The following is a 71,844-nucleotide window of genomic DNA, read 5'->3' as shown; positions in this document are numbered from 1 at the left end:
GTTGAGTATGCGTATGGAGTTGGTCTGTTTCAAAATCTAGCTTGAGCCGTTTTCTTTTCAGCATGGATGTGGTTTAGCAACAAGAACCCACCCGAGGATTGCACGTGTGAGCACAATTTCACACCACACCAATGAACGTGGTACATAAAACTGTTGTGGCAGCTTTCTCATTTTGTGCACCGACAGAGTGAGAATATTCAGTGCCTGAAGAAATAAGGTCATCAGTTTAACAGCAAGTTTAAAGTCAGACTTTATAAGAAAGCGTTTGGTTGATCACACGGATGCAAGTTCAAGGTGAATTTCAACTCGCTCACAGACGGCCATTGACTTCGGAAGAAAATGTAAAATGATCTGGAACTTCCTGACCTGGGCCGGTCACCTGACTGAGATGCTGGACAGGGATAGGCCACACCATGTCCAATCCCTCTCCGTCCTGGTGTTTCAGGAAGAGCTGGTAGAACACCGGCTCAGGATACCTGGAGAGAAGCTCCGCAACTGGAATGGAACACTAGAAGGTGGATCACATGACTGAATAACTGAATGAACGAATGAACAGATTAATAAATGACTGACTGGCTGACTGACTGAATGAATGAACGATTCATTCATTCTGACTGCAAACGAAACCTCATTTTTTAATTCTCAGTGTAGAGTTTATTCCAGCACTCACAGACTGCTGATAGGTTGTCCCAGAGTCATATGCTGCATCCAGTCTTTGCTGGGTGTCTGGACAAAGCTAGAGACACAAACAACACAAATTAAATCAACTTTTGTTTATGTAATGATACAATTCGGCTTTGATTCTTATTGCTTGTCAGGATGATGAATGAATATGAACACATTTAAAGTCTTTACTGTAATATTAAAAAAACGTTTGGCTCCATCTTACTACTGTACAGTAAATTCTCACCATCAATGGCATCACATCACAGCGTGACGCCAACATTGTATAAAAAACAAACAGCAGAGAGATGATAAACCTGCAAGGATCCGCCCAGAACATCTTCCCACCCGAGAAACCTGCCTCTGGCATTAAACTTCACAACCTTCAGATTCATCTGCATTTCACACACAAAACAGACAAACAAACAAACACAACAACAGAAACGCTGTGAGTGCCTGTTGCTGGTGGAGGCTGCTGATGGTGAAGTGGTTTATTGTGGCAGTAGAACTTGAAGGAGACGATGATTTATCATGGCTGCTGTCTCTCTTTATCTCCATCTGCGTCAGCGTGCCCGGGAGGCAGGGGGGAGAGGGGGCACAGCCAGACAGCACAGACCGGGGCGTCTGCGACTGGGGGACTGGGGGACTGGGGGACTGGGGGACTGGGGGACAGGGAGGCAGGGAGACTGGGAGACAAGGAGACAGGCAGGAGACAGATCTGGGGCATCTGCATGAGCGTGTCAGGGAGATGCATGGAGACTAGGAGGCAGGGAGGCAGGGAGACACAGACCTGGGTGCCGGAGAGGAGCTTCAGTCCAGGGGGGGGCATCTGCTCTGAGGACAGAGACCCGCTGAGAAACAGCTGAGGCAGGCAGGAAGGGCCTGGAAGGGGGGGGGGGGGAAGAGAGAGAGAGAGAGAGAGAGAGAGAGAGAGAGAGAGAGAGAGAGAGAGAGAGAGAGAGAGAGAGAGAGAGAGAGAGAGAGAGAGAGAGAGAGAGAGAATGGGAGAGAAAGGAGAGACTCTTCACATTGCAGTCAGGAAGCGGTGGAGACAGAGCTATACTTCCTCACAACATGTGGAAAGTTCCTACGTGAAGTTCAAAAACATATGCTCCAAGTTTGAATCCTTAAAAGCCCAGCAAAAGCTCCTATACTTCTTAGGAAAACACACAAAATGCATCAGAATAGCAGCTAATTATGTCACGAGTTGGCGTAAACAGATGGATAACCAGTGAGCGTATTTTGGTCTGCCTACACGCCTGTAAATTGCATATCCACATACATGTACGTGCTCATGTGTGCAATGGTGTATGTTCTGTACGTTCTCTTCCGTGCTTTGGTAACAAGCTGTATCTTGTTGTGGCAATAAAGCATTTGACTTTAAGAGCAGGAGACAGGGAGAGTGAGGGAGAGGGAGAGGGAGAGGGAGAGGGAGAGAGGAAGTGAGAGGGGGAATGAGTGAGAGCGTTGCCCTTTATCACCACGGCTGTTTCCACGCCTTCTCATTCACACTCCACCTACACGCAGCGGGGTGAGGTGAAGGATATTACAGGCTCTGGAATCTGCTCCCTGCCTTCCACTTCTCACCCAGTCAACGCTGAAGACCCAGACACTCGTCCAGTTCAGGAGGTGTGTTACTGAGAGTACACTACACAAGGGCGAGGGCGGCCTGTAGTGTAGTGGTTAAGGTGCATGACTGGGACACGCAAGGTCGGTGGTTTGAATCCCAGGTGTAGCCACAATAAGATCCGCACAGCCGTTGGGCCCTTGAGCAAGGCCCTTAACCCCGCATTGCTCCAGGGGAGGATTGTCTCCTGCTTAGTCTAATCAACTGTACATTACTCTGGATAAGAGCGTCTGCCAAATGCCAATAATGTAATGTAATGAGAGAGCATGGCACTCCTCCAGTTCAGGAGGAGGCGTGTTAGTGAGAGAGCACGACACCCCTGGCAGAGAGCTGATCTAATGTGCTGTGACACATTGGGGAGACACGTGCAGAAACAAATGACAAACAAAGATGGCCGACCGGCTCTCCTCCCCTCCCCTCCAGGCAAAGCATCAGAGTCTTTTAAGGTGACGCACAGGCAGACTTACAGAGGGGGCATCTGCAACGCTGCTTTTCGGTAAAGATTGAAGGCTTTAGAGGTCTCTCCCGCTGGATCCAGCAGCACCAGGTTAGCGAGAAGCTGGCACGCGGTTATGTTGTCGTAAATCTAAAAGGGAACCAGCCGGTTGTGACACATTTTCCAGGATGGTGAATCAAAAAGCGGAGACTATTTTTAAACACGGCATTGTCACTGCCGGTGCTGATGGTATGACTGGAGGACTGGAGGACTGTCGGTCGCTGTGAGGGCCACTTACAGAGCAGGCCAGGAAGCTGGAGTCCAGGTGCTGTCTGAACCAAACAGAGGCTGGGGGTACACTACCCTGCACACAAACATACAGTCTACAGTCTGTAAATTGCAGAGTGAACACTACCCTGTACACAAACATACAGTCTACAGTCTGTAAAGTGCAGTGTGAACACTACCCTGCACACAAACAGTCTGTAAAGTGCAGTGTGAACACTACCCTGTACACAAACATAGTCTGTAAAGTGCAGTGTGAACACTACCCTGCACACAAACACAGTCTACAGTCTGTAAAGTGCAGTGTGAACACTACCCTGTGCACAAACATAGTCTGTAAAGTGCAGTGTGAACACTACCCTGCACACAAACATAGTCTGTAAAGTGCAGTGTGAACACTACCCTGAACACAAACATAGTCTGTAAAGTGCAGTGTGAACACTACCCTGTACACAAACATAGTCAGTAAAGTGCAGTGTGAACACTACCCTGTACACAAACATAGTCTGTAAAGTGCAGTGTGAACACTACCCTGCACACAAACATACAGTCTACAGTCTGTAAAGTGCAGTGTGAACACTACCCTGTGCACAAACATAGTCAGTAAAGTGCAGTGTGAACACTACCCTGTGCACAAACATAGTCTGTAAAGTGCAGTGTGAACACTACCCTGTACACAAACATAGTCAGTAAAGTGCAGTGTGAACACTACCCTGTACACAAACATAGTCAGAAAAGTGCAGTGTGAACACTACCCTGCACACAGACATACATTCTGTAAAGTGCAGTGTGAACACTACCCTGTACACAAACATAGTCTGTAAAGTGCAGTGTGAACACTACCCTGCACACAGACATACAGTCTGTAAAGTGCAGTGTGAACACTACCCTGTACACAAACACTGCTGTAAAGTGCAGTGTGAACACTACCCTGTACACAAACATAGTCAGTAAAGTGCAGTGTGAACACTACCCTGTACACAGACATAGTCAGTAAAGTGCAGTGTGAACACTACCCTGTACACAAACACTGCTTTAAAGTGCAGTGTGAACCAAGGTCAATTCATCTGAACTATGGTCAATGAATCGCTGAGTAACAACCAAAGCCAGCACACCGTGTGGCTCTCTCCTGGAGCAGCCTTACCTCCACATCTGCGCTGCGTGTGTGGTTGAAACAGAGTCCCCCCCGCTGTGAGAACAGACACCATTGCATTATGCAGGCTCTCATTGGCACACAGCGCACATAATCCAATTAGCATGATCTGACCATTCTGGGTACACAGCTGGGGCCCAAAGACACACTTTCCGCTCCATTTCAACATATTTCTGTTACAGTTTCATGGAGGGAAGTTCAAAACATATTCCGGGGCTCAATTTTTCCACAGGCACAGATTAAGCATTAGTCCTGGACAAAATTCTATTTTGAATGGGGAGTCTCCACAGAACACTGAATTCAGTCCAGGACTGGGCCTAGTCTGGGTCTGTGAAACCTGCCCTGGGAATGTTATATTTTGTATTTTTATATTTAACATTAATTTGGGCAGTAATCAGGCCATGTTGTGCTGGGAGGGGTAGGGGAGGAGTGATGCTCCACCTTCTGTCCACAAATCCTGCTGTATTTTTGCCCTCAACAGCATCCTGGGGGCTGGTGGTCATGTCAAAAGGGTAATCTCGGAATTGTACTCCCATGCCTACGTGTTTGCTAATCAATGAGGAGGGTAAAAATTTAAAAGGGAACAGCCTCGTGTACTGAAAGGGCAGCTGTGGCTCCCAGCAGATTCAGTGCCGTGGTTGGTCTGATCGTGTCTCAGGCAGGAGGCCATCACTGCACTCCTTTTTCTCTTTGTTTTGCTCACATGAAGAAAATTCAACAATAACACAATAACACGATAACATAATATTGTTCAACTCAGTCCTGGAGTAACTCTCAGTTTAGAGGGTAGACTGGAGTTTGCGTCAATAGCAACATCAAGCAAAAACACAGACATCTGACCCCAGGGTGCAGTTCAGGGCAAAAAAAAACCACATTGAGACAAAAATCCAGGGAGGGATTCAGTACCTTGGACAGCAGCCTCACCTATCGGCCGGGAAAAGCCTCCTGGTCAAAGGATGAGTGTATTTCGCTTTAACTCCTCCGATTTGGTTTAGTATCTTAAATGAAGCTATCAGCTGGTATTGGTCCTGCAGCCCCACCTGACACTATCCTATACAACGTCAAGGTCAGAATCCATTGCATAAAAAAAAGATGTTCATTGATGAATACTCAGCAGAGACGGAAGCTTACCAGTTGCTCATCTGGACAGGTGCAGGTACCTGATGCAGCATAAAATGTCTCCTGGCAGAGGACACATCTGGAGGAAAACAACCTGACTTCATACTTGATCTTAATGCAGACTATAATTCAACTGTAATTTATTAATCCATTTTAGGCAAACATGTATGGCACCGTTTTATGAAAACTTCAGTCGCCTATTCAAAGCAGAAACTAAAGTTCCAAGTGTCTCGACTCACAGCGCACCGCCTGGGGTTCCCGCTAACGTTGAGGGACAGGTCGTACATGAAGCAGACAGGTCGGCCAGATTCTCAGCTGCAGAGGGACGGTGAAGTTAGTCAAAATGATTTGGTCCAAATATACAGTGTGCAGTATTTCAAAGGTAATTTTATGCTTGTACATTCTCTGATATAAAGTGATACATTTTTGGTCTTCAAGAATCAAATTTCCCAAAAGTACTGAAATACAGTTATGTTCTCTTTGGGTATGAATTATGCAATATATTGCTGGCTAGGGGTATAATTTTATGTACCCATTGCGTACTGCACCAGCAATAAGCATTTACACCTTTTTAGACACTTTCCATGCCTTTATTTCTGAAAACTTGCACCCCAAGGGAACACACTTTGGTTTGGCCCAGTAATGGATCACTGCACATGGTGTGAAGTACCGACGGGCTGCTGCAAGCATTCTTTCATCAGTCTCACCCAGAGTCTGTTCGGCTCCACACACGCAGTTCCCCATGCCATCCGTACACTGAAGACATCTCCTCCGGTCCAACGAGGTCGTCCCATTCTGTTTGAGTGACAAGCCATTCCCGTTGACACCCAAGCGGACGCAGTATTTCAGTCGATTTCAGTAAACATTGCTGTAACACTGAATATATGTCATTACAGCACAACGCCAAAGCAGGCAATTACTGTTAGCTGGGTTTACAGACACACATATGATGTCAGGGTGAGCTAAACATCTTTTGCTGCTCTCAGTTAGTGCCAATACCTCTCAGCCATTCATTTAATTGATTGATTGATTTCAGCAATAATTAAACCGCTAATTTTAATGCCAATGGTATATCCATCCATTAATCTAAAACAAATAGACAAATTATTCTGTTGGATACTCCATATAAGGTTCTCCAGCTCTTGCTAAACTCCTAAAATGTGTCAGTAAAAAGTTATTATGCTGCATAGGCATGACTGCTGGGAGCAGAGACAGGAATGAAAATGAATGGATTTTTCCATCACATTTCAGGTACTCACACAGACTGAGCACTGCACCCAAGGTGAGCCCAGGGCAATGACAGTGAAGCCAGGGCGACACACACACTGCAGACCTGTGACAGACACACACACACACACATTTTTTTTATATTAAAAAAATCCCGTATTTGGTGGGCATGATTGCAGCCAAAATATAATGCTTTTAAGCTGGAAATCTCCAAATGCTCCATGTGGTGGCAGAATGAGGTGTTCTTTACGATACAAATACAAATACAGCTGATGGAGTCGAATGAGCCTATGCGACAAAAAAAAGAAAAGAAAACGATTTTAGAATGCATGTGGGGGCTTTCCGAAATCTTCTGGAAGAGGTGTAACTTTATATCTTACTTGACTTTTATTTATATCTCTGTCGTCTTTAAAGCACTTATCCAATATATAAATGTGTCCCTTTTCCCCCCTCTTTTGTTCTTTTCTTTCCCTTTTCCTCGTTTTCCTTCTTTTACTGTTCTTTGTACTTGTCCTTGTATTAACAAAACTGAACAGGGAGAATCGACCTGTCCAGGGTGTATTCCTGCCTTTCACCCAATGTATGCTGGGATAGGCTCCAGCCCCCCCCGTGACCCTGTTCAGGATAAGCGGGTTAAGATAATGGATGGATGGATGGAACATGGAGAATAAAATATTAAAACAAAAAAGAATATTTGGTAGCTTCTGACGATGGCATTTCTGTAGCAGTGTCAATTCAATGCATTTGCCCTCTTCTGACTGTGGATGCAAAATTCCTGCCATTCCTGCAAATTCCTACTCAAATGTGTGCACGCTGACTGCGACAAAACTGAGCATCTAAAGTGGAAGAAGTGTCTTTAAAATGAGGTTTGACATGTTGCCCAATATTATGGTCAAACAACATTGTGGGTAACTTCCAAAGAATGCAACCACAGGATTGTCTTCCGTGGAAAAATAAGCACTTCCTGCTTATCAAATTGACAAGAGCCAATAGAACAGTATAGCTTATAGTTTTGCAAACGTATTGGTTTGAATGGTACTCAACGGTATTTGGAGTGTGAAAATGAACTTCTGTGACCACCAGTGAACACAGAAAAATGACACTTTGTGTATATTCATTCTCAAATTAGTTGCTGAATGAAGAATGAAAGCCCACTAACCCACGTTAGTCATTTAATGAAAAACAAACAAAACAGTGAAAATAACATCCTCCTGTGGGAAACTGTGACTTACCACTGGGACTCCGACGTTGATTGGGTCCACACGGGCTGCACTGCAGAGATGCGGTGTTATAGAACTGGTTCTGGCCGCACTGTTTAGGCAGAACCAGAGGAATAGAAGCCCCTCCATTTTGGGCCAGGCAGCCGGTGGAGATTATGGAACAGAACACCCGAAACAGAGCCCAAGGGTGCAGACTTGCAGGCGTCATGGCCGAGGATTACCGGTGAGGCTCTTCCACACTGTGTTTAATGTGAATCAGTGGTCAAAGTCCCCCAACGTTGTGACGGGGTGTGTACCAAACAGTGCCCATGGTTTCTGAGCTGCAAGCATCACCTGTTTAAACAACGCCAAGGCACGGCAAACACCACTTCCTTGTCTTTTTTTTTTTTTTTCTCCTTTTGTTGTCATTTTCCACTTCAGCTGGAAAACCACAAGCAAAGGCTTTTGAGAGCGAATCTAATATTATTCTGCAGTGTCATATGGTTTGTGGTTTTTATTTTCGCGTTCCTCGACGGTAGGTGTTCGGTTGCGTTCAGTTCGTAATGTTGTGAGTCCTTGTTTGCAAGGAGCTCTGTGGACTTATAGCAATCATCAAAACTGAACTGTAAGTTTACATTTTTATATGTTAAGAACTGGATGCATCAGAGGCGGATAGCTATGCATCCCAAACAGAAACACACTAACAGGTCAGAACGAATCATCTGTGCATCACGCTACATTTTCAAGTAAAGCGCAGAGAGTAAATGAGTAACAACCTTCAATAAATTAATCATCCATTCTAAATGAAATGCATAAAATAAGAAAAACAAAGTGTGGTTGGTGGTTCCTGACCTCTGGTATTTGAGACATGAAGAGAGAGAGGTGAGTCAGCGGGATTGTTGCAATAAGACATAAGACGCAACCCACACACACACACACACACACACACACACACACACACGAGCAGTTAACCAACAATGGCAGATATGCCCAGGGTACTGAGGCATAAAAATATCTGTCACATTTTTCTTCAATGAGATTGAATTCTGACTCCAATCTGACTCCAGTGAAAGGGTTTTGTGATTTAATGCGGTGATTCTGCGCCAGACCTCATATGACACTGACGACGCAGTGGCCAGACATCCCGTATCCAGATCTGCCATGACGTACCTTAATGACCCAAACTAAAAACCAATATCCATGCACCTTTCTTCCACGCATGCAGGAACATTCTCTGGACAAAATCAGACATCGACTGGAAGGAACTGGAACCTTTTTCAAAATCAGACTGCCATCAATATACTGGGTCTCTTAGTAAGCATTCTTGTGTGGGTCTATGTGCATGTGCAATATAACCTGAAAGTATTTTATTCTCAAGTTTAGAATATATACTTTACCCCACAGGGTTTAATAGTTTGTCCTCTGTATTTGACCCATCCTAGTTACTTAGTGGGCAGCCACCGTGCAGTGCCTAGGGAGCAATGTGGGGTTAAGGGCCTTGCTCAAGGGCCCAACAGCAGTGCAGATCTTATAGTGGCTACACCGGGACTTGAACCACCAACCTTCCAGGTCCCAATGATGTACCTTAGCCACTAGGCTACAGGCTGCCCAATACATCAGAGGTTATTTTCACAACAGCCTACTACAGACTGAACTTGGGTCAGAATTTGTTTATTCTAAAAAGTCACCAATCACAAGAATGTATCATAAATGCATCCTCACAGAAGAAGAAAAAAAAGTTTTCCTCAGAGATTTCTTAAACTCACCATTAAACAGCGATTCTCCACCCCTCCGCCACAGCAGGTTATCAACACTCTTAGTCAACAACCTGTACAATAAGATTAAGAAAGAAGTATCTTTTTATCAAAGGATATTACTCAGCCTCCCCAGGCAGAACCAGTCAATTCAAGCACGTCATAATCCTGAACTGACTGGTTCACCAAACACCCAGAAGCACAATGGCAATTTGAAATGAGATGATGCTTATTGGAAGGCAGAGTGCATTAAACCGGTTTGATCCCTGGTGTGCAATACAACTGATGTCTGCAGAGGTGACAGAAATCACCACACTCACACGTCATCCATGAAGGTAATAACATTCAAACGCATAAAATTACTCACTAGAATAATAATACACACGCAACTTTGGATTTCCATCACAAATGTCTTTAATGCGGTTGCATTAACAAAATAAAAGCAAGAGTCACCATAAAAAGAACATACATGTCCTAACTCTACATGCCAGCAGCACAAACACGGTGTTCAGCATTCAGACGTGAAACATCGAAAGACGAAGACGTTAACTCTGAGAAAGGGTTTGCATAGATTACAAAAAATATATATATATATCTACAACCAATGCTACCAAATATAGGCCGAGAAAGATGTACGTTCACTTTGAAAATGTGAAATAGACCAGGTACACAGGACTGTGCCATTGGCAGTTGGAGATATAAACATGAAAGATTATAACTGGTAGTCTCGGAAATGTGGCAAACAGTGGCGGCAGGTTTCCAGTGCCATGGATCACCCGCCCTCCGCACACGTCCCGTGTTTTGGGACCGTCTCCAGGGCCACAGCACAGCCCGGTCCCCACGGGACGCGCGATTCACAGGCCAATACACTCGGCTCAGTAAACAATCAATCGACGCGCCTCCCGGAAGTCAAAGTGCCATTTTGTTTTCAAAAGCCATGACCCTCTCCCTTACCCATTACCCCTAAAGCCTGTTCAGAGACTAGTGCAGGTCACCCAGAGGTGTCTACAAGTCCCTCGTACCCACAATGCAGCAGAGAAAGACCTCAAAAACAGCACCTTCATCTCCAGATCAGTCACAGAATAGTCACACACACCCATTAGCTAGTGAGCAGAGACAGGACCACCCATCTCACACGGGTACCCATTGCATGCAGCCTTGCATTTCTGGATAAAAAAATGAGACTGATTTCCTAAATAATTATCAACACAGGGGGGGAAAGGCTACAGCTCAGAAAAAGGCTGAACTTTGCTGTTTAATGACTGAATGTCATTAAATAATTAATCAACCAGGTCCATTCAGTAGGAGACCCAACTGATGCACCAAGGATGTTTCATTGTTGATACTGAAATCATTTAACTGCAACTTTAACTTTAAAATTTAACAGCAATACTGCATTTCAGTCAATTTGTCACACATGTGCAATAATATCATGCAAAAGCATCAAACCTGGTGCGCTAAAAAAGTCACACCAGTTCTTCATGCCCACAGTTTCATAAGTCTTTGCCAAATTGGACAAATTCCACATGAAAAGGTTTTTTTTCCAGGCGTGTGAATAGTAAATTCAAAATACTATTGTTAATAAAAAATAAAAAATTCAGAATCAGTGGGCCAAATGGCCCAACGATAAAGGCCAAAGAAAGGGGGACCTTAAAGAGCAGCCATTTGCTTTGCTTTGAAGATAATTGTAGCATTGTACTTATGACCTTATAAACCATTGTACTTGTGGCTTTTTTGAAACATATATACTAATACACTTGATTTGCAGTTCTGGATGACATTATGATCCAGGCAATGTCTCTCTAGGTTCATAAGAAAATGCAAACAGAAGGCCTGCCTTCATGTGGCAAATATGAACCAGCATCCCCTTCAAATTTAAGAATATTTTCACTACCATCTATTCTCTACACAAAACCATTTCCCAGTGTTATGACTCAAAGATTAACTTCACAGTAACTTATACCACAATAACACTGTCTAAATATTTCAAACTCAAGAAGACTTCATCATTACACTTCTAAAGTACATGTGCAAGCGTACAGTAGCGGGAGTACAATGAATCAGCAAAAGACTGAATCATCGGACGGTTCCTAAAAACAACTTCTTCATTTCGAGCATCTCGCTGTTGTGAAAGGGAAAACCATCACAGCTAAAATAGAGGAACAGAAATGAACACCCACATCGCCCTGGCAGCGCTGGGTTTCAGCGTGCCCCGTGAGTTCCTCAGCTCTGGTCCAGAAGTGATTCACAGTCCAGAGGGTTTGGCACAAAACAATCCCATGAAGCCTTGCTTTACGAAGGTCAAACTCGCTCCTTGTCCTTATAAGGAAGGCTGGACCCAGGCGATGCAGGACCAGAAGGGAGTCAGTCACTCCTAACACACAGCAGCATAAGACACTGGAACACTGTTCCGTTAACCTTAACGCAAATTCCCCACCATCTCTATGCTTATATTCAGCCGATGCACACAAAGAAAGCGCTTTCCTTTAAGCAGAAGCCAAAGAGAAACTTATCTACACGTTTCCTGTATTCCTAGCAAAAAAACTAATTATTGCACAAAGTAGCTACTAATTATTTACATATTGTAACAAATGTCGTCTTGGAAAATAAAGACAGCATTCAATTAAAACTGGAACTTTTTTTGGAAAGAAGTGCCATACTTCTTCTGTTTAAAATCCTGGGAACAGAATGGGTACAGTTGCTGAGAATAATTATTCACTCATTATCCAGTAGGCCAAACCCTTTTTTGTATCTTTTTAGACATACTTTTTTTTTTTTCCTTTTTTTTTTTTTTTTTACAGAATGGAAGCCATAGTCACACACCAGATCACCCATTCTTCATCTCTACACCACGAAGCATTACAGTAAAGACATTTTCTGAAAATGTTTTGGTATTTCTTCCAGGAAATATATTGTTTGATAGAGGTAGGCAGATTTTATAGCCCAATGAGTTTGCAGCCATTATAATATTAATGGTGCCTACTTAACCGAGGTCGAAACTGTAAGACATGCATCCACAGATATGGTCTTTGTTTCACTTAAAGGTAAGGCATATCCAAACTGCTATATACAGTATAACTAACACACAACAATCAAAATAAACATGAGAATTGGATACAAATAGAAAATATACAATTAAAAACACCATACTTAATTGTGTTCATGAGAACTTAACACTTTTAAACGTTCGTCCCCGCAGTGAAATTGAATAGTACATGGTGTTCCTTTCTGCTTATCTGAGCTAGTTTCATGGCATTCTCACTAAAGGTGTCCCTGACTAACTCTGCAGAAGACTGACCATCATATGGTATAATTTAGTGCCAGATGGATGGAAGAATTATGTGAATAGTATATGAATGGTCCGATGCGCAAATTATCTGGCCACAGCACAAAACACGCGTGTGCGCCATATGCCGTCCTCTTCCTCACGGGAGGCACGTGGCACGTTTTTTCTTGAAACGTGACATATTATGGTCAACCCCGAAACCTGGGGCTACCTAAAGCGCAGAAGAATAAAATGAATACTAATAAATATAATACAGACGATGTGAAACCATGGCAAATAGCATAAATGCCAGTGATAATTCGTCCCGTTATAACAGCAGGTTCAATTGATGTATTGACGTCTAGAGAGCAGCACGAGTTGGTGTCTCACATAAAACCCCAACCACGTCGATTTAGAAGACCCCATAGAAGGCGTGGCGTGGTAATAATACATTTTCCTTTAAATGCTCGCCATTTTAAACCCCAAACATTACCCAGTATGCGCTCTCCGCCCGAGGGAGGATATCACCTGTCATCCAAACATGATTTTAAAGGAACGTCAATTGCAGAAAATCAAAATGGGCTATGCATCCCAACAAGGGAATCCCAAAGGCAGACGCTCAAAAATCACAGTTAAACCCGCACAAATACGCGCGTATCCTTGTGAATGCCAAACCAAAGAATACATCTTAAATGAAGTGAATCCAGCCATTTTCCCATTCTCTCGGAGGAGATATTTTAAATCTGTGCCGTCGCACTTTGTAATTATCTCCATTGTTGTTGTCCCAGAACTCATCCTGGCCGACGCAGTACTTTATTGCGAACTGCAACGTGTCTTCACTCTCCAAAAATGCTGGAGTGATTATCTTAAAGCTGAATTTGTCAGTTGGCCCATCAGTAGAGTGTGGCACGTATGAAGCAAGGACGTCTAAAAACGTTATCCAGTTATTGAGGGTGTACCTCAAAAAGACGTTCTTTTCAAACGCCAGATTTAACACACGAACAATCCCGGACAGGCTATATTCATTGGTTTCGATACATTCCAGCAACACCTTTACATCGAACACTTTTTCCAAGAACCCTGGCAACTGGCCAGGATTGATGAACTGCGCTTCCATGAACACAGATTGCGTGGGAATTCTGGGGAACTTGTCGAAGTTACTAAAATGGTTAGTGCTCGCTCTCCTGAATTTTTCCACTACAGGTTGCGGTACCTCCGGCATGTCGGCGTCGCAAAAGTGCTTCACTGAAGTAAGCTCCAGGCCCAAAGAATCGGCGAATCTGACCTTTTTGTGACTGGTTGGGCTTCGGCTCCTTGCTATTTCAAGCTTTGCCCTTTCCACGGGGGTCGGCAGCGATTTGCATCGCCTTCGCAATGTCGGACTTTGCGGAGGTTTCAGAAAGCACTCCCTGCCTCTCGGTCTTTCTTCCACAACATGATTTTCGATGCTTGATTCACAAAGACCATCCCCTTCTTCCTCGCCGTCTTCTTTCCACTGGCTTGCTGCCGCCAAGCTCCCAAACAGACCAGCCATGCAGCTGTAATTCTTCGGGATGCAGGTCTTCGGGGGCAGCATGACAACAACAGAATGTACCGTTTCGTTTGCCATAGACCGTGCAAATTCGCAAGACGGAGCCTGCGCTGAATGTGTTGCGAGGAGTTGGTTGAAAAGATGCCGTCAGCTGTCTGGTTTTAACGCACGGTGTAGGCTGAACACGTGTGTGTGTGACACTGCGGATATCTGAACCAATCTCCACTCGCGCGGCTGACGCATCACAGGGATGGAGAAGGGTAACCGACCCCTCTTTCAAAGCGTTCCATTTCCAGGCTTTGGGAAACGACATATTTAGTTCTGTTGTTTGTGTTTTGAAAATGAACAAAAGTTTTAGATTGGTTAGAACAAAATTAAACAACAGCGACATTATATGTATACTGTCGCTTCATCTAACGCGGTCTATTGTATTTGTAACGACATACAAGTGACACAGACGTCACGTGACGTAAACATAGCAAAACCTATAGCCTACAAAAATAGACAACATGCCCTTCAAAATTACTCGCTCTCATGGCGTCAAGTTCCAAGCAACTAAATGTGTATGGAACTTCGACAGAGTTTGGCAGCATTATCATTTGATGTCTGACTTTCAACAGGAGAGGCTACCAAAATGTCTTGATTTTGTATGTATCAATATCTATTCATGAAGACACCACCTTACTTTGCGCAGTACAATAAATACTTCACTCACTCCAACATGTATTGCAGCTGCATGGGTGTAGCAGTGCTTTTATGTTCTCTTTCATAGGCACAGTCAGCATATGCACTTGGGTCAAGTTCAATCTGAAAACGTTTTGCAATGGTTTCTGTGTTGAGAGATACGTTTTCTCCCAACTTTCAGGAATGTTTGTTCCTGTGTGGTGGGTGTGTCGTGACGTAGGCAACGCCTTTTCAGACGCCAAAGGAGCGAACCGTCGTACTACAGTCAGTCTGCCCACGGTTTGCAGCAGGACGTTCAACGCGCCACCGTTTCTGTAAAACGCAAATACACGCTTTGCTACGTTTTGCCGGGGCTGAACGTAGCCCTGGTGCGGTGATTTGCAAGTAGAGCTGGCAATAGCGCAAGAGAAACCACGGAATGTGAAAGCAATGGTGTACATATACCTCAGACCTGATTGTGCTTATCCTCACACTTATAGCCACCTCGGTCCCCTAAAACAGTGGTTCCCAAACTCGTTCCTGGAGTACCCCTGTGTTTGGGGTTTTTCGTTCAAACCGCAATGACAATCTAGCTTCGAACAAGCTGTAATTTTTCTTAATTGGGTGCTTTTCATGGTTGAGGGACTACTTACCCTCGTAAACCACATTTTGTCAGATAGCCAATATAATTCCCATGTTCATATTGTGCTTATCGTGCTACATTGCAAACAATGCATACATTTTACAGAAAAAAATTCATAGAAAGCAAGTCATCAGGGAAATCTGTATTGTGTTGATACATTTGCCTCCATTTGAAATATATAATTTAAAAGATTTTGTTTCGTGTCCGACAGTAATTGCAGCTTCACTGTTTTCAATTCAGATGTTTTGCGAAAGTACATAACGAAGACAATAAAAATGACGAACTGAACTGTCCTCTGGCTTTTGATCTTTAGAAAATATGATCGTTCATGTTGTCCATGTACGACGTCACGTAGGCCTTTGTTCTTCGGAGGTCACGTGTTGTCAGTGACGTCCGCCTAATTTCCCCCGGACTTCTGTAGTAGGGTTACCAGGGCAACGGATTTCCACCCCTCACAAACAGCGTACATGCCCAGTGTTGTGGATAGCAGCCATTCTTTATTGTTTGAAATAGTTAATCGACGAGCGAACCTCATGACACTTTGACTTATGACTTTATGACATTGTTAAATATTTATTGCAGTTGTCCATGCCCATTTAGAGTAACACTGTTCGGGGCTGATTCTCTTGAGAGCGCGCAGTCTATCAGCGGGAAATTTGTTTAACGCCAATGGTAAGTGCTCTCCTCCTCTAATCTTATAGTCTCTGTTTATCTATACCGGTAATGCATACAGCGTATTGCGCATCATTATCTGTGGAATGGGTATCTGCACAAGGCATTTTACTTATGATTGGCTAGTTGTTGGTTGAGCATACCTTTTTTTCATTTATTAAATGCATGGAACTTGCCAATGCGCTTAAGCCGTTCTTTTCCATCTGTTCGACAGTGAAAGGCATCTATTTACAAATTGCAAGCCAATGGACATTCTCCAGGAGAGCACTTTGCTTCCAGCACAAGTGAACAGCGTGAAAGCGCAGGACCCCGAATGGAAGGTTTGCAGAACCCCGGACAGAAAATACGCGGATGCTCTTTTGAGTATCAGCGAAGACACTTGCGCGAAAGACGAGGATGCGTACGAAGCAAGCTTCGAGTCGGGCTGGGAAGAAGCGGTGAGTAATGTTTCTTTTCACTACTCGTTGCTGTTCCTGTGGAAGTTTACCAAAGGGTAATTATCTTTAAGCTTTTAACCATGCATTTTTCATTATACATTTAGCAAAAATTCACTTTTCACTATTCACAATTGCAGATGAACGCATCGGCATCGAGGCTAAGTAGGGCTTCTGAATACTCGCATGTGCATCATAGAACTAGGTTATTTTAAAAACCGAATTTGTTCAAGACTACGTCATAATTTACGTCACCACGTATGACAGGTGCCATATTTCCAAGTGCGTGTGCATTTACTCAAAAGATAAATAACATGGGTATTGTGTACATTTAAAAAAAAGTGCGCACACAATACATGAGACAAGAACCACCCTCTTTATTGCCAGTGTGTGCTGAACAGATGTTCTTTGTCGTGTAATGTTATATCACATATTTAAAGTTTGTTGTGTTGGCAGGTCCAGGGCTGGGGTAGGACTCCCCCTCTTGCTTGCTTATTTCAAAGTCAGAAGAAAAGTAAGAAGAGCAGATTGGCAGAGGGCGATTACCATTGTTTTCTTTGCCTCGACGTGAAGCTGCAGAAGCAAGCTGAATCAGACCATTCAGCTCAAGCTGAATCAGACCATTCAGCTCACTCAGTCGTTGAGTCTGAAAGAAATTGCACCTCAAACAAACTGCATCTTTGGAAAGGAAGCAAATCGCCTCATTTGGGTCTGAAGAGACTCTCGAGGCACCCTGCGAATGCAGCTGCCTACCCTTCGGCTGTGGAGCATCGCAGCTTCCAGCTGGCTTTGTGCGCCGATGGAGCGTCTCCGGACGCCGGTCGTCTCGCGCTCGTGGAAACCTTTCCCGATCCGGCGGGCGCGCACGCCCTGGACAAGCGCTGTGCGGAGAGGGGCAGGGACGTGACCGCCATCATCAACAGCTTCAGCGTCCTGCCTCCTGTCAAAGCGGAAGGGGCCGGGGACCCGGGGAGCCCCACTCTAAGGAAGACGACGAGCGGCGCGGCCTTAAACCAAAGCGCAGCGCACCGCGTTTCGGAGGGCGGGGGGTCACAGGACGTGCTGGGGGCACGGGGCCAAGCAGGCGTGGAGAAAATCTGCGAACTCATAAAACAGGCCGGCGTGGAGTCCGGTGTACCCGAGGCTCGTTGCGGACCTTTTCCCCCGGACCATCACGGGCTGCCCGGCCTGCACTGGGCATCTCAGAACAGCAAACACGTGCAGGTGCGCTTCTCTGTCGGCATCCAGAACTCGAGGAACCGAGATCCCGCGCTAAACTTGGTCAGAGACCTGTTTCCGCGGACCGCGTACCGCTTGGTGAGGAACGTCAAATACGAGGACCTCGGTCGGGTGAGCAGCAAGAACAATCACGGCCACAGATTGTACATTGCACTCAAGTCCAGGAGCATATCTGAACCGAGTTCCCCACTCCCTGCTCTGTTAGGGACTAGAATGCCATTACCAACGTCTTCCCACCGTCTCCTGTGAATGCAAGCCTCCCCAAACTGTCTCCTGTGTATGCGAGCCTCTCCAAACTGTCTACTGGGGACTTGCTTATAAGTGCTGTACTGTTTTTCTTTCTATAATTAACTGTTATTTATACAGGGCAGGTTAACTGAGCACACATGCTCATTTAATGCACTCCCCTGTTAATTGCGCCCAGCTACAGTAACCTGGAAGTCTTTGGACAATTACTAAGTTTTTTGGGGTAGCCTGTAGCCCTGTGGCTAAGGTACATGACTGGGGTAGCCTGTAGCCCTGTGGCTAAGGTACATGACTGGGACCTGGAAGGTTGGTGGTGTGGGCTCACTTCGGTCTGTTCTGGTGAATCGCAGTAGTATTCAAACGACTGTGAGCGTGTCATTTAATGTACGAATAGTTTCACACCAGTATTTAGTCTTTCATAGACAAGTTGGAGTATTTAAATTGTTCATCCATAGACGTTCAAACAAATTCCATGTTTCATGAGTGCCCCTCTTGCACTCATCACAAGTATATCAGTATTCGATCAGTACTCTGACTTCAGAGATCTGAGCTGACAGTCTTGAGGTGTACTACAGTGGATTCAATGTTACAGTTCTGCAGAAGCCAGAGCATGATGTTGCTCTGAAATGTAGTCGGTCAAGCAAAACAAACAGAATTGTATTGTCAGAAAACAAACAGAACCTACCTTAGCAGATGAGCATGGCTAATGTTGAATTTCACATTTTATAGTGAACATGAAACATTTATACAAGGAGAAGGAGTATTGTATTGAGTATGTATTGTAAAAATAATTAAAGAGGCTCAGCTTAATTTTTCAGTTTTGGTCGATTTGACAACATCTGTGGTGACTGGTGGTCACAAAAGTTATTTTCGCCAAATACCAGTTCCATTCTAAATTGACTATAGATAATCCAGCCGTAGCATAATTTGGAAAAATAAGACTGGCAAGAGACAACCAACAATATCGTCTGACACGGTAATATTGATAAAAACATTAGACCGCATTTTAAAGACGCTTTTTGGATTTTCGGCGGTTGCTCTTTCACACTGCGTCTGCTTCTACGTTATTCGGTGGGATTGTCGCACCGACTTAACGAAAACGGCGCATAGAGAACCACGTTGAATCGATATTTCTGCGAAAATGCGATTGTGAAAAGGGATCAAGTATGGTATTTTTAATATGAAGAAATTAATGATTGACATTTTAAGGAACGCAAATAGCAGTGAGTGAGATCCCTTTGTAACTAAAAAGTAATTTAGAACACTAGAAACATGCACATACTTTGTCGGAGAAATGACTGGTCTTGAGCCTCCCTCGTAATGTGATGCAGAAAACGTATTAAAAAGAAAACCAAATATACTGCTCAGTGTTTGGGTTTTGTATTCACCAAGCAGTGGGTAAATGAGAAATATTGTTGTCAGTATATGGTCTTCAGCAAACTTTAAAAAAGGCAGTTGTACTGCCATAAGGGTAGGTACAATGAGAGATGTACTAAATATTAAGACATTTTAACTGCTTTCTGTAAATGTGTGTCGAGTTTTGTGCAAATAAAACGGAAAATATTATTTCTATAACCACTATTTACTGTTATCGTATTCCATTATTCAATGTAAAATTTACTTGAATTTGATTGCTCACAGTATATTGGCAATGATTTAACGTAGTATGACTGCCAAAAAAAAAGTATTGGTAGAAATGATGAAAACTGCAAAAGATTTTAAAATCTTATTTTGTGAGGCACTTGTTCTTAGTTTGTTCATGACATATAAATTGACAACAGCAAATCACTATTCATTAGCATACCAAATACAAATGTACCTGTTGAAGGTGGCAATAGAGTGAAAGAAAGCAAACCATCCTCCTTTCAAGTGTGTTTATTAAGAGCTTCTACTGCATAGCTTCCACAACTGAATGTACAACAAGGGCTGTCATGGCAAACGCATACTAAACGCTAAACATTTAGACTAAACTAAACTTAGGCTCAAGCTTACAACTTAAATTCAAAGTTTTTCTTGGCACAGACTGCATGCACGACAAGGAAAAATGCTTGCCAAATCATCTGCGAATAACGTTTTCAAGTATACGTAAATTTTTCAGTGACTTTCTAGCGTGACTGTGACTATAAGGACCAAAATTAATAAATTAAACTGATGTGGCATATTCAGAACAAGTCATTCAACATTGAATGTAGCAGAAACATATCATCACTATTATTGTGCAAACAATGAACAATCATGTGGATTTATTTTGGTTGTTAAGTAAAGATCACTCTCGCACACATCCGTAACACGATCAGCTCTACAGACCGTAATGCAATGAATGACGCAATAACATCACATTCCTGCATTACATTCTGGGAATTTAGCATGTACTCATCAATATATACAATGGTGTTCAAGCATACATTTGAACATTTCTATATAACTTGCAATAACAAATATACTATAAGCCTATCTGCCACTTTGAATCCTTTGTGGCGGTTTCATAGATCTAGATGAAGCCTACGTCTGATAAAGCATACAGCTACAAAAAACACAAACAAAACAGTCCTTGATGAAAAAGATTCAAATGACTCTGGGTCTATGAAACTGGCTCTGTATGTATGTGCAATACATAACAACATTCTGGATGCCCTCTTTAAAAAGCAGCAGTGGATTTCACATTCTAACAAAAAAATATAAATATAAAAATAAACGTAACACTTCCAATAAGGCACCTACAAAACAATCAACTCGGGGAAATCTGTAAGGTTGAAACAGTGTGACACAAAGGCGAACTAAATTTGGTCGACTGTTGCCAACTGCGGAGATTGTAAAACTGTGTTGAGTACATATCATGTTTCATTCATTTCAACACCCAGTTGAACAACACTCCTCAAAAACACTGCTAGCATTTGAAACTTGAGTTGAAGGAGCTCAACGAATGCACTGAATATAGACCCAAGCAATTGCACAAATTCAAGGGGTTTCCATCCGTCAAATGAAAACATTCAAAAACATTCTTTTTAAACCTGAATTTCACTGAAAATATATTTAAGTGATACTCATTAAAACGTGTTTTACATCACTGTGTGTCGTCAGCCTCTTCCGTCTTTCCTGATCATGAAAGTACCCTGTGCCATTGCTGTAGGAGGTACACATTAGCTCTAAAACAATCACTTCTTTGCTGTCCAAACGGGCCTTAATTCACAGGTTTCTTCTTTGCGGACGTCAAAACGTAATCCGGTTCAGACTGGCGCACACGGAGGCAATCGCGCTGCCTCCGCTCCACCCGCTGGCGGCGGAGGTAAATATTGTGATCCGTGTTTTTGAGACGACGCATTCCTCACGTTACCGAATGCAAATCACAACGCATCACTCCACAACATCCAGACATCGTGCAAGAAGCTAGTGAAATTAAAACAACCATCTTTGGAACATGCCTCTTCAAAATGGGAAAGTAATATACTGACAATTAAGTGATTCACGATTTGTTAATCACCTGAAAAACCTGCAACATGCAGTACAAAAGCTGATGAGAGACTGTAAACAGCAGCTAGCCAGTCCAAAAAAGTGTTCGGAAACTCTCAATAGGCATAAATAATCACTACACACTCACAGTGCAGCAGCCATTTCAAAGAATTCTGCACAGAACGTTTCTTTAGTACAGATAACTATAATCTGCTAAACAGTTAAGAACTATGTAAGGACAATGGAATTGCCATTGGACTGACAGTGAACTACCTTCATACAGTAAATGGGTTGTTCTGTAACAATGGCCAAATAAATTGACAAAAACTATACATAAAAAACACGAAATTAGACCATAAACAGTGGCAAATGCATATGAATATTTCAATACTCATTTGTGCCACAAAGGAATAAAACACTCTAGAGGAAATTGTCCAATTGACAAATATTTACAACACTGAACTGATAAGACACTTTTTAATGATCGGCTTTTAAATAAAAAAAAAAAAAAAAAAAAACGAATTTCTAGAGTATTTGTTTCTGTGCAAAATAAATGTATGTAAACAGGATAAAATATGAATCCTAACCAACATGCTGAGGATCTAGTCTCGTCATGAAAGCCAAAGATCTTCAACTGAATCCACGATGGCCAAATCACCGGACCGACCGGAATGAGGATAATTATACACTTTTACTTCGCGTTGTGTTATTCGCTGTAGTGCTTTGTCGTAGCTTGGCGAGAGGCGTTACCGAAAGGCCAGCTGCTGGCCCGCGGCTGACACTGGACGCCGTCTCGTCTGTGAGTCACGGCCCCAGAATGCCCTCCGGGGCGCCCGCTCAGCTGCCGGGCTTCTCCGAGTGTTGAAAGAGGGCGAAGAGCTCCTCGCACGTCTGCGTCTCCACCGAGCTGAAATGGGACTCCATGGCGTTCCAGGCCAGGTCCGCCACCAGGAAGTCATCCATGATCGTCTGGGTCTGGTTGCTGGTGAGGAACAGGTTTCCCAGACCGTCGAAGGAGCTGGTCACCGTCTGCGTCTCGGCGCTGCTGAGCTTGACGTGTCGGTCCGGAGCGCCGGGCTCCAGCGCGGCGGGGGCGGCGTCGGTCTGCGTCTCCGTGTCCGAGGACTCCGTGCTGATGGAGAAGCTCGACTGTTTCAGGAAGCTGCCGAGGGATATGTGGCCGCCGGGGTCCAGGAAGAAGTCCAGGTCGGTCTGGGTCTGGGTGTCGAACATCTCCAGGCCCAGATCGGCGGACTGCGTCCGGGCGCCGGCGTCGCTGGGCGTCGGGTTGTCGAACAGCAGGAAGTCGGTCTGCGTCTGGATGTCGAGGGACTCCAGGGGCGCGCCCGCGCACAGCTCGCTCTCCTCCGTCTGCGTCTGGCTGTGCACGGCCTCCAGGAACTCCTCGAAGTCGAAGTCGATGCCGGCGTGCTGCTCTCGGTCGGCCGAGAGGCCGGCGTCGCAGCCGGACGTGCCGTCGGACAGGGAGCCCTGGCTGTCCATGGTGCTGCCCGCCATGCTGTCCGACAGGATGTTCTCCAAGTCGCTGAAGAGCATCATGGTCTGGGTTTGGTTGTCGGCCATCGTGTTCTGGTGGAGCATTTCGGTCTGGGCACCGAAGCAGATCGCCCCGGCAGCCTTGTCGTCATAGAGACCGGAGCCACCGCCCACCATAGGCACCGCAACAAAAGGCCTCTCCTTCAAGCCCGCCGGCGCTGAAATGCTGAAGGAATCGTGTTCGAAGAGCTCCGTGCACATTATAGCTTGGTCCATCTGCCTCCGGTCGTCAGGGACGCACAGACCAGCACCGGTCTGCGTCTCCTTGGTGACGTTGTCGGAGAGGACGTACATCTGGGCGAAGGTGTCCGTCTGAGCACTGATGGTGGACGTTATTTTGGACTGCGGGGGGAAAGTTTGAGTTTCAACACTGACCGGCAGCAGCACCTGCGCGCTGACACTGATGTCCGTTTGGGCACAGGCGGAAACCGCGCCTTCGCCCACAACGCACGGCGCTTGCGCGGACGCCTTCGTGAGGTACGATATGTCTGTCTGGATGTCGGTGGAGGTGCTCTTACCGCCCCGTCCCGTCTCGCTGGCCTCCGTAAGACCCGAGGCACATTTGTCCAAATTCACCTGCACCCCTGTGCTGACCGGATTCGGGCCCAGCGGGTCCGGAAAGCCGAGGGTCTTCGTGTCGAGCAGCGGCATCACGGTCCCCACCGGCTGCGGCACGAACTGAACGGCGCTCATGAAGGAGCCCTGGCCGTCCACCGCCAGCAGCACGGACCTCAGCGCGCTGCTCTCCGTCGAGGAGAGGAGCACAGGCAGGTGTGCGAACTGCATCACCGGGACGTTCACCACGGCGACCTTCGGCTTGGGCAGAAGAGGCTTCTGGGGGTTTTTAGTCGGGCTGTGGGTCTGGCAGCCAGCCTCCGAGCGGCTGGCTTCATTGGCGGAGACGCACTCTTTAGAGATCTCCCTCTCCTTCTTCAGAACCTGAAAGATCTGCCCGTTGGGCCTGAGCTTGGTGGCGCTACTTAGCAATCCCTCCATCTTTCTTTTCTTGCCAGGTGGATATCTGTAATGTAGTGGAAGAGGGGGGGAGAAAAATAGCATCATCATTTGATAATGGAGGCAATGGAGAACAAGGCAGAATGTGTGCATAACCATGGCTTCTCATTCATCCATTCACACACCAACAGTGATTGGCTGCCATGCAAAGCACCAACTAGCTTGTTGGGAGCAATTGGGAGTTAGATGTCTTGCTCAGGGACACTTTGACACACCCAGGGCAGGATCGAAACGGCATCCCTCCTCCCTGCACTCACTATCCACAGTCCTTGGGATCATGGTATACAGTGAGTTACCTGCGCCACGCAGCTGGGCCTACCTGCCCAACGCAGCTGGGCCTACCTGCCCAACGCAGCTGGGCCTACCTGCACCACACAGCCCAGCCTACCTGCACCACACAGCCTGGCCTACCTGCACCACGCAGCTGGGCCTACCTGCGCCACACAGCCTGGCCTACCTGCCCCACACAGCCGGGCCTACCTGCACCACACAGCCTGGCCTACCTACACCACACAGCTGGGCCTACCTGCACCACACAGCCTGGCCTACCTACACCACACAGCTGGGCCTACCTGCACCACACAGCCTGGCCTACCTACACCACACAGCCTGGCCTACCTGCACCACACAGCCTGGCCTACCTGCACCACACAGCCTGGCCTACCTGCACCACACAGCTTGGCCTACCTGCACCACACAGCCTGGCCTACCTGCACCACACAGCTGGGCCTACCTGCGCCACACAGCTGGGCCTACCTGCGCCACACAGCTGGGCCTACCTACGCCACACAGCCTGGCCTACCTGCACCACACAGCTGGGCCTACCTGCGCCACACAGCTGGGCCTACCTGCACCACACAGCTGGGCCTACCTGCACCACACAGCCTGGCCTACCTGCACCACACAGCTGGGCCTACCTGCACCACACAGCCTGGCCTACCTGCACCACACAGCCGGGCCTACCTGCACCACACAGCGGGGCCTACCTGCGCCACGCAGCCTGGCCTACCTGCACCACGCAGCCGGGCCTACCTGCACCACACAGCGGGGCCTACCTGCGCCACGCAGCCGGGCCTACCTGCACCACGCAGCCTGGCCTACCTGCACCATGCAGCCTGGCCTACCTGCACCACACAGCTGGGCCTACCTGCACCACACAGCTGGGCCTACCTGCCCAACACAGCCTGGCCTACCTGCCCCACACAGCTGGGCCTACCTGCCCCACACAGCCTGGCCTACCTGCCCCACACAGCTGGGCCTACCTGCCCCACACAGCCGGGCCACGCAGGCGGGCGTACCTGTGCTCGGTGGGCACCTCGTGGCCGGTCCTGTAGATGTGCGAGAGCAGGGCGGCTCTGCTGGCATAGGGGCAGCCGCACGTGCAGCAGTAGGTCTTCCCACAGTCCTCGGTGTGCCTCTTCAGGTCCCACTCCGTGCTGTAGCAGCTGCCGCACTTCTCACACCGGTGCTTCTTCTCGGCGTGCATTTTCATAAAGTGCTTTTGGAGAGATACAGGACATGGACAATCACATAACATTACATTACATTACGCGAATGGCACTTGGCAGATCTCCAGAGCAACATACGGTTGATTAGACTAAGCAGGAGACAATCCTCCCCGGGAGCAATGCAGGGTTAAGGGCCTTGCTCAAGGGCCCAACGGCTGTGCGGATCTTATCGTAGCTACACCGGGGACAGAACCACCGACCTTGTGGGTCCCAGTCATGTACCTTAACCACTACGCTACAATGCAAGGCTGTCAAAAAATGTGGTTAAAATTCCAATTGCCACAGCCAATGGCGTTTCAATGTCAGCACGTTCACAGAGAAGTGGTGGGATAAACAGTGTTGTGGTTTGAGGGTGTTTGTTGCTGCAATTCCTCTCTTGACCAAAATTACCTATTGTACCTTTAAATAACAAAACTCTGTAGATAGAATCACACAGTCATGAGCAGGCTTTAAACAATGCTCGAGTTTAGTACCAATCTTTCAGATCACATAAAGGGTCATTCTGATTCTGCTTTTCAAGCCAACGGGAAAATAGTTTTTTTCACATCAGGATAAAAAGAGGTTTTGCTGCTAGAATAGGTTTTTACACGGGATCATGAGGCAGTAATACCTGTTTGACCAGGGAAAACTGGGAGAAAGGTCTGTTTGGTCCTCTAGGACAGCCATCTATTGGACAACAGTAAAGTTTGGGTAGCCCCTTCATGTCCTTCCTGATGGTGGGGTTGACAATCCCATCCTGAAACAACCAGAAAAACACAAAGACATGGGTGAGGCACATTCATGTTAAAATGGTACACAGAGGAACAGCACATGCATGTAATGGGGCAGCGTAAAGCCGAGTGGCTAAGGTACATGACTGGATCAGGACCAGGAAGGTTGGTGGTCCAAGCCCCGGTGGAGCCCCGGTAAAATCTGCACAGCTGTTGGGCCCTTGAGCAAGGCCCTTAGCCCTGCATTAACCCCAACCCAGGCTGTGGCTGCCCACTGCTCCTAAGTTACTAGGATAGGTCAGATGCAGAGGACAGATTACCCCATGGGACTCAGTAAAGTATAGCTTCTTCTTGATAGTTAAATGGAACCAATGTCACCGAGTAACAAGGCAATTGAATCACGGGATGATTTTGATGGCAGGTTGAAAGAGCCAGGGTTGGGAATTTAGCCAGGACACCGGGAAGAGTGTCATGGGACCTCTAATGACCCCATGGACCTCGGTTTAATGTCTCAACAGCGATCTTGCATTCCTCTTACGCTAGAAAACTACAACAAAAATGTCCTGCTCGAAACAATGGAGTATCATCTTCATTCCTCGCAGCAACAAACAGAACGCAGTCATGACATACGACACAATGGAACCTGACAATCTGCCCTTTAAATCCTGGAACAACTGACAAGACAAGTGAGACAAAGTTGCTATGGTAACAAGCACAGGTAATCGCCACAAGCTCAAAGGTGTAATAAAGAAATTGGCACAAAAGTGCAACGTGCATATCCTGTAGTGTTTATCGTTCATCTTCTGGTTGTACTGAAGACAACAACATCTGAGCTGTTCCGTCTGTCAACAGCACCTTTTAAAATACAGAGTGCATTCACAATCACATACTATATTTACCATGGGAGTGAATAAACAGTCAGATACGCCATGGTTTTGACATAAGTGCTATTTTTAACCACTTATGATGGGTTTGTGAACATTGGTCGAAGGGCATAATGATATGTGTTGTTAATGGGACAAAAGTCTAGGTAAGGTAAATGCTTATTAAATTCGGAAATCATCTCCAAATTTAAACCTGAATAAAGAGCAAATTGAAAGACGTGGAAAATGAATTGAACATTGATTAGCAGCAAATGTGCAAAAACAAAATCACAGTGTGTATACGGGCAATTCAACAGTAATATCAATCTAAGCATGATGAAAAAAAAAAAAAAAACTTTACAAACTTCCCAATTAAACTTAGGCTTTCACATTTATCCTTAGGGTGTATATTTCGGATTATCGACTTGGTCATTGTATTAATGATGTTATTGCCATTACAGTGCGGAATGCATTGTCACAAAGTCAACTCCATTTAATAGCTTTTTGAAAGAGCTGACTGGACTAGTTTTTCACTCACATCTGCCCCCCTGTGTAATTTCTATGAAATTGAGAAGTAAATAATTCAAAATGAATGTAAGAGGGTTAAGTACTAATTGATCATTCTAGAATCTTGTAAAGACGAGAGGCGGACTGCAACCGCTAATGTCCGTCACGTTTGTGAGGAAATGTTTCTGAGAACATGGGTTTTAAATAAGCGCTTATTAAAAATGTACAGCCTATGCAAAGCCACCTTTCACGGAGGTGATATCTTATAGATTATTGCGTTGTGTTGCTTTTTCTAATCATCAGTATATTTTTGAACACCAAGGACGTGACAGGCATCTTCATAAAAGAAGAAGACGTTAAAGAACGTGTGTTTATTGCGTCCCAGTGTTTCAGTCCTTTTGCGTAAACTACCGCGACACTTTAGACCATTTAATTTCCGCATTTCCATTGGGTGTAATGATATCAAGCTTGCTAAAGTACCTACTACTGCCACTGCGTCGACACAGCTAGTGTAGGCTACTGTAATATAGAAGCCGAAATTTGTAATTACATAATGCGTTGTTCTTTTCAATTCTTAATATCGTCGTTCTCCCCGATTGTTTGTTTCATCCACATACCGGAGTTTATTAACTTTTTAAATATATATTCGTGGCTTTACGCGAATAGAATACAATTAAAAAACAACGCCTTTTTTTCAGACGGATTTTGTTTGTCATTTTATGTCCAAATGTCATATCCATCACGCTGGAATTTCCCATACAATCTGTAGGGGCAGCCAGTGGCCTATTGGCTAACCCAAATTTCTTAGAAATTGTGGTTCAAGCCCCAGTGTAGCCACAATAACATCAGTGCCGCTTTTGGGCCCGCGAGCACCCACATTGCTCCAGGGGGGATTGTCCACGGCCTCGTCTTATAAACTGGAAGTCGCTTTGGATAAAAGCGTCACCTAAATAACAAATCATATTATGTTACAATGTCACTTCATATTGAAAGTTGTTTTTTTTTGTCAAAACATTCTTGACTTTAAGTGGGACGGGAAGGCACAGAATCGACAATTAACAAACCAAGAGGGCCGATTCAGGAAAACCACCATTAAGCCAGCAGCTGTCGAGATTACAAAGAAATCAGAGGCCATTCATGCGTGATACAAGTCTCCGGGAGACCAATACCCGGTTCTGGAAAATGTGGGAAGGTGGCATCCTTCCCTGCCAACCCAGCGGCTTTGCTTGGCCAGCGAAACACTCAATGGATAAAAACCAGAGGGAGGGGGTGTCTGTGAGCGGTCAGAAACTGCAGAACAGCAGCTACGCAGCTGCGGACACAGAGACGCGCACCGTGACAAGCTGAAATCCTACCCCATTCTCTGCCAATTAATAATGCATTAACGCGGTGGGGAAGGACAAACCGGGGCTCCATTTTGCTGAGCTGTACAGTGCTACTATCCCGGCTGTCACGTTTACAGTTGGGCTTGACATTCTTAGCAACCTTCATTTTGGCTCCAGCATTTGCGTTCTGAACTGACTGAGGCCGTCTTTCTGCACATTTGCTGAACAATATATTTCCCTCACCTACCATCAAGTTGTTGTTTTTTCTCAAACTGGAACAATGTCAATTCATGGACGAGGCTGGAACGTCACCAATTTTATTATTATTTTTATTGGTCAACAAGAATATTCTATAGGCATTTATAGCGACGAAAGGAAACTGTTTCAACAAATGACTGCATTCAAATTACTGTAAGATTACTGTCAAATTACAGTAGCCTACCACAGTCCTCCAACAGTGAGAAGGCAATGATGTTTCCTATTCATGATGTTGTAACAACCGCAAGCCTTGGCAACATTTAGTAACGGGAAATATCTCCTAAACGGCGATAGAATATTTAAATGAAATGAAGACAACACAGTTCCATGATATGTCCAACTTCCTCTACGACTGTCGGCAATAGTTCACTAAATCGGTCCATATAACCGAGGAGAACGCACCCCATGAAATATCAACTAAAAGACAAGTTTTGCATAAATCCATGTTAATAGCACAATAAGCCACACGTCTTTTAAAATAAGTGGAATGACTAGCTGGTGAGAATTCATCAAGACTGACAACATGTATAAGCCTCCATTGTTTATCATGACGTGACACACAGAAACAAATTCAATCAAACTTAAATGCAGTACTAGCCTAAAACAGCTGTCCGAATTATTCCCAGTTTACAATGCATCTACAGATCTGCTAAACAAGCGATTATGTTCGCATTGCGGATATTTAAAATCGCAATTACTCTAGAAATAACCACAACTAAAACGTTCTTCTTTTACAAAACTGACATAAATATAAGTGCCAATTTTGGAGCTAATTAGCATGGGTTACAATGCCAAGATGAAGTGAACGGACTACCGACGCTGCTACTTTTGAACCCAACTTACTATGGCAGGTACAGTAGAAAATAATTTTAATATACCCTAGCTAAACTACCGCCTGGCAATGTGATTTTTTCTAAGTGTTTGCTAGGAATACGATAGCAAGCTAGCTAACTCGCTAGCTGCCTCGCTAGCTACGCTCCAACTTGAAATGATTTGTCTTGCTAACAACAGACCAACCAGGATTTGTGACCGTTTTACTCAATTTTGTACATTTGCGTGATGATACAGTGAACAATGTGTACGCTTACTATTTTACAGGATGTGATCAAAGTAACATGCTGAATCAGGCTAACTAGCTAACAAGAAAAACGTCAATCAGTTCAGCGATTTGCATTTGTTCAACAGTAGAAACAGCAGTGACACGAATGGCCAGATGTTACGTAAGCAATACTATAGCTGGCTAACTTGTTTGCCAACAATACTCCAACAGTAAGACCAATGCATGTTGCATAATAGAAGATTTTTCGGATTGCTTAGGTACCTTGACCCTGTGTGACTTGACGAGGTGCATGTTCAGAGCAGGAGTATTCGGGAGAATCTTCCCACATCCCTCAACGGTGCAGAGGATATTGGTCCGCACTTCTTTGGTGAGATCTGTAATGGAGGGTTTTATAATTTCCCGGAACTGTGAAGCCGGGTCCTCGTTGTCTTTCTGATTGATACATACATTGCAGTTGTTGTGTTTGGGGTGTGCTCTTCTACTCTCTGTAGTAGAGGCAGCCATGTTTCCGTTGCCGGGAGAGTCGGTCCTACAACTGAAAAGTACCCTACGCAGCGCACGAAACAGATAAAAGACTCCGCCTACTTCCAAGGAACCGTCCATTGAGACTGACCAGAATCAAAACACCGGCGATTATCTGCTATTTTCGAACTAATAATACAATCATACCGAAATAAAGAGGCGTAATTAGTGTTCAGTATCGAGCATCCATTTGGATCGTTATATTTCACTCAGGAAAGTAACGTCAATGTTTAAATATCAGAGGTCAATGTTTTGTTTTCAGTATTTTTGCCCGAAAGAGAAGCATGAGAAGATATTTATTGCGGTGTAGGCTAATAGTTACAATAGATGTTGTATGTTTAAAGCATCCTTTCACTCGGTTTCTGGAAATACCTTGTTACACACAAAATAGTTTCAAAGCAAATGCAAAATGTTTACAAATATAACGAAGACAATGTAGCCAATATAAAGGAAGGCAATATTTAGTTGATACCCAGAGAAAATGATAAGATCTTTATTTCTACATGATGTTAATTATTTTATCAAATGGCTGTGTTGCCTATTGTTGTAGTAATATTTTGTGCTCATAATTCATGATCGCATTTGTGGCTCGGTGAACTGTGACACATTGTAGTAACGAATTTATTTATTTTTCCAAACCCTCTAAAAGCACATTGAAGAATATAACTATTGTGTCATTTATTTTATGACAACTATTAGGCAAAATAATCAAGGGATTTCTTAAGCAAGGGTTACCGATTCCAATATAGCCAGTAAACGCGACTTTTAAAGGCCAACCTTGCTTTTTTTCCCATGTTGTGCACATATTTGGCACCCGGCGCTGCTACTGACCTTTTGGGCTGGTCCAGTAGATGACACATCCCATACGTGGCCCTCCATTATCAACGTAGTGGAGTATTTATTAAGGGCGGAACAAGGTGAAATGAAATTATTTCTTCATTATTTGTTTTTATTTGGTCTGGACCTTACATTAGAATCGCTTGGTCTTATCCAGAGCAACATATACCCTACAAACTGCCATTATGTTTTCAGACAGTTTGTTGTGGAGAACCAGTCCGAGGTCCCTAGCAGCTGAAGACGGTCAACTCCTCAGTGAGGGAAAGGCCAAGCAGGGGGCGGACTGGGCTGGGAAGAACAACAGCTCAGTTTTAGCCGGGTTGAGCTTTGGGCGACGGTTGATCAAGTGATGCGCTTCATGTGGAAAACGATATAAGGCTGACTTGATGGGTGGGTGGGTGAGTGATAATGAGCAAACACATTCGACAGAATACTGAAGCGCTTTTTTAGTTACATTTCACGCACGTGTATCGAGTCCTGAAACTGAAACGCGTTGTTGATTCACGCCTTGACTCATCCAGTGCCCTTTTCAGTTGCATTTCTATTTTTTCCCTACGTGCAGCTGGACACAAATTTATCCCATGAGTTCTGACAATGCAATGTGATGAGGTTATAGTATCCCTGAGTAAACATACCGAAATATAACCGCTGCCATGCCACTGTACATGCAGTCAATCTGTTGGATGATTTAGAGGCATGCTCTTTTGCTTCCAGAATAAATAATGAGGTAATGCCTTATCTCTAGTGTGGCAGACATGGTTCCACATTTACTCAATAACAACTGGAATGAGCCGGTCACATTAACATCGCTTTAACAGTGCTCCACAGAATGTGCTGTGGCATTCATATTGTAAATACAGGTATCATTAACGTGTAGTATCCAGTCTTGCCACCAGATGGCAGGCTACTTGTGTAACTGAAAGTAAACGGTAAAAAAAATAACAATTTGTTTCTTCTTAAATAACAATTTTGTTCAGGCGTGATTTATTTCCCCAGATTTATTCACCGAACAAATTACATTTTGATATATATTTTACCTACAGCTGTTCATACGTAGGTTGCACTGTTGAGCTAAATGTAATTTAATGTAATCTAATTATATCCTGAGGTAATGCAAATGTACTGATGTAACATTACGTACAGTCGAGTCTGATTTCGCACATGCCCAGCCCTTAATTGTGTTTAGTAGTTTTGTAATGGCGAATAACTCTGTTGGTTTGCATTCTGGGGTGAATTTTCCGGACATAGTTTGGTACTTAGAAGACACGATCAATATCAATTTACCTTCTGATACTGAATGATGAACTCTGTTAAAACATTTCTGTCCTGCAATGAGGACTCAAGATGGCAATCTCCCTGCCCAAGGAGCTCCAGAACTCATCTAATGATTCGAAGAGCCAGCAATTATAATATCCATATGTCACAATCTTCTCACATACCAGATGTCAACCCGTTTATGTTCTGAAACGGCACCAGAGACAGTGTTGTCTGCTTTCAGTAAGAGCGAGCATTTTATCTTGAACAAAAGTCATCCTTTCCATTAAAATACCATTTACATTTACATTCTTGTCATTTAGCAGACGCTTTTAATCCAAAGCGATTTACAAGTGCATGTAAATCGCTTTACCATGTGACCCATCTATGAATCTTATGAAAAAAAATGTAATCACATCTTTTTCAGACTGTTACACTGTTAATTCCGAAGTGGCTTGAAAACACGGTGCTCATTTAGGCTGCAGGCCTCATTAACGGCTCGAGGGCCAGTACGGAGACGTGTATTCATTCGTTTTATAAAGCCTCAGACGTGGAGATGAGACGCTGAATCACCGTTACGAGCCGTCCGCTGTCGGGCCTCCGCCCCGCCGTTCCCGGCAGTGACACACAGGGGACTGTTGTCCTGGAAATGAGGCTGGCGGAGGAAAGGCGTGCCACAGGCTGGGGCTCGCGATCACCGCGCTCGAGGCCAGCCAGATTAAGAGCGCGGGCGCCTCGGGCTGCTAGGCTCGGCGATGGGAGAAGCCTGCAGGAGACCTGACATAAATCGATAATGTGAGAGTCAACCCTCGGGAATTTATGAGTGCCTTTCCCTGACCAAGGTTTCGCTGCTCTTCCACCAAGCATAGATGTGTACCCCTCCTCACATACTCAAGAAATGTTATTTATGTTTGTGAGAATAAGACTGAGAGGTTATCAGTGTTTCTGAAATGCCTGGAAAATCGTCCCAAGCCCCTGCCAAGATATCAGATATGGACCAACAGATTAAACTTTAAGAATGTTATTTATGATTAAATACAATTGGTTTTGTTAACATTACTTTTTATTTGTAATATACAAGAATAAAACAATATAAAATACTGTGGTAATATGTGATTCAATAAGACTTTCCTGCCAAAAAATATTTTAGCATTGTTTTAATTTAATAGTTTATGTCATTATTAAATTAATTAATGGAAGTAGTCAATGACAATTAGAAACCATTTTGGGACTTTCAACCTGAGCCAAGAATACCTAAACCTAGTTTTCTTGTTTTATGGCAAGCTGATCATAAGTATTTCTCTCCACAAGTCCTTGTTCTGTTTGTTTTGAGTGACGCGTGACACAGAAATAACAAATAGGTAATGTGATTTTTCATATTTGAAAAATATTGCTTTTCTGCAAGGCAGTGGCTGCCATTAATATTGAACTACCAACTCCGAGTCAAACTACTGGATGCCGTCTAGATGAGAAATGTAATCACAAAAATAATTCATTGCTAGCTACTGGATTGATAAAAATCGATTAGAAAGTACAGAGTGTACTTTCAGAGAGTCTCATTAAGCAAGGGATTAGATTTAATGATGAGGTACACATCCCCAGTAGAAGGAGAGCAGACCTGTTGGATCATGCACCGTGACTGAACCCAAGTGAAATTCCCACACACGAAGTAGTGTACAAACAGGACACAAGTAAGCCAAGGTGTAGACCAATCGGAGCATTTAGTGCACAAAATCAGAACTTTAACTACGTACTTTATTGAAAGCAACTTGCTTACAACAAATAAATACTGTATCTTTCCCTCACATATGGAAAATACAACTTCTAAGGCACCCATACATGTATTCATCTAAATGAAGTAACGCATAACAAACATAGGCTACTGTTTAAAATGTCTCAGCTGTTCCTTGTGTCAAGAAAATACAGAGATAGGACTTTTCATGTACACACACGCACGCACACAAGTTCAGGTAATCAAGGGCACCTCTGTTCTTGACACATTAGAAAAAATATTTACTGAATCTATATATACCTTCTCTTCAAATATGTATTACAGAATACGTTATTTATACTTTGCAAATTGAACATAATAGGACCCAGCAGAAGCCACTTGCTGGAAGAGTAGAATGAGCTTTGTACATTTTGTACAGTGGCAGCACTTACCAAGTTATTATTTATTCTCATTGTTTTCATTTAAATTTACCTCCACAGGAAGCCCTCAGCTGCATTATAACTGTTGGGTAACAGGAAGAACTGATTTATGAGAAAGATTTCAGTGCCAATTTAATGTTTAATACATAAAGGGATGAGCACTGCATTAAAGATATAATGGGTTATAAAGAAAACAATATTACCCTCAAATGTACTTTTTGTTTGCTTCACCATGAATGTAGATATTCAACTGAGGGGGAAAAAAAGCATACAAAACAAAATAAAAACAAAAAAAAGAATTGTGAATCTATTCAAACTAGGGGAGGGTGAGAATCAGCCTTACGAGTGCATGGACACAGTCTAGCGTAACTGTTGTATTCAACTGCCTTCCACTGAACGTAGAACTGGTCTGCAAATTCAGAAGAAATTGTTGCATAAACTGTTAATATTGTACATAAAACCATCAACCATTTACCAGCCAATCTTCAGGCCAAATACAGATCACTGGTACCCACAAAAAATAATACTAAATTAATTACTTCATGCTCATTAATTTCCTAGAAGATACAAGCATAATGTGCAAAAAACACAGAGATCATTTTTAAGACACTTTAGGGTCTTTTCAATGCTCTTACTTTGTAGGTTGTTGTGCTGATTAAATTAATTCAAGAACAAATTGCAATGTAAGAGGATTGAACAACCCTCACTGGTTGATAGAATAGTGCTGAAATGTTTGCATATACAACTGTCCACTGAAATTAGAAGCTTTGTTGATGAACATACATAGACCTCCGAAGTGAAATAAGTCCTCATGAAAAAATATTATATACAGGAAGCATCCCCTTCAGCATTCAATATAATGTGATCAGACTGAATATATGTTCAAATATGTTCATTCTGCCTGAATATACGTTGATATATGTTCATTCTGCATTTTGGCTAAGAGCCAGAATTGGACTATAAAATAATGCAAGCAAATGGAATAAAAAAATTAAGTAATTAATTAAACAAACCATTTCCAGTACAAGTGCATTTCCTGAATTCTCGGGATAATAAAATCTCTGCATTAGCATATATCCATAAACATGGACTGCCTTCCCCAAGCTATACCAAGAACAGCTGAACATTAGTCTTGAATAAAATACAAAAATAAATGAATTAGACAATAATATCAACATCGTTTCCCTTCGCAATACAAAAGCAATACCCTGAACACAGTTTAAATCGATATCACATTTGTCAAAAACAAAAAGTCCGTGCATGCACTTCACTTTCCATTTCCTCTAGGTTATACTTTTAAAAATATGGTTACAAATCTATAGCATAGTAAATTATTGTATAAAACAATATATATCACCATGTATATAAACATTTAGTTGCTGAGTCTGTTACTACATGCAATGTAACATTATATCCACCTCTGGTTCACAAATACAAAAGGACAAGCAGCAAAGTAACAAAAAGAGCAGTGAATGGAGTATTTTGGAGGAAAATAAGTTCCAAAAATTTGTCATGAAATTCATACCATAAATTATTAAAATTATGTCTGCCACTCAATATTGTTCATATTTACATGTACCATACAGAAAGAAAGATCCACTTCCAGAATATTTACCAATTATTTATCTTCCTGAACGAAAACCAATGAGCCAATTACATATTCACAAATCAACAATATTAAGTGGAAATAACAGAGAAGGAACGAGAGAATGGCACTTCACGAATAGGGACTAAAGATTCTGCAACAGCCCCTCAAATTCTAGCAATTAGGGAGGAAAGAAATGTCTTCGAAGAAAACGAGCATTAACATCTGCAGACAAACATACGGTATCTTACACTGAATAGCATTGCTTCATAATCTCCTGTACAGGACGAGACCTATTTCTTTGTATATTGTACAGGTTTGTCTAAACTAAATAAATATATAAATATATATCGTTTTTACATTGCACACAAATATCTTAGTTGCTGGTTGGAAAGGTTAAAAATAATTCATTAGTTTCCATACAAAAAATGAAATAAAAATCATGTGGCTACCAGATACGTAATTGTTTTGGATTTGGATTCAAATATTTTTCTGGGCTCGACTGAACTTGCCTGGTGCAATCCAAGAGGACCATAACGCAGGATTTGCACTTTGTGAGAGTATTTAACCACTGCCAATACACCAGGCAAGCTCCCCTGGTGTAAAATCCAGCTATGACCAGCTTGAAATGACCAGCTACCAGCTGTGTCAAACCATGTTGATTATGGAGCTGGTCTGAACCGGTCAACCAGCTACCAGCATTTTCAAAACCTAGCTTAAGCTGTTTTTTTTTCTGCAAGGTCTGTCACGCCTAGGGAAGTATTTGAATCCAAAGCAATTACTTATTTGACCCAGGTATGTTCTCAAGCTGCCATTTTAAACAACAGCTTCATCAGTGTAGAAAGTAATTTTGTGGTCAATTAAATTTGCCTTTGTTCTGCCAATGTGTATCTTTTTCACGACATACGGGCAGTTTGGTTAAAATGAGCAACAATCTCTAATTCTCAGGAAATCCTCAGCTGTAGCCCTGTTTACAACATGAGGCTGACTCATTTCCGCATCAAACAAGTTCCAGAATTCCTAAATCACGAGTGACAGTGGAACAAACTGTTCCAGAATTCCCGAATCAAGGGTGACTGTAGAACAGCATGATTACATTACATTAAATTTTCCTTTAAAGGGTTTGTGAATATAATGCCATCCAAAGAAGTCTGTTTTTGGTGGTTGGGGGGAGGGGGGGGGGTTACTCTTTCAACGAAAATTAATAAAAAATGTAAACAATAAAATATAAAATACCAGTAGGTCGCATCTTGAAGTACAGACCCTGATTTTGACTAGCTGCATCTGAGACCACCAATACATTCAGATAACTGCGCCTGCCGCAGGGAGCCATTATGGAGTTCTGTTCTCAATGTGGACAGTTACCGTGAAGATGGGCAACAATAAACAAGTAATTAAACACGAATCTGCTCTTGTGTCAGCTCAGCGTTTAACACAAGTGACATTTAATCAGTCCGAGGCGACAAACGGCCCGTCTGTGACCGATCCCCGGAGACAGCGCCAACTGACGCCCTCCATACTCATCTCTGCATGGCATCTGGAGCGGACGCCATTTTAAGGAGGGAATTCTGATAATTCTGCTCACTCTGCTCTGGATCGAGCACGAGGACTGATTTTTAAGGGCGCTCAGACCACACCTTAGTTCTCTAAAGTTTCCTCACCAGGGCCTGACAGCTTGTTAAAAAAGTTAATAAAGTAGATACTTACACATGCACACACACAGGGAGGGAGGGAGGGAGGGAGGGAGGGAGAACTCTTATTTTAGCAATCAGTAGCTCTAATTGTAATTATAAATCATGTGTCACGTTTTCTTTGGCAATATGTATTCATGCATTTCCTGCCAATAAAGCACACCGAATTGAGAAAGAGAAAAAGAGAGGGGGGGGGCAGAGAGATAGAGAGAGAGACAGACAGGGAGAGAGGGGACAGAGAGAAAACAGAGAGGGGGGGGGCAGTGAGATAGAACGAGAGACCGAGAGAGTGAGAGTGAGAGTGGGAGTGGGAGTGGGAGTGGGAGGGAGAGAGGGAGAGAGAGAGAGAGAGAGAGAGAGAGAGAGAGAGAGAGAGAGAGAGAGAGAGAGCGGCTGGGACTTGAGATCCTGCACTAGCCTTTGCTGAGCACACATAAATAAAGAATAAACATTCCAGCACTTTGTCCTGCTTTTCCTCATTAACACCCACATAATCTTTTTCAGGAGGCAGTAACAGCTCAATTTTAGACAGCTGGAGCTGAGCAGTGCTCATTACATGGTACTTATGCTTGACCTGTCAAATTCACTCACAGTGCGAATACACACAGATTAAGCAGGAGTTTACCCTGTATTTTTCTAAAGGGGCATTCGGTTGTAAGAAAGTTGCTTCTCCGCTCCAGTCCAGCGGGGTTCTGATTAAACCTGCTTCAATGCAAGGCTGGAAATACTTTCCCCCTTTAATTCTCATTACCTTCGTTTTACACTGTTCCTACCACTTTAAAAAAATATGGTCCTTATTTTTATTCTCTCTCGTGGGGCACTTTGTAACTTTGTTTTGAAAGGCGCTATATAAATAAAAGATAATTATTATAGGAATACATTACATTTTACATTTTTGTCATTTGGCAGACGCTTTTAATCCAAAGCGACTTACAAGTGCATAGGTTCTACCACAAGTCAAAGCATCACATCCAGAACTCGCAAAATACACATGGAATGCTGTTCCATAGTCGTCAGCATAAGTGCCAATTTTCTTTTTTTTGGGGGGGGGGGGGGGGGTTAGACAAGGATAGGGGTATCAGAAAGGGGGGGGGGAAATCAGGAGGGAGGACTAAGGTACAGTTTGAAAAGGTGTGTTTTGAGTCTGCGTCAAAATAGGGGGAGGGATTCTGCTGTCCTGTGGTAGGCAAGTCATTCCACCACTGAGGAACCAGAACGGAAAACAGGTGTGAACGTGAATAACATCATTCATTCATTCATTCATTCATACATTCATTCATTCATTGCCCTTGGGTGAAGGTTGGCCCTGTTTCACACAGAAGAGGAATGTTTGATGAGTCTAAGACACGGGGCTGTGGGGGGGCTCATCCCATTGAGGCCCTGCTCACGGACAGGCCCCAGGATCGGGTAATAAACCGGCCCACGCCAGGGCAGCTGTGGCTGGCAGTGCCTCAGGACCATGCCCACTCGACCCTCACACCGCCCAGGGAGGGAATGATCTCCCGCTGGGACCACGCCATATCACCCAGCACCAACCACCCCCACACGTCCTACCAGTGCCTGTTGAGTTGTGTGTGAACGATCGTCCTCCAACAGTGCGATGTGTGTGTGAGAGCGCAACACGCAAACTGCAGCAGCTGACATCACACACTATGGAGGTGAGGACACACGTCTGCACTCTTGACCAATCGGATGCTTTTTACGCACTCTCTACCAATCTGACGAGTATACCCACTCTCTACCAATCAGACGCGTGTATTTGCTCACTACCAATCAGACGAGTATACACACTATCTACCAATCAGAAGCGTGTATGCACTCTCTAGCAATCACACAACAGAGGCTGCAGTATGAGTGTTGCAGCATGAGCATATTTGGGCCTTTCCTAATGAGAAGGAAAAGGGGTAAAAAGAAATATTAACAATATTAAGACATCGTCCATGAAAGCTTTGGTTTCCAACACATATAGGACCACACAGCATCTGCTACCAAATAACCCAACACCAACAACAACAACAAACCAACAAAAATTTGTTCCATAGTAGACACCTTGTCAGTCGTTTGGGAATATGAATGATCCTGATCTCTTTTCACTGAATAAATAGAGCTACAACGCGACGATAACAGTCGGTGGCGGTTAGGGAGATCTCCACACCGGTGGAATGCAACATCAACGCTGGAGATGGGAGATGACGCGACCCTCAGTGCGGGCTCCATGGTAACGGCACGCATTGCGTCACATGACTGCCCTGCTCCGATTCCTGCACGGCTCGCGGGCCTGTCGCCGGGGACGATCCAGTGAGGTCTGTCAGGAGAGCGTTTGCCGTGGCGACCGCCCCAGGAGCGGCCATCTTAGCGCGGGCGGCGAGCGGCGGACGCTGTAAGATGGCCGCTCCTCAGCCCTCGTAGAGCTGGCCCTGCAGGCCGCTGAAGAGCGAGTCCGAGCCCTTGGTGGAGCTCCACAGCTGCTTGAGGATCTGACACTCCCTCTCGTTCACCTCCTCCAGCAGGGACTTCAGGAAGCTCCGCACCAGGCCTTTGGACTCCTCCAGAACCTACCAGAGGGGGAACAGGACAGGATGGACCCATCGGCTGGAGACACATATGGACCAAGTGTCACCCAACGACTATCCATGGGCCGGTGAAAGTTTGAGCGGCGGTTTGAAGCCCAGGAAGTCAAGTTTACCACGATGTTATACTGTTTGGAGCTAATGTGTGTCCCTTATTTATCGTCAGAGTACTGACTGGTGCAAAAGTGTAAGATACACCTGGAAATAAATCCAAGTCTCCGATTTAGAAAAAAATGGACAATTCTTCTACAATTTCAATGAAAATGAAAAAAAGATCAATCTCCCAAGTATTGTAGATACTCATAATCAGATTCTACTACTTCTACTAATCTAATTTCTATTACTTTTTTGAATTCCCCCAAAAAATTGCCAGTGAGGTAAAAGTTTGACACATTTCAAGATTTGCTAACCAGTCATGAGAAGCAATTACAGTAATTTACAAGTGACCTACTAACAAGTTAATATTTTGTTCTTTATCTCTTCAGAGATTAAGCTCAGTCCTGCACTAAACCTTGAGTTTGAGGATCTCAAAACAAGGCTTAATCTGTGTATACAATACGGGCACTTTAAGTCTCATTACCAGACAGAAACCCAGTGTTAACACAGACTGTTCAGCAGTGTTTGCGGGAGCCCCTACCACCGCACTGCAGGAGGCCATGTCCCTCACGCGTAGCATCACCTCCTGGCTGAAGGAGGACGCCCAGAAGACCTGGGACACCAGCCCTCTGCTGCAGGCCTCCTGCGCCGTCAGCTTCCTCCCGCAGAACAGCATCTCATTGGCCTGAGGAGAGGGGAGACGCAGCGTCGAGCTCGGACCGTTCACCGCAGTACAACCCTAACGAACCCTCACAAGTCCCACCTTAATGTTATCCAGACATATCAGCAACACTCATACCATTCACCGCTGTACAACCCTAACAAACCCTAACCCTTAATCATATCCAAGCATATCAGTAACATATGCTGTACAACCCTAACAAACCCTAACAGCTCCCACCTTAATGTTATCCAGACGTATCGGTAACACTAACACTGTTCACTGCTGAACAACCCAAACTAGTCCCATCTTATTCTCATCCAAATATATCAGTAACACTCACACTGTTCACTGCTGAACAACCCTCACTAGTCCCATCTTAATCTCATCCAAATATATCAGTAACACTCACACTGTTCACTGCTGAAAAGGAAAAAGGAAACCACCTTGATGACCAGAAGAAAACAAACGTGTCCGAAGGCTGCTTGTCGCAGGGAACTATGGGAATCGAAGTGTACAATCGACCTGTTATGACCGCCAGTCACAATGGGTGGCTACTAAATCCACCAACACAGAGGAAATCGCAGATTGCCAATTTAAGGTGCAAGAGAATGTGTTTAACTGGACAGTCGACGGAGCTCTAGAACAATGACCTAGAATAATAAAAACCTAACCCTTGAAAGGGTTAAGCTGTGTGATAAGGCTGTTCGATTGCCCCACGGACTGTTTCAGCCAGGTGTGCTGAATAAGATTCCCTCTCTCAGATGTCAACATTATATTTTCCTCTGGGAGAGTGAGAAAGCCAGTCTCTGTTAGATAAGGGTAAGATATTTCACTGTGTGATCAGAGGACAGCGGCTCCTGATGAGACCAGCGTGACAGAAGAGGCCCTCTTTTGGTCCTGGCAGCTTCTAAACCAGAACAGTTTATCTTGTAAAATCCGCTCCGTTCTGATGTGTGCTTTTACAGTTATCTTTATCCAGGGCTTCCCGGATCGACTGACTGCTATATCCCATACAAAAAAACGACCACATGAGAAATATGTAATTTTACATTTGAAAAATCACAATTCCACGTGTGAATTCAAATATTACAAATGCAAATATTAAAATATTACACATGCAAAAATAATACATATGGCATGTAATTAAATTCCGTGAAATTCCACATTATAAGTTTACTTTTTCAAATGTAAATTACAATTTCCAGACGTGAAAACAAAACACATGACTCAAAATCACAGAGGTGTCCTTTTCCAACTCTCAACTTATGAATCAGATTCTTTTTATAGTTCACATGCGTACTATTCATGACTGGGACCCAGAAGGTTGGTGGTGGTGGCGGTGTGGCCACAACAAGATCTGTGCAGCTGTTGGGCCCATGAGCCCAGAGGTTATTGTCCCCTGCCTAGTCTAATCAACTGCAAGTCACTTTGGATAAAAGTCCCAGAGAAAGAACAACCTCTTATTATGTTTGAATGTGGTTTTTGAACACGTGATTGTTTTTGTAAGCGATGTAGGGCAGTGGGAAACAGGCCCAGACAGCACCCAGCGCTGGACTCCGGTGGCAGTGCATTCTCAGGCTGTTTATGGATTAGCGTCTCCCCTTGTTTATCCGTCATCGGCAGGGTGGCTCTCCCCGCTGCATATAAGTGGCAGGGTAACTGCACAGCGGACTGCAGAACACAATCAAGCAACAGCTTTCTGAGGGCCTCTGCCAAAGAGCACAGCCGCCTACACTCCCCTGGACTGACTATGGGCATTAACCAAATGGGACAGACCCAAAAATACGACTGGCCATTCCAAGTTGGGAGAAAAGCAAAAACAGCGGATAAAAAAAGTTGTTTAGTCTTTGGCTCACAGACGTTTTTGTGCTTTTCGTTTCATCCGCGAGCTTTCGTTTTGTGTTCCATGCCGATTCAGGTAAAACAATAGCATATTTTAGGTCCATTTTTTGGGTCTAAAAACATTTTCCCACGAGACATGGCGTATGTTTGGCAATGTTATAACATTCCCAAAACATTCCAGTAACACTGCGAGAACAGTTTGTTTGCTGCGACTACGAGACAGCAAAAAGTCAGCTTGCATTAGGGTTTGCGTATGTTTTCCAGGCAAAAAAAAAACCAAATGAATTATATATCGCAGGCTAGGGGTATAATTTTGTGTACCTATAGCTATAGGTTACGGCCACAATGATGAGCATTTGTACCTTCTTAGGCTCCTTTTCTTAACACCTTTATTTCTGAGAGTGTAGTGCTAGGTGCTTGGGTGGCAAACACCACAGGCCATAACCAGGCGGTTAACTCACCTCGGGTACAAATGAGTATGTTTTCCAAGCAGAAAAGGTACAAATGAATTATATATTGCTGGCTAGGGGTGCAGTTTCGTGTACCTATAGGGTACCCCCCCAGTGACAAGCATTTGTACCTTTTTACTCACTCCACAAGTGACATGGAACGCATAATAGTATAGTAGTAGTATAGTAGTATAGTAGTGCTAGGCTAACATCCTTGGGCAGGGGTTCCCAAACTGTGGGTCAGGACCCAGTTTGTGAACATTCACTTGGGGCCAAATCAGAACAGTGTTTGGGGAACGCCCGTCGCAGGCCGTAAGCAGTCACTCACCAGGGCCACGCCCAGGATCTGGGGGAAGGTGTAGGAAGAGCAGCCCATGGGGGTGAGGCGCACCATGGCCCCGGGGGTCTGGAACCAGGCCTTCTCGCTGGCCCACACCACGTCACACAGGGGCAGGATGGAGGCCCCCAGGCCCAGAGCCGGGCCGTTGATGGCCACCACGATGGGCTTCTTGAACTGGATGAAGGCCTTCACAAAGTCCCTGCAGTCACACACAGAGACGCGGGCCGTGTCGGTGGGCTCTCCCATTGAAAACAGCGGCATTTTGACCTCAACGTCCCGCCCGTTTCAAAACCAAATCTCAATGCCATTTCGCAGGTCTACTACAATGGCAAAAGGGTAAACGAACTGATTTTGGTATAGCCACGTTGTGCCATTTCTGTGTTATGGACACGGACACTCCTAAAGAATTGGCGAAAAAAAATTTTTTGCTGCAAAAGTAAGACACTGTAAATCCAATTGATCTGGACACAAGACTACTCATTCAGTTGGTAATTCCAAGACGTGCTTTTTATAATTTCATGACCGTATATTACTGTGAATTTTAATTAGACCTCTATCCCTTATCCCTAGCCTGACACAGCTCTGCTTAATCATTCATTCACTCTCACAGATAGTGAGGTCTGGAAGTATTTGGACTAGGACACAAATTGAACGGGCTTTAATTCATAATGTAGATGGTTTACTCCGTATGGACGTAAATACCTTTAAGGCAGTATTAACAGTCTTTAACTTTTCATCCATATGGATTTTTACATTACATTACATTAATGGCATTTGGCAGACGCTCTTATCCAGAGCGATGAACAACAAAGTGCATACCCATAACCAGGGATAAGTGCGCTGAAAGACCCTAGAGGGAAGTACAAATTCAACTGCTACCTGCACAACAAAGATAAGGACCAGGGCCTATTTGAATTTTTTTTTTTTTTAAACAAACAAACAAACAACAAAGCAAAAGTGACCTAACTTAACTAGCCAAACACTGCTTACCTAGCCAAACTAAAAATACCAATACACAAAAAAGTACATCAAGTGACATGGAACGCATAATAGTTATAATAGCAAAACACATGCCTTTATTTCTGAGAGTGTAGTGCTAGGCTAACATCCTTGGGCAGGGGTTCCCAAGTTTGTGAACATTCACTTGGGGCCAAATCAGAACAGTGTTTGGGGAATGCCCGTCACAGTAAATCACAGAAAGACAACAATTAAGGTTCACAGGGAGGTAGGGAGGGACGGGGAGAGGTGCTGCTTGAAGAGGTGCGTCTTCAGTTTGCGCTTGAAGGTGGGAAAATTAAAGAAATACAGCCCTTTAAATCTGTATCACTGTCCAAATGCCCACAGACCTGACCGCAGGTACATGCAGAGTAGCCCTGAGAGGAGGAGAGGAGGAGAGGAGGAGGAGAGGAGGAGAGGAGGAGATTACATTCTGGGAGGAAATGTCATCCGCTCGCCGCAGATGAGACACTTTTACATGCAGCTGTGTCATAATGAGGGCTGGAGGGCCGCAGTTTCTGGCTCTCTGGTTTCTGGGTTGTTCTTGGCACCAAAGTTGGTTCATTAAAGTCATTGACTGGCTAAAAAGAGTCCACACTCAAGGCCTTAAATGACAGTTGATTGAAAGGAAAGAAAAAAAAAAAAAAAAAACCCACACACACACACATACACACATACACACATACACACATACACACATACACACATGCACCCACGCACCCACGCACCCACAAACACACATGTACAGACCAACACACACACACACACAGGCACACATGCACCCACACAGCTACGGTCTTCTATAGTGTACTTTAACAATCATTTTCATAAAAGCACATATATGTATTTACTAGGTAAGTGTAGGAAGCAGACCATTAAGTACCACTCTACAGAGCATATCACTCTACAGAACATATATAAACACATATGCAAGTATAAACATAAATGTAAACCAACACTGACATATTGTGCCATTAATATCTTAATAAGACACGGCAAGGAAGAAAGGAGAGATTACAATCTTTGATTGGCTTTCACCATGATCGGGCAGACATTTGGGGACCAAACGGTGACCAAACAGATTAAAGATAAGCAAAACAGTGTGAAAAATAAATACGAAGCGTTTTTTTAGTAAGTTCCCTTTGAAAGTAAGACAAAGGATTCCATCAAGACGAGCGGAAGATTGCCTTCGCCGGGTCGATGATGTGCAATTATATCCACCCACATTCTCAGACTCCCCATCACAAAGGAAGCAGAAGTTTCTGGCTCTACGAACGGGGACACACGGAGGAGCCAACGGGGCGGGGGGTGGGGGTGGGGTACAGTTTTATTCATTTATCTTCATCACTCCTTTCCCTGCTGCTCAGACACCTCTGTTGCTTTTCCTTCCAGGAGAAGGTCATAACCGACATCCGTGTAATCCCTTGTACCCCCCCCCCCCTGTTCAGCGGCATATAGCAAAACAACAGGCAGCCGACCACAACCCCATTACAACAGCCACTCAGTCAGCACACCCAGAGCAGAACAGAGTGAAGAGAGCCCTCAAAGTTCACCGGCCTCTTACTTCTGGGTTTGCATACACTACGATCAAACTAAAAGCGCTATCCTGAACTCTCATCCAATGTTTTAAAGGTGCAACAGGCAGTAGTGTAGTAGACTTTTAATGGTCAAGCAGGACTTGCAGCAACAAACACGCTCAAGCAACAACACTGTTTAACCCTCCCCCCTCTCTGTGAACGCGGTGATGTTGAACCCCGCACCCCCCCACGCTATTGGCTGTGGCAGTTTTTTGAAACCCAAAATTAAAAACAATAAACACAGGCAGGGTCAACATGTCAGTGAGCCTTTTTCAATGATAGGAAGGGATTTGCAATGGTCTTGTGACAATGTTTTAACACAAAAATCTCACCTATTGTACCTGTAACTTTGCGACGAAACAATTTCTCACAGGTAAGGCTGAATCAACAATCGTAAAACACGGAATGTAAATCTGGAATACCAGCACCAAGATTCTCCTTTATTTTTGGACAACCCCGGCTGAAGAAAACAGCTCAAGCTAGGTTTTGAAACAGCCGGTAGTTGGTAATTTCAAGCTGGTCATAGCTGGATTTTACACCAGGGACCATACTTGTTTCTCTAATAAAACGCTTCCTGTTACCAGCTCAGAGCCAAATGAAAAGTCAACAAGAAACAACATTAAAGGCTGTTGTCTATGAACTGCCCAAAGTACAAAGATATGACCTCTGCTTGCACGTCTGCCACCTTTACGAGCTTGATGGCTCTCTGTACCAGATATCTGGCAGAAGCTTTTATCCAAAGCGATGTACATGGATACCGTGCATACCGAAGGCCATTGGAACAACTCCAGAACACAGGTCAGATAAGGCATGTTTAAAACAGTGGTCCTCACCCCTGGCCCTGGAGAGCCGCAGGGTGTGCTGGCTTTTGTTGTTACTCAGCACTTAACTGATCAATTAAAGCAGTTAATTACACTGTTAACTCACCTCACCTGGTTTCTTGGGTCTGAATCGGTTGTTGAATTTAAGGTGAAAACTAAAACCAGCACACCCTGCGGCTCTCCAGGACCAGGAGTGAGGACCACTGCTAGGAAGTATCAGTTATCCATAGTTAGGAATAACAAGTCCAGCTCACACAGTAAACATAGGCTTGTCATCGCTCCAGGGGAGGATTGTCTCCTGCTTAGTCTAATCAACTGTACGTCTCTCTGGATAAGAGCGTCTGCCAAATGCCAGTAATGCAGGCTAAGTCAGTAAAGTTATGGCATGATTACACGGGAAATGAAATGCCAGGGTAGCAGAGGGCGGAGAAGTGGAGAGAGGCTGGGGAGGTCGTTACCGTATGGTCTCTGAGATCCGGCCGCTCTCCTTCCTCCGGTCCTTGGACAGCCGGCCGATGAGGTACGAGCGGTCCAGCCCGCTGCAGAACACACTCCCCACGGCGCTGAGCAGGAGGAGCTTACTGCTGTCCACCGCCGCCGCCCCCAAGGCCCGGCACACCTCCTCCATGATCTGTGCACCAATCAGAGGGAGGGGCACTGTACAAAACCGGGGTCTGCACCAATCACAGGGAGGGGCACTGTACAAAACCGGGGTCTGCACCCATTAGAGGGAGGGACACCGTACAAAACCGGGGTCTGCACCAATCAGAGGGAAGGACACTGTGCCAAACCTGGGTCTGCACCAATCAGAGGGAGGGATACTGCCAAACCTGGGGCTCAACCAGTCACGTCAGCTCAACCAGTCACGTCAGATATCCCCACTGCTTTTCAGAGGGACAGTCATCTATTTATTATTTATCCCACAGAAACAATAACACAAACTGAATTTAAGTTTCTAAAGTTCAGTACCACAGAACTGACATCTGCTATACAGAATTTGATTGTTTCTCATGTACCAATTTCATCAGTCACCGCAAACTCAATTTAACAATTTGAGTCGGTCCAAACTTCAAGGAACATACACTGTATTTAAATGCCACATTATAAAGAAAGCTACTCGCACACAAACAAACAAAAAAACACGATATTTATTGTTATTAATTTACTGAACTGCTTGATTGTTTATCAATAAAATGTAAATAGAAACGGGTTGAGACTAATAATCTGTTTCAACATAAAGTTTCTGAAGGCCTGGTTCTGTATCTCAAATAGCCACTGCTGTGTAATGAGCTCACACACTGTACAAAAGCCACCGGGGTCAATGGCAACTGTGACACACAGAGACAGGTGATGATATTATGGTCCCATATAGTGGAAAATGACATTTTCCCTATGTGTAGATTATAGAGTTGAAGGCGTTATAAAAACACTGTGAAAGCATCAAAACGCCCAGTCCCCAAATAAATCCACACAATCAGCCTGTTCTTGGTCAAGCTCATGAGGGGCGCTGGGGAATGGACATGTGAAACTGGATCGAGATTGTTTACGGTACTTCAAACCACACAAACGTCTTCTTATGGATATCAGGACCTAAAATAAAACACTGGAACGGTGTACAATCATGAGTCCAATATTAATATCAGACAGGCTGGGAGAGCTTAGTGCCTTTCAGAGACGAACACCGAGCCACAGCTGCAATAAGGGGACTTTTCATGACGTGTTCCTACGACCGATGAACAAATCGAAAGTCTCTCTTTTTTTTTTTTTCTTCTTTTAACAGCACAGTGTTAATTTTACTGTTATGTGCGAACAAACTAAATGGGGAATGTCAAAGTCAAACCTGAACATGGTGATGTACTCACTGCAGATCGAGCCCTTTAGGGTTCGCAATGCAAGGCTGTGGTTCAGAGGATATGAAAATCACTGACAGGAAACAACACCTCTGATTTCATGTTTCGTTTCATAACGTTCAACGCGGCACTTCCGTGCTTCCCGCAGCAGGCATTCAGAGCAGTATGTGAGGTCAGTGGAATAAGCTTTCTAAAGCAACACAATAATGAAATAATTAGAATAATTTTGTGACTTAGCGGATGCTTTTATCCAAAGAGACTTACAGTTGATTAGACCCGGGCCCAGTCATGTCAGTCAGTCAGTACCAGTCTTGTACCTTAGTCACTAGGCTACAGGCTGCCCCAGTCATGTACCTTAGCCACAAGGCTACAGGCTACCCCATTCATGTACCTTAGCCACTAGGCTACAGGCTGCCCCAGTCACACACCTTAGCCACTAGGCTACAGGCTGCCCCAGGCATGTACCTTAGCCACTAGGCTACAGGCTGCCCCAGTCATGCACCTTAGCCACTAGGCTACAGGCTGTCCCAGTCATGTACCTTAGCCACAAGGCAACAGGCTACCCCATTCATGTACCTTAGCCACTAGGCTACAGGTTGCCCCAGTCACACACCTTAGCCACTAGGCTACAGGCTGCCCCAGGCATGTACCTTAGCCACTAGGCTACAGGCTGCCCCAGTCATGCACCTTAGCCACAAGGCTACAGGCTACCCCATTCATGTACCTTAGCCACTAGGCTACAGGCTGCCCCAGTCATGCACCTTAGCCACTAGGCTACAGGCTGCCCCAGGCATGTACCTTAGCCACTAGGCTACAGGCTGCCCCAGTCATGCACCTTAGCCACTAGGCTACAGGCTGTCCCAGTCATGTACCTTAGCCACAAGGCAACAGGCTACCCCATTCATGTACCTTAGCCACTAGGCTACAGGTTGCCCCAGTCACACACCTTAGCCACTAGGCTACAGGCTGCCCCAGGCATGTACCTTAGCCACTAGGCTACAGGCTGCCCCAGTCATGCACCTTAGCCACTAGGCTACAGGCTATCCCAGTCATGTACCTTAGCCACTAGGCTAAAGGGGGACCCCATCATGTACCTTAGCCACTAGGCTACAGGCTGCCCCAGTCATGTACCTTAGCCACTAGGCTACAGGCTGCCCCAGTCATGTACCTTAGCCACTAGGCTACAGGCTGCCCCAGTCATGTACCTTAGCCACTAGGCTACAGGCTGCCCCAGTCATGTACCTTAGCCACTAGGCTACAGGCTGCCCCAGTCATGTACCTTAGCCACTAGGCTACAGGCTGCCCCAGTCATGTACCTTAGCCACTAGGCTACAGGCTGCCCCAGTCACACACCTTAGCCACTAGGCTACAGGCTGCCCCAGTCATGTACCTTAGCCACTAGGCTACAGGCTGTCCCCAATTGCCCTGCAAACCCAGACGAGCTGTGTAGGCACTGCACATCTTTTGCTATGTTTCTGCATTTTGAATAGAGAACCAAACCTTGCTCTAACATCGGACATCCTTGCATCCATAAACAGGCAATAAATTCAAACCAGGGTTACACCAATACGCAATAAAAACATTTCCATCAATTACGGTCAAATTAGTATTGACGTTCTTCCATCAGACCATGCCCTAGGGACATAGCCTTTCTAAATTAAAATGCAGCCCTCCTTTGGGCTGAAATGCATTAAGAAACATCAAACGCTGCAGGAGAGAGAACTCAAGTGTGAATTACCTTCTTGCTGCAGTAATTTTCACATTTTGCATAGTTACACCCCGCAAGCACAGCGAATGTGGCATCAAAAAAACCCCCCTCAGTTATGACTCATTTACTGTACCAGGGAAACAGGATTTCCAGGACACACATCACTGTGAGGTGTCTTAAATAGGAATGCACGTTAGGGCTTGGGAAAAACACTTTGGTACAAATGCTTCTTCACTTCACAAGAACGCACAAGATCAAGAATCATTACACTACGGAAAACTTTTCCAATGTTTCTCAAATAAGTTCTCTCTTCAATACCGTTCTGGGTTTTAAATCAGTGGAGTTCATGCATTTTCATCCCAACTGGCATTTAATGGAACCCCACTTCCATGAGCTGGCATTCAGAAATGATGGATACAAAAAGCCAAAACTCCCATCTGTCTCAGAGAGAGGGTGGTGTTTCTGTTATCGACAACTACTAATCATGAAGCTTACGCAGCCAGATGCGGCTAATAACCATATCTTCTGAGCTCACAAAACACTGTCTATAGGCCTCATGGCCCCTATTGTGGTTTTATTCATGAACAAGCAGAATGTCTTTCTCTGCCTGTGAACTATGACAAAATGGAGTCATCAGAGGACTTTAACCTCCTGAGGAGTCTGTCACATCTGCATTCGTGACGACACACAATGCTGTCAGCCTCACACACTATTGTTGTCATACTCATTACATTACAGTTATTTAGCTGAGGCTTTTATCCAAAGCAACTTACAGTTGACTAGGAGCAGTGCAAGGTTAAGGGCCTCGCCCAAAGGCTCAACAGCTGTATCTTATTGTAGATACACCAGCTTTCCGGGTGCCAGTCATGTACCTTCGCCCCTAGGCTACAGGCTGCCCCACACACTCCAGACCTGGTCTTTGGTTTTTCTTTTGATATTGGTGAGGTTGAAATTCTCCCACATAATCCAATTATTTCTGGTAATTTTCTAATTACACAATTAACCTCCCCTGAAACCAGGATGCAGACACCTCACACTATTAGCCTACTACTACCTACGACGACTTTTTGGGGGCTCAGACCTGGTTTTTGCCCACTTTTCCTTTCTGTTTCCTTCGTAAATCATCTTAACTGTATGAAAGTGTCGCTGTAAAAACGTCTCTGTGTGCTACACAAATAAAACTGAATTGAATTGAATTTCCAACACAGCGGTTTTAATCAAAGTTCTGTGTAGAGCTATCGGAGAGACATACAGCACCTCGCATTGGAAACTGACACTGCTCGACACACCTACCTCCGGGGTGAGGGCGTTGTTGTCCGAAGTTTGGCTCGACAGCAGTATGTGAGTGAAGCCGTCTTCTTTCCTCACCACGATGTCCCGGTATCGACAGTTGCCCTGGTTCTGCCGAACATTGTGCCTCAGTCTCTTGTCAAACACGTAGCCGTTCTCCCCCGCCAGTTTCCGTTTCGCTGAGGAGGGCACGTTAATCCCGCCGTTTGAAAGAGCAGCCCCTGTTTTCAAACATAGTATGAAAATGTATATTCTGGTTCCTCTGCAGCTGAAAATATCGTGCACACAAACAGCTGTCTTTCTCGAAGTCTGACGGTGTAGTAAAAAAAACAACAACATATAAACAGAGCACTTTATTAGGTATTTATTAGACTCTTTTTTCTTTTTTTTTTTACTATTCTGCTGCTGTATCCTATCCACTTGTAGGTTTGAAGTGTTGTGTGTTCAGAGATGCTCTTCTGCATACCACGGATGTAATGAGCGGTTATTTGCGTTCCTGTCAGTTTTGACCCTGCTCCTCTGACCTCTCTCACTAAAAACACATTTCCGCATTCCAACTATTTTTTTCGTACCATTATCTGCATTATTATTGTATGTGGGGCAGCCTGTAGCGTAGTGGTTAAGGTAAATGACTGGGACACGCAAGGTCGGTGGTTCTAATCCCTGTAGCCTCAATAAGATCCGCACAGCTGTTGGGCCCTTGAGCAAGGCCCTTAAACCTGCATTGCTCCAGGGGAGGATTGTCTCCTGCTTAGTCTAATCAACTGTATGTCGTTCTGGATAAGAGCGTCTGCCAAATGCCAATAATGTAATGTGAAAATCCCAGGAGAACCAACAATCATTCCACGGTCAAATTCACTGAGACCACATTTCTTCCCCAATCTGACATTCGGTCTGAAAAACAGCTGAACCTCTTGACCACGTCTGCCACATGATCGGCTGATTAAATATTTTCTGTAACAAACTGGTGTACAGGTCTACCTAATAAAGTGATCACTGAGTGACTGTAAAAGAGGCAGGGGTTAGTCAGTTAGTCAGTAAATGTGATGGAGCTCCATTCAACAGCTTTAATGTGATTTAAAATTAATTTTCATTCAAGTTAACCCAGGACAAACAAGACTGCAGTCACAACAGCTGGGATAGCAGTAAAACTGTCTAAGCCAGCACGACTTCCACAAACATGAAGTTCACAAATCTGCCATCATTTTCATAATTCCCCCTGAAACAGAACTGATTTTCAAAAGAAGAAGAATCGAAGAATCCGTGACTACAAAAAGCCATAATAAAGCAATATGAGAGAGAGAGAGAGAGAGAGAGAGAGAGAGACAGAGAGAGAGAGGAAAAAAAAGAGCTTACCTAATTCATTCTTGATGGGAGGTTCCCTCACATCAATGTCGCCCAAAACGTCCTCCGCTCTTCCCCGGCGGATCCTGTGCACCTTCGGGGCGTTCCTGTAACGCAAGGGGTCCAGGACGCCGTTTTGTAATCCGTGGTGCGACCGTCTGAAGGGCAGGAAGTGCAGTTCCCCGTGCGCGCTCCGGTGGGGCGCAGACCTGGCGGGTCTGTCCGCGACCCGTCTGGGCCTCTGCGCCCCCGCGGCGCCCCCCCCGCTCGCCCGTTTCTTCTTCTGTGGTTCCCCGCGGCCCCGCAGCGCCTGGCTGTCCGCGGCGCGGCTGAAGGGGTGCGGGGCGGGGGCGGCGGTTCTGGCCGGGCGGGCGGGCCGGTCCCGGGGGACCCGCTGGGCCTGGAACTGCTGGATGAACTCCTCGCAGTGCAGCAGGTGGTGCTCCGGCTCCCACGTGTCCTCGCTCCGGCCGTAGCCCTTCCAGCGGATCAGGTACTCCCACTTCCCCTTCCGGGTTTTACGCTTGTCCACGATCTTCTCCACCTGAGGCGGCCATTCCGAGAGAGAGGAGAGACCGTTTATTCCCTTCCCCCTGTTCTAGCCTTCTTTTCCGTCCCCGTTTTCCTGTCTGTTTTCCTGTGCTCTGGGTTTTGGGATTTTCTGGTTTTTGATTCTCTTTGATTCCCTTAGTTTTGGATTTGGTATTTGTACCCTCGCTTGTTTGGACTTCCTACCGGTTTTTTAACTTTGCCTGTTTTTCCAGATTACACTCTGATAGCCCTATAAGTACCGATCTGCCTGGATTTCGACCATTGCCTGTTTTTGGATTATGTACTTGTTAAAAAGTCTGCTCTTGGTTCCCTCTGTCCGGTTCCTGACAGTTCCATAAATTACTGACAAAAAAATGGAAGTTGTATATTAAAATGGATAATGGCAAGAAAATATTAGAATTAATTGCTAGGACAGTATGAATGTTTATCGACCGTTATCTATTGAAAGGTGTTTTTTTTCTTGTCCGTTCTTAATCTGTCCTCTGATTGAACTGGACAGCTTCCAACAGACACAGGAATCAGGGACAGCAGTGGGTGCCAAATAAACTGCTCTGTGACCCAAGTTCCTTATCGGTACATGAATATAAACAGTGAATATAAACCTCAGAATAGTTGGCCGCTTCCACTCTGAAAATATATTAATGCCCACAGAGGCTAAACTCGCCTCGATTCGCGGGCATATGTGAAAAGAAACGAGCATTTTAGATGCAATCACCATCTGCAGCGCCGCAAGAAACAAGCCATTTCACATTTTATACAACACCATAACCATCAGACAAAACCTGAAGTGGAACATTATTGCCGGAAATGTGGAGATGGAAAAATGCACATAAGATTATTGCAATACGTGAGTTACACGGCACATGTTGTATACCTCTTTACAGTTCATTTTTCTTTTAAAAAGACAGATGCCAAAACACAAATGTGGGGCAGGTCCATGATGGAGGCCTCCCTCGACTTAATCACAGTAATATATTCTCAATCTATTCAGCTGATTTGGTCAGCTGGTTATCAGAACATGATCGTATCAGTTTATTACACAGAGGTAAGATTGTAAATAAATACAACTGCATTTTATCAGAGGGAAGCATTGTGGCCTGTCATGAAACAGGTAAAGTCGTAAATGCTTCCAATACATTTATACATTATCCTGAAGTAAGTACTGCATTGTTTTAATGTATTGTATTGCAGTCATGATTGTATTGTTGTATTGTATTTTATTGCATTAACAATGTCAAAAATACACCGTTGCCATAGTCTTTCTGAAACACAGATGCAGTGAGGAAATGCAGGTTCATATGTTCACCAAAATATGGTGCCCAACATGGGGGCTGGGCATGTTCAAAGAGTGTAGAAATCTGCAGTTCTCCTCCGAACCACATGGTGTTGCCAGTCTGTTTCTTTTTACATTGCAGACGACAGCTAAGATTGCATCAAGCAGAGCCAGGGGAAGACCTTTCATATTCTTCTTTGCCACGCAGTCCACGGTCGTCTGATTGGACCAGTGGATGGGAAGCTAGAGAGAGACGAATCGCAGAGCCCTGACCGACTGAATCCCCTCCCATACCACAGCAAACACAGTCACCAATCGTGCGTCACCATGTGGAGCTACCAGCCACACTTAGCACTTGTATGGACAATGAATAGATGTTTTCAGGATGGTGTTGCCATTTACTCAAATTTTAAGCCAATGGTTTTTTTATTTTATTTACTATTTCCCAGATTTATAATGGTTTCCTTGACTTTCCTTGGCACATCTCTCGTCCTCATGTTGACTAACTCCAATGACAGACTCAAAAGCCAGCCATTATCTACAGGTGTGGCATCATGAATACCATGCATTGCCAGCGAATGTATAACTGTAAGAATCGTCAAATGGTAAATGGCTGGCATTTATATAGCGCCTTTATCCAAAGTGCTGTACAATTGATGCTTCTCATTCCCCCATTCATACACACACTCACACACCAACGGCGATTGGCCGTCATGCAAGCAGCAACCAGCTCATCAGGTGCATTTAAGGGTTAAGTTTCTTGCTCAGGGACACTTTGACACACCAGGGGGAATCGAACCGGCAACCCTCCGACTGCCAGAGGACTGCTCTTACCACTTGAGCCAATGTTGCCCCGAACCAGAACTTAGAGAGCTTTCCCAGGAAAAGACGGGGGAAGACGGCACTGAACCTGGCACATTATCTTTCCCTGTCTCCTCTTCAAGATCTGATATAGCTCAACTTCTTTCACTCCGCTATCCTCACAAATTCAAAACTCTGGCATTATTTACCGACATACTGACCTGTCTAATTCAGTTTTTTGGAGTTCAAGCATCTGTCATTGCTTTACCAAACAAAGGATTCTTCTGTCATAGCTTTTACAACACTTGGCTCTGCATTTCATTAATTTAGGACTTTTATTAGACTTTTATTATTTATTTACTTTCAATGTTTTATGAATGAATGGGCAGACATTTCCTAAATGTACATGTTTGTTTGTTTTTTATTTCATTTTGAATGGTTTTCTTTAAATTGTTTTTTTATTAGGAAAGTAAGTCAGGAACTGGCGAGTTTATATTCACAATAGATATAAATACCATGGAATGATTTGTGTCGCCTGTATCGGCTGAATTTAAGTCCTAGATTCCAACATTACAATCTCGAATTTCATTAAAAAATAATAGCATTGGTTATAAAACATATACAATTGTAACTAGCCTGGCAGTGAATTCAACATTAGTAAGTAACACTCAATACCTAAGCTATTCATAAAGATTGGTGGACCCTTCATGGAGCCTAGATGGTGTTTTCTTTACAACTTGAATGAAGGACCACAGAAGTTCATACACACCAAAAAGGATACCAAACGGTTTAATCTTACGCCCTGGTATGAACTATTTGAAATTGAAACGTACATGAGTGGGTTGTGTCTTGAATTGGCTGTGAAGTTTAATATTGCAACTGAGCCCATTTACGAGATGTGTTGGGGGGAGTACATTGAGTGTATTTCCACATTGTGCACAAGAAAAGCTAAGCATATTGCCGCCAGGACGTCATTCCGACAGGTCAGAATGTAATTGACCATAAATCATAAAGCGTTAAGTTCGCCATGAAGCATCTTTAAACCAATAGCATTTTAAACATGTGGACATGTCGTGACATTTCAGTAAAGCTTTCAGCCTAACGACGGAAACTGCGCAGGGCGAAATGACCACCAATTGACAAGACAACTTTTATCCAAACACTGTTCGCCAAAACATCCAACATCGAGCGTAGGCTACACCATAAAAGTACAAATGATAAAAACGGAAATACATCAATATGAATGTACGGAAGGAAAAAAAGAAAAACACCACGAAAAACGAAGAAGCGTATTTGCTTACTGCGAACTAATAAACAAATTCCGGCTTGGTCTTTTTGCATTCTCCACGCAGAATCCCTGTCATTGCATCTGTCATGTTTACTCTTTACCAAGACTTTCAAGTCTGACTGATAAGAGAGTGTGTATGTGCTCATTACTTGTCGAGGCCTGTTTAATATAAGCCAAATTCAAAGTATCCGAAGATAAAAGGGGCAACCCCAAAAAGCGTCGCCTGAATATTGCTCATGAAGGTTGCTTAGTTTTTTTGGGTGTTACAGAGCGTATGATGCTGGGTTTTCTCCACACACGATGACCTACCTTTATTTCATAATTCCATCAATTGCCGTCAGAAAAAGTATAACACTTGACAAGGTTTTACAATACCTCGTAAAGGTCTCCCGAAGCCATGCCGTGTCGCGGAACTTGCGCCGTACTCTACGCTCGCCCGTCTCGCTGCCGTCGCGAGCTCCACTCGGTGGTGTATCTGTGAGAAAGTGTAGCCGACCAATAGACGGTATTAGCGAACCGCCTTGTTGTTCGAGGCAGCCGCGGTAGATCTGCAGGCAGCGTCAATCGAGCGCGGCTGCGATGGATCGCGCTTCATTTTAAAACAAACAGCAGCGCAAGGATGAGCGGTGCTGTTGACACAACACACGAAAAGGGCTTTACTGGAAATATTCTGCCTGATCGTCCATCCACCTCTCCCGTACAGTGTGTAGATGTTTATTTCCACGGTCATGGCAATAGTGCGACACCACAAGGTGCAGTCGAGGATGTGCTCCGACTCGTTATGGCCTGAACTGTTGCTTGTTTGTGCAATGGAACATTTTTTATTAATTATGGATTCTGACATGACTTCTATCATTAAATCAACGTTCACCTGAAAAGATGTAGTCGGTTTTGTGAAGTCTGCTTCCATTACGCAGAGATTGAAATCGCAAATAACCCTGAAAAGAGAAGCTTAATGAAGCGGTTTACTTTCCCCAGTAGATGTCTTCATCTTACCTATGCGTTTGTGTTCTGTATGGTTACTTCACTCAGCCGTGACAGGACAAATACGTGTGTCCAATACATATAGGTCCCTGTTATGATACAGTTTATTGCTACATAATAACACCATTATCAATATTAATATAATAAAATAAACATCCCAGTCAAATCTGTTTTGCTCAAGATTATAGCTGTATACAGTCCTGTATAACAAGCAGTGATACATGGGGTCAATACATGGGGTAAGAACACACTCACAGCCAATATTGCACCACTGAACAGACTCCCAGTACTGTGTTGTGAAAAAGTATTCGCCCCTTTCTTGATTTCTTCTATTATTGCATTTTTTTTTCCCCACACTGAATTGTTTCAGAGCTTTAGGCGAAATGTAGCCACATAGTGATCGTTTTATTTCAACTGTTTTTTTTGTTTGTTGGTAGAGTAAAGAGGGTAAACAACAAACAATGTGTCACTGTCCAAATACTTATGTACTGCACTGTATAAGAGAATAAATTCAATTTATTTTGCTTGCACCCGTTTTAACATTTTTCGTTAATGGTTATCCCTCAGTTTAGCCCACTTGTAATTGAAACAATAGTACAGAACATCCATTTTGTGTCTTTTTGCACTCTATCAATGTTCTTTTGTGTTGACATTTAACGCATGTGCACTGAAGAGATAAAGAGATTAGGGATTTCTCTGTGCCAGTAAGACTCTGTGCGGCCAACCACAAACCGTCGTGTCTATCTGAGCAAAGTTGCAAAAGTAGTTTGTATTCCTGACTCCATGACACCATTTCTAGATTTACGGTAGGCGTCTCATGCACCTAGATAGGCAATGTCCTTTTCTTCGTTTGAATCATTATTCCATCTTTCATTGTGTACCTATGGCAAGCAGAAGGGGAGTGTTACGGACTTCTCCAATGTGGAGCTCACAGTGGGGCGACCTGGCTCAGGCAGTAAGAACAGTCGTCTCATTGGCTAAGGTGCATTACTTGACCTGGAAGGGTGGGAGTTCAAGTCCAGGTATTGCCACGATAAGATCCACACAGCTGTGGAGCCCTGGAACTGACATGCACCGCTACACGAACTATACATAAGCCGACAGCGTGAAACTGGAACCCTTTGTTTTTAAGGTGATATCTGATGTCCTCTTTTCTCAGATCACTGTAAAATCCTCTTGAAAACAGGAAAATTGAAATGTAAACATTTACAACTACATTTTTGTCATTTGGCAGACGCTTTTAATCCAAAGCGATTTAGAAGTACATAGGTTCTTCCCCAGGTTAAAAGCATGAAATCCATAACTAGCAAAACACACATGAAGAGCTGTTCAAAACAAAACAAAAAGACAATAGTCATTGTAAGTGCACATTTTTTAAATGATTTTTTATTAAGGGTTAGGGTTAGACAAAAGGGAAATCAGAAGGGGGTGGAGGAAATCAGGAGGGAGGACTATGAAACACAGTCTGAAATGGAATGTTTTTAAACTGTGTCGAAATATGGAGAGGGACTCTGCTATCCTGACAGTGGTAGGAAAGTCATTCCACCACTGAGGGCCCAGAATGGAAAGCAGGCATGATGGTAGGCAAACAAACAAAACAAACAAAACATGAAACAAACGAAACATGAAGCCGACACATACTAACCCCCGAACACACACATACAGTACAGCGCAGAACTGGAACCCTTTGTTTTGAAGGCGATATTTAATGTCCTCGTTTCTCAGATCTCTGTAGAATACTGTTGAAAACAGGAAAATAAACAGTGGATGTGAATCGTTCCCAAGGACAGGACACCGGTCAGAGGATGGACAGGAAAATGATGAAGAAATGTGGAATTTACCGGAAACCGCCCAGTGCCGCATATAGAATAGAGTATAGGACACAGAGTGCACTGCTCCTGGCGCAGTGCTGTAGATGATGAACAATACACATCTGGGCAAAGGACCACAGCACTCTGACTACAGTTTTGGTTGGTGCTTCAAGTCCCAGTGTAGCCACAATAAGATCCACACAGCTGTTGAGCCCTTGAGCAAGGCCCGTAACCCTGCACTGCTCCAGGGGAGGATTGTCCCCTGCTCAGTCTAATCAACTGCAAGTCACTTTGGATAAAAGCAGCAGATAAATGACTAATGTGATGTCATGTGTCACTGCCTGCTCTGGGAGGTCAGAAACATCTCTACCGTGGCAATTCTCACTTCTCTTTATCCTCAGCGGTCTGAATGAATGTGTTCCAGTTCTCCTGCTGCAAGCTACCTTTGGTATTTGTTACAGCCGATTGCATTTGTGATCGCATTAATGACACATTAATTAGTTTAAGGCAAGAGTGATGGTGGTAGCCCACCCTTTGTTGCTTTTTATAAACCCTTCTCCTTATGTGTACATTTCAGTGGTGTTAAAAGCACTTCGCTCATCATCTGTACATATTTTCAATGTAACCTACTCTAGGTCATAAAAACAACCCATCTATTCATATACTGCCTACTGGACCGTTAGATGCTCAGTTGTTTCCCAGACCGTTGTGTCTCTTTGGATGATATGCTCATGCACAAGAAGGCTTAGAAAAAGTCGAGAGTGGAATCTGGGAGTGGAATTAGAGCCTGTTGCGGTTGTCTTTCAACATGAGGACCGAATAAGTGTCAATGCCGGTATAGCAGGCCACGATGTGGTGGAAAAATCTGAATAAATTCATCGTGGAGACATAGACAAAACATTGGGTGAGTCAAACCAGCTGTTTGCTACATTATTAGGATGCAAGAATGCGCTGGTGAGCTCAGCAAACAACCTGGTAGACCGTGAAATACCATTATAGTGGAAGACCGAAGAATATAAGAAAAACCCAATTTCAACTGTTAAGCAGATCAAGAGCGCAGGACGTAGGCAGAGTAGACTCAGTCAGCGTAACCTCAGAGGGATCACAGCAACGTGTGAATGGAGAGAATGGAAGTTTGCTAAAAAAAAAAAGAATGGAGTTAAAAAGTACATTAAAAATGTAGATTTCTGGAAAAGGTTTTATGGACAGATAAGACCATTATTAATCCCCCAACTGGGAAACTGGGCAGAGATAGAGTTGTGGCTTGGGCTTGTATACTATGTACACACTGGAACTGGTCCACTTGTCTTCACTGATGACGTTGACTGCAGACGGCAGGGGGATGAATTCTGAAGTGTACCGGTTTTCAGCAGATTTCACCTCATCATTCTCATTATCTCTCAGGAAATCATTTTTCGCTCGAGGAAATAATTTAATTTTTCTTCAAATACAAAACTAATTAGTGAACACTTTGTATACCAGCACGTGATTCACAGCATAATGTGTAGTTGTTTGTGTAAAAGATGGATGCCTATATATATATATATATATATATATATATATATATATATATATATATATATAAAATCGTGGACTGTAAAATAGACTGCAATTTCATGATGAAAAGACACCAGTCAAAACCAGTGACAGCCATGAGCTTGCCTTCTGCCCAGTGGTTTATTTATTCAGAAATGGGGCTACATTGAACAATGATATTAGATTTGTTTTTCTCATTTGTCAGAATGGTTTTAGTTGCATAACTAAACAGAAGATTATTGGGATGTTAACTGAAGGTCAGCGAGGTCAAAAGATGAACAGATTACTGGTTTGGTTCTAAGAACGTGATGGCGATAAAGTCCCAGGAATGATTATCAAACGGAAATGTCAGAGAACACGTTTAAAACTGAGGGTTCCACAGAAGTTTCAGTCTGAGTGTATCACAAGACTTAGTGCCTAATGTGAATATCTATGAACAATTGTTCTTGTCGAACATACTTCTTTGTTAGGTGAAATAAAAGTTTTGCCGACTCTTGAGACTACTGTAATTTGTTTATCTTAGATGTTATGCCTCTGCTAGGCTGGGTACATTTAATGTTTGATGTTGGGGAAGAAGCGTGGCTAGATGGTTAAAGGAGAGGTATTTTGCTGTTTGCTGTATTTTGCTACTTGGGTGATTGCAGAAGTTTTCCCTGAATGTTCCCAAAGCTGTGGCTAAGTTCACACAGTAGGCTAATATTTAAAATAAACAACAGGAGGCTACTTATGGTATACTACTCATCACATGACATTGGCTCAGGCGGTAAGAGCAGTTGTCTGGCAGTTGGAGGGTTGCCAGTTTCGATTAATTCCACCCTGAGTGTGTGGAAGTGTCCCTGAGCAACCCTCAAATGCTCCTGACGAGCTGGTTGGTGCCTTGCAAGGCAGCTAATCGCTGTCGGTGTGTGAGTGTGTGTATGTATGGGTGCACGACAGGCATAAATTGTACAGTGCTTTGGATAAAGCCGCGATATAAATTCCAACCATTTATCATTTTCCAACCATTTATCATTTAGCATCACATTTCTGAATAGTATTTTCAATCTTTTTTCAGAATCCATTCACCCATCTACTATATCTAAATTCTGATACACCATACGGAAACACAATAAAAACATGTCATCGGGAATAGACAATGAAATTGAGCTTCATTCATCTACACTCAGTAAGCCCTTTGTTAGGTAGACCTGTTCACCAGCTTGTTAATGCAAGTATTTAATCAGCCAATCATGTGGCAGCAACTAAATGCATAAAAGCATGCATGCACACGGTCAAGAGGTTCAGCTGATTTGCAGACCAAATGTCAGAATGGGGAAGAAATGTGATCTAAGTGACTTTGATCGTGGAATGATTGACGGTGCCAGACATGGTGGTTTGAGTATCTCAGAAACTGCTGATCTCCTGGTATTTTCATGCACAACAGTCTCTAGAGTTTGCAGAGAATGGTGTGAAAAACAAAAAAACATCCAATGAGAAGCAGTTCTGCGGGAAAAAATGGGAGGTCAGAGGAGAACTGTCCGACTGGTCAAAGCTGACAGGAAGGTGACAGTAACGCAAATAAAGACACATTACAACAGTGGGATGCAGAAGCATATCTCTGAACACACAATGCTTCAAACATCTAAGTGGATAGGCTACAGCAGCAAAACATATGTCTAATAAATACCCAATAAAGTGCTCAGTGAGTGTAAATAGTAAAAAGGTGGCTCCACTAATATTGCACTTGAGCACATCAATCTTGACAAGACACTTGATTTTGGCAAGATCCTTCCAACTCACAGTACTCCCCAGTCTCAAATTTGAACACCACTTGAAAACCACTGCCCTCTAGTGAAAAGAAAACGGAACAACCCCAGTTCATTAAACGCGTTCGATGACTCAATTTCCCAGAAAGCCTTTCTCACTTACCGGTGTAACGTCACGTTTGGATTCCGGAACTGCTGGATAAAAACACTAGCGCAACGTGAATCTCGAGTTCAGTGTAGTGCAGGATTATCAGAAGTACTGTTAATCCTACATTGGTACAAATACATATTGGATCCTATTGTAACGCTCAATGGCAGCATTAAAATACGCAGGTTTGGATGATACCGACAGTGAGGACGAATTACCTCCCGGTTGGGAAGAGAGAACTACAAAGGATGGATGGGTTTACTATGCAAAGTAAGGAACCACTTCACTGGTCAATATGATGCATGATGTATGAGGTACACTGTAGTTTAGCTTTTGGTGGGACGACCCACAAGTAAAATAGTCTGCTGCGGAATTATTTAAAATGTAGTTTAGTGACGAACAGTAGAGCCGTCAGTGACTTCCTTGTTTCAAACGCCAAAGGTAAATTTGACACTTGATTTGAAAATGTGTTACATGGATGCATGCTAGCTCCGTGATATACATGCATATTCTCTGTTTTTAGCCATGATGACATGAAGACGCAGTGGGAACATCCCAAGACTGGGAAAAAGCGACGTTGTGCTGGAGGTTGGTCTTGTTGATGTCTTTTTTAGACTTTCCCGAAGAAGTAAATCTGTCCTTTCACACCTGTCAGAGAACATGGGACACTGCCAGAAAATTGGGTCCACTAAACATGAAATAGTATTTTTCCCGCAGTTCACTGATCTTTAGAAAATCTTTTCGTGGCCTAGGATTAAAAAAAAGAGTAGAAACCGACTTTGGCAACAACATGCCAAACACCTGTCACATATGCTATTCCGTCATCTGAAAACGTTTCATGTGGAATTTCGAGTTCGAAAATTGATGACAACTTTTGACATCGTGACTCTGCCTGTATTTATTAAACATTTGCTGGCTTTTTTCATTGATTAGATTAGTAAAATAAAATTGATGTCAGTTATATTAACGTATTCACAAGTGAGATGGTGTTCAAATGGACACTGGATTAGAAGTAAGGGTACTTTAAGGTAACAATATTTGTTGAACAGCTTATTTATGTTCTGAGAGGAAAAAGTATCAAACAAATCATATTGTTCTCTTGCTGTCCCTGGTCTTCATAACATAAGATATAATGTAAAACATATTAAAAGCTTATTTGACGCCTTTGATTATATTACATTTCATGATTGAAATTTTGAATTTGTATGGCCTGCATTTGTCCCTGGTGTTCTCCCATGGAATAATGATTTATTTATTGACACTGATGTAAAAACTTTCTAACATCAGGAGTGTGGTGTTGATAGTGAAAATATGCAGTTCATGTGAATTGGTCTTTTTGTACGTCGCTCTGGATAAGAGCATCTGCCAAATGCCATTAATGTAATGTAATGTAAAAGACACACAACTAATACCATTACCTACGTATTTTGTGGGTATATCCGGATATATGTCCTAAATGTAAGTGTATTTGATAAAGATTAGACAACCGTATGTATAGTCATGAGCTTTAAATTCAAAACAGGACAAGGGACAACTTTAGGCAACTCTTGTATTTGAAATGTGATATAATAAATGAATAATAATGAATGATTGAATTATACCCAAGTCCGCAGCACCAGACTTGTGATTTGTTACACTAGAGTTTCAGAAACGTTGTGGGAGAACTTTAAACTGCAGTAAAGTAAACTGGTTGTATTGGGCATGATGGTGGCATTAAAACAGTGTGGTAGTGCAGGGATGATGAAGTTTACTCACAGTTCAATTGCTGATTGGGTGATGACCGAGAATTCATTAGAAGTCCAGGAGAAAGCAGCAAGCAGGGATGATGTTGTATGTGTGTATGTCGCAAAGTTATAGAGCTAAACCGCAAACCTCAACAAATGAACAAAAGCTCTTCCATAATCCAAATACGCAGCAATGCTTCTAATTAGTGCAACAGAGATAGCGCTTCGACCAAAGCAACAAAGAAAAACGCTGGGAAAAAAAAAACTGTCAGCGCAGACTCTCAGCCAGCTTCGTTCCACATCAAACAGTCACAAACACAAACGCGAGGACCATGTCATGAGGTGGAGGCAGCGGCCATGTTGAACTCCCGTTAACCCACAGGTAGGCGGGCACAGGTGAGCACCAAGGACAAGGACGAAAGGGGGGGAAATGGCCAAACTCAAAACCAGAAATGGAGCTGGCGCAGTGACTAACTAATACAACAGCCAAACCATCTGATGTTTTAATAATCCATAATCCACGTGATTAACCCGAAATTAAATGATTTCCTATCTGGCACCGGTGCTGTTCTTTAGTGCTTTTTGGTGCGGTGCTCCTGAGGTACTGCTGACAAATGGGCCTGTTCTGAAAATACTCGGTAAAGTTTTGAAGACTTTTACCCCAGAGGTGTTACTATTACTCAATGTGGCATGGACTGCCCTGCTAACTGAAGCTATCGCACCCTGTCTGACGCTATGACCAATTGTGGCCCTCTGGGACTCCCTGTCAGAGTTAGCGTTCGCATTCTGGATTGGAACTGGCTGCAGGCCACGCTAGCTCTCCACGCCAACACCAGCTGCGTGTAATTCAGTACAGAACACATCTTTAATGTCATAAAGACTCGTTTTTTTTCCTTTCCTTTTCTGACTGTGCGGTGCAGAATACCTGGTACTGCTGGCTTTTATGTTCTTTGGATCTTGCTGGACCAGCACCTTATGATCTTACTCAAGGCTCTTCTTCTCTTTCACTTCTTCTCTCCACCTGAAATCCTGGGTTACAACACCTGGTTATAATACCCTCCAAATGTATTTCAGAAAATCCATGCATATAAATACATTCGTTTAGACTTGTGAATTGACTGGAATAGAATTTCATGTATCGGAACAAATTTATCAAATGTATTAAATTAGTGAGAGTGACCGTAGATTGTGAATTAAATATTCAACTAAAGCTGTTGTTCATGATGGAAATGTGTTTAACATGACAGAGTAACACCCATAATCACAATATAGGCTGTTTTTAAATTTTCATCCATCCATCCATTATCTTAACCCGCCTATCCTGAACAGGGTCGCAGGGGGGCTGGAGCCTATCCCAGCATACATTGGGCGAAAGGCACGAATACACCCTGGACAGGTCGCCAGTCCATCGCAGGGCTGTTTTTAAATTTGAGAATATTATTTAATTTCAGAAAATGTAGTCCACAGGAAACATTCCTTGATTAATATACCTCTTTTTTGTGTCCCCCTTTATCACACAAAATGAGTAATTTATGAAATCTGTTTTCACTAAACAAACAAAACATTTTTTATTTTTTTTACCATGAACTGGTAACGCATAAACATCAGGGGACATACACTTGTTCAGTACTCATTTTGCTTTCAAGTATAAACCCATTCACTATTATCAAGATTATAAAGGCAATTACAGTGCAGGTGTTTGTCTTCATTCAAATTCTCACTGTCAGTTAAAGTGTGACATATATGATTTTTTACATACTGTAGATGTAGCCTTCGACACAGTTCGGTTTGGTACGGCTATGCAAGGTTACTATAGGCGTCTCGCCTAACACCAGGACTCTTAAATACACCCAGGGCAGGGGATCGAACCGGCAGCCCTTCGACTGCCAGACTACTGCTCTTACCTCCTGAGCCAATGTTTATTTCTGATTATGGTGGTCTGTGTCTCCTTCTGCCTGTCCTACCATGCTGATTTGCAGATATTGTTATTGTAAATGAGAATTTGTTTTCAACTTACCAGCCTGGTTAATGAAGGGTCTAGCAATATATACGATATGACTGTTCTTTAGTAACTGTTCCCAAATGTAATCCATGCAAGGGACCTGATCTCTAGACAGTAGTCATCCTGAGACCATAGAAATAACAACCAAAGTAATCACCATTCACCAGAACCATCTTTTCAAACAAACCTGATGTATGTTTTAGAATTCTTTTCTTATTTTCGTCATTATACATCTCACAATCCATCTTTGCCTTGCTGTATTCAACTGATCAACATTTAGCCCATGCAAACAAATTTAGACTGACGTAATGACCCTGTGAAACTAAAATTGTTCTTATTGTTTATATTATTGATAAAGAACCTTTGAAATGCTATGATTTGAATACTACTTAAGTTTTTTTTTTTCCTGAAAGCAACAGCTATTTTTCTGCCTACAACAATACAGTTGATTGGTTATTTTGAGCCTCACAGCAAGGAGGGTTCAAATCCCCGTTGGCCGGGGCCTCTCTGTGCGGAGTTTGCATGTTCTCCCCGTGTCTGCGTGGGTTTCCTCCGGGTACTCCGGTTTCCTCCCACAGTCCAAAGACATGCACGTTAGGCTGATTGGAGAGTCTAAATTGCCCGTAGGTATGGGTGTGTGAGTGAATGGTGTGTGTGCCCTGCGATGGACTGGCGACCTGTCCAGGGTGTATTCCTGCCTTTCGCCCAATGTATGCTGGGATAGGCTCCAGCCCCCCTGCGACCCTGATCAGGATAAGCGGGTTCAGATAATGGATGGATGGATGGATGGATGGTTATTTTGATCATGTTTTCTGTGCAATAAACATGGAATTTACATTTCAACCAATCAGCAGTGTGTGACCATTTAGTGGGCTGCCAATCAGAAGCCAGCTTGTGAATATCTAGGCTACACCAGCGGACATGTGCCACTTTTTCAGTCATAGTTTAATACTTTTATATTATGCTCCTTATTGGCTACTCACGTTGGCAAGTGCTATCGCAGATGAATAAGTGCAGGTGTTGATCTAAAATACATTGTTTACATTAACTTGTTTTTAATATAACGTTTTAAAATAAGTTGTGAATATTATAAATAGGCGGCACAGATGGTGCAGTGGGTAGCACTGCCGCCTCACAGCAAGGAGGTCCTGGGTTCGAATCCCCGTCGGCCGGGGCCTCTCTGTGCGGAGTTTGCATGTTCTCCCCGTGTCTGCGTGGGTTTCCTCCGGGTACTCCGGTTTCCTCCCACAGTCCAAAGACATGCAGGTTAGGCCGATTGGAGAGTCTAAATTGCCCGTAGGCATGAGTGTGTGAGTGAATGGTGCGTGTGCCCTGCGATGGACTGGCGACCTGTCCAGGGTGTATTCCTGCCTTTCGCCCAATGTATGCTGGGATAGGCTCCAGCCCCCCTGTGACCCTGATCGGGATAAGCGGGTTCAGATAATGGATGGATGGATATTATAAATACCTGAGTTGATGGGTATGTTTTTGTTGCAGATTTGCCGTACGGATGGGAACAGGAAACCGATGACAAAGGCCAAGTGTTCTACGTTGAGTAAGTCACCGTTTGCTTTTACACTCGAAGGTGTTGGCTGTAGAATGCTCTCTGGGTATTAAATCTTGTGTCACTAGCGTATTAAAAGAAAAAAACTGATTCAGAGGCAGTTTAGATTTTTACTATGTGTTCTCCATAAAACTGAAATCACCTGCTGATCTATGCATGTTTTGAACTAAAAGCATTTTGTATGTAAATGCATATAGATGTGTTGTCAATGTTGCAGGTCAGCAGATGCTCTGTAGCTGAGTGTGTAATTCATTTAACAGAAATAATGCGTCTAATATATTTACAGTGCTGCCGGTTTTGCGATGCCGGGCCCTCTGTATTCTGTGAGGCTGCTGGGGATGAGAGATGATTACTGGCACGGTGGTGTAGTGGTTAGCACTGTCGCCTCACAAGGAGGTGGTTCTGGGTTCTAATCCCAGCCAACCGGAGCCTCTCTGCTTGGTTTGCATGTTCTCCGTGTTCAGAAGTAGCTGGGATGGGTCAAATGCAGAGAACAGATTTACCCCATGGGGTTCAATTACCCCGTGGTCCTCACTCCTGGTCCTGGAGGGCTGCAAGGTGTGCTGGCTTTTGTTGTTACTCAGCACTTAATTGACCAATTGAACTAGTTAATTATTAAGGCAAAAACAAAAACCAGGACACCCTGTGGCTGTCCAGGACCAGGAGTGAGGACCCCAGCACACCCTGGGGCTCTCCAGGACCAGGAGAGAGGACCACTCTTGTAGGGCCTGCCTGTCCTTACAGAATGCCCCTGTACTGACTGAGCCACTCCAGTGGACTGTGCAGGTGTGTTATCACAGATCAGTCTGTGCAGGTGTGTTATCGCAGATCAGTCTGTGCAGGTGTGTTATCACAGATCAGTCTGTGTGGGTGTGTTATCACAGATCAGTCTGTGCTGGTGTGTTATCACAGATCAGTCTGTGCTGGTGTGTTAACACAGATCAGTCTGTGCTGGTGTGTTATCACAGATCAGTCTGTGCTGGTGTGTTATCACAGATCAGTCTGTACTGGTGTGTTAACACAGATCAGTCTGTGCTGGTGTGTTAACACAGATCAGTCTGTGCAGGTGTGTTATCACAGATCAGTCTGTGCGGGTGTGTTATCACAGATCAGTCTGTGCTGGTGTGTTATCACAGATCAGTCTGTGCTGGTGTGTTATCACAGATCAGTCTGTGCAGGTGTGTTAACACAGATCAGCCTGTGCTGGTGTGTTATCACAGATCAGTCTGTGCTGGTGTGTTATCACAGATCAGTCTGTACTGGTGTGTTAACACAGATCAGTCTGTGCTGGTGTGTTAACACAGATCAGTCTGTGCAGGTGTGTTATCACAGATCAGTCTGTGCAGGTGTGTTATCGCAGATCAGTCTGTGCAGGTGTGTTATCACAGATCAGTCTGTGCGGGTGTGTTATCACAGATCAGTCTGTGCTGGTGTGTTATCACAGATCAGTCTGTGCTGGTGTGTTAACACAGATCAGTCTGTGCAGGTGTGTTATCACAGATCGGTCTGTGCAGGTGTGTTATCACAGATCAGTCTGTGCTGGTGTGTTATCACAGATCAGTCTGTGCTGGTGTGTTATCACAGATCAGTCTGTGCTGGTGTGTTATCACAGATCAGTCTGTACTGGTGTGTTAACACAGATCAGTCTGTGCTGGTGTGTTAACACAGATCAGTCTGTGCAGGTGTGTTAACACAGATCAGTCTGTGCTGGTGTGTTAACACAGATCAGTCTGTGCAGGTGTGTTATCACAGATCAGTCTGTGCAGGTGTGTTATCACAGATCGGTCTGTGCAGGTGTGTTATCACAGATCAGTCTGTGCTGGTGTGTTATCACAGATCAGTCTGTGCTGGTGTGTTATCACAGATCAGTCTGTACTGGTGTGTTAACACAGATCAGTCTGTGCTGGTGTGTTAACACAGATCAGTCTGTGCAGGTGTGTTATCACAGATCAGTCTGTGCAGGTGTGTTATCACAGATCAGTCTGTGCTGGTGTGTTCTCACAGATCAGTCTGTGCGGGTGTGTTATCGCAGATCAGTCTGTGCGGTTGTGTTATCGCAGATCAGTCTGTGCGGGTGTGTTATCGCAGATCAGTCTGTGCGGGTGTGTTATCACAGATCAGTCTGTGCAGGTGTGTTCTCACAGATCAGTCTGTGCAGGTGTGTTATCACAGATCAGTCTGTGCGGGTGTGTTATCACAGATCAGTCTGTGCAGGTGTGTTATCACAGATCAGTCTGTGCAGGTGTGTCATCACAGATCAGTCTGTGCGGGTGTGTTATCACAGATCAGTCTGTGCGGGTGTGTTATCACAGATCAGTTTGTGCGGGTGTGTTATCACAGATCAGTCTGTGCTGGTGTGTTATCACAGATCAGTCTGTGCGGGTGTGTTATCACAGATCAGTCTGTGCGGGTGTGTTATCA

General features: G+C 44.0%; 5 protein-coding genes and 1 long non-coding RNA gene across 6 annotated transcripts in view; 1 reads left to right on the top strand and 5 right to left on the bottom strand.

Moving 5' to 3' along the window:
* LOC133111864 (meckelin-like) overlaps nucleotides 1–1,533 on the bottom strand; it is an 18,933-nt gene extending 17,400 nt beyond the window's left edge. The window contains exons 1-4 of the mRNA XM_061222493.1: nucleotides 1,454–1,533; nucleotides 981–1,058; nucleotides 671–736; nucleotides 367–508 (exon numbers count right to left, since the gene is read on the bottom strand). Of these exons, the coding sequence (XP_061078477.1) occupies nucleotides 367–508; nucleotides 671–736; nucleotides 981–1,058; nucleotides 1,454–1,492 (325 nt within the window). The 5' untranslated portion in view covers nucleotides 1,493–1,533. The remainder of the gene's footprint in view (nucleotides 1–366; nucleotides 509–670; nucleotides 737–980; nucleotides 1,059–1,453) is intronic.
* A 1,236-nt stretch (nucleotides 1,534–2,769) lies between these two features.
* LOC133111312 (uncharacterized) lies at nucleotides 2,770–4,278 on the bottom strand. Its single transcript, XR_009704980.1, has 3 exons — nucleotides 4,156–4,278; nucleotides 3,025–3,090; nucleotides 2,770–2,876 (listed from the first exon to the last, which is right to left on the bottom strand). It is a non-coding gene; the product is annotated as an uncharacterized LOC133111312 (long non-coding RNA).
* Nucleotides 4,279–9,853: 5,575 nt separating this feature from the next.
* LOC133111702 (protein phosphatase 1 regulatory subunit 3E-like) lies at nucleotides 9,854–14,374 on the bottom strand. The gene has a single exon (XM_061222246.1). The coding sequence runs from the start codon at nucleotides 14,335–14,337 to the stop codon at nucleotides 13,417–13,419; it is 921 nt and encodes a 306-aa protein (XP_061078230.1). The 5' UTR covers nucleotides 14,338–14,374; the 3' UTR covers nucleotides 9,854–13,416.
* Nucleotides 14,375–20,015: 5,641 nt separating this feature from the next.
* On the bottom strand, nucleotides 20,016–30,929 carry atmin (ATM interactor). The gene is made up of 4 exons (XM_061222084.1): nucleotides 30,670–30,929; nucleotides 26,296–26,421; nucleotides 25,476–25,675; nucleotides 20,016–24,184 (listed from the first exon to the last, which is right to left on the bottom strand). The coding sequence occupies exons 1-4, from the start codon at nucleotides 30,910–30,912 to the stop codon at nucleotides 22,444–22,446; spliced, it is 2,310 nt and encodes a 769-aa protein (XP_061078068.1). The 5' UTR covers nucleotides 30,913–30,929; the 3' UTR covers nucleotides 20,016–22,443.
* Nucleotides 30,930–39,510: 8,581 nt separating this feature from the next.
* On the bottom strand, nucleotides 39,511–58,594 carry LOC133111609 (chromodomain Y-like protein 2). Its single transcript, XM_061222085.1, has 7 exons — nucleotides 58,285–58,594; nucleotides 54,008–54,539; nucleotides 52,655–52,872; nucleotides 48,262–48,434; nucleotides 44,398–44,608; nucleotides 41,656–41,799; nucleotides 39,511–41,003 (listed from the first exon to the last, which is right to left on the bottom strand). The coding sequence occupies exons 1-7, from the start codon at nucleotides 58,306–58,308 to the stop codon at nucleotides 40,845–40,847; spliced, it is 1,461 nt and encodes a 486-aa protein (XP_061078069.1). The 5' UTR covers nucleotides 58,309–58,594; the 3' UTR covers nucleotides 39,511–40,844.
* Nucleotides 58,595–64,174: 5,580 nt separating this feature from the next.
* The window catches only part of wwox (WW domain containing oxidoreductase), a 374,624-nt gene continuing 366,954 nt past the window's right edge, over nucleotides 64,175–71,844 (top strand). Inside the window, exons 1-3 of the mRNA XM_061222163.1 lie at nucleotides 64,175–64,403; nucleotides 64,657–64,721; nucleotides 69,357–69,414. Coding sequence (XP_061078147.1) covers nucleotides 64,297–64,403; nucleotides 64,657–64,721; nucleotides 69,357–69,414 — 230 coding nt within the window. The 5' untranslated portion in view covers nucleotides 64,175–64,296. The remainder of the gene's footprint in view (nucleotides 64,404–64,656; nucleotides 64,722–69,356; nucleotides 69,415–71,844) is intronic.

The sequence above is a fragment of the Conger conger genome, chromosome 15 (assembly GCF_963514075.1).
Source record: "Conger conger chromosome 15, fConCon1.1, whole genome shotgun sequence".
Lineage (NCBI taxonomy): Eukaryota > Metazoa > Chordata > Actinopteri > Anguilliformes > Congridae > Conger > Conger conger.
Note: the sequence above shows the minus strand (reverse complement) of the source record. Positions and strands in the feature narration are given on the sequence as shown.

Excerpts from the sequence above, each read along its gene's own strand:
- LOC133111702 (XM_061222246.1), bottom strand. The coding sequence starts at position 14,337 with ATGGCAAACGAAACGGTACATTCTGTTGTTGTCATGCTGCCCCCGAAG.
- atmin (XM_061222084.1), bottom strand. The coding sequence starts at position 30,912 with ATGGCTGCCTCTACTACAGAGAGTAGAAGAGCACACCCCAAACACAAC. Across the intron at positions 26,422-30,669 it reads TCAAGTCACACAGGGTCAAG|GATGGGATTGTCAACCCCAC; the intron begins GTACCTAAGCAA and ends TGGTTGTTTCAG. Across the intron at positions 25,676-26,295 it reads AGTTTTCCCTGGTCAAACAG|CACTTTATGAAAATGCACGC; the intron begins GTATTACTGCCT and ends TCTCTCCAAAAG.
- LOC133111609 (XM_061222085.1), bottom strand. The coding sequence starts at position 58,308 with ATGGCTTCGGGAGACCTTTACGAG. Across the intron at positions 52,873-54,007 it reads TCCCATCAAGAATGAATTAG|GGGCTGCTCTTTCAAACGGC; the intron begins GTAAGCTCTTTT and ends GTTTGAAAACAG. Across the intron at positions 48,435-52,654 it reads ACAACGCCCTCACCCCGGAG|ATCATGGAGGAGGTGTGCCG; the intron begins GTAGGTGTGTCG and ends ATTGGTGCACAG.